The sequence below is a fragment of the Cydia fagiglandana genome, chromosome 18 (genome assembly GCF_963556715.1).
Source record: "Cydia fagiglandana chromosome 18, ilCydFagi1.1, whole genome shotgun sequence".
In the NCBI taxonomy this organism is placed as follows: Eukaryota; Metazoa; Arthropoda; class Insecta; order Lepidoptera; family Tortricidae; genus Cydia; species Cydia fagiglandana.
In genome coordinates, this window is record NC_085949.1 from 11,100,102 (window position 1) to 11,161,049 (window position 60,948).

At 39.2% G+C, this 60,948-nt stretch overlaps 2 protein-coding genes across 2 annotated transcripts; both read left to right on the top strand.

The window, feature by feature from the left end:
- Window positions 1–34,065: 34,065 nt before the first annotated feature.
- Window positions 34,066–35,030, top strand: LOC134673676 (uncharacterized). The gene has a single exon (XM_063531689.1). The coding sequence runs from the start codon at window positions 34,117–34,119 to the stop codon at window positions 34,852–34,854; it is 738 nt and encodes a 245-aa protein (XP_063387759.1). The 5' UTR covers window positions 34,066–34,116; the 3' UTR covers window positions 34,855–35,030.
- Window positions 35,031–49,180: 14,150 nt separating this feature from the next.
- On the top strand, window positions 49,181–54,169 carry LOC134673616 (uncharacterized). The gene has a single exon (XM_063531615.1). The coding sequence runs from the start codon at window positions 49,181–49,183 to the stop codon at window positions 54,167–54,169; it is 4,989 nt and encodes a 1,662-aa protein (XP_063387685.1).
- The last annotated feature ends 6,779 nt before the right edge of the window (window positions 54,170–60,948 follow it).

The following is a 60,948-nucleotide window of genomic DNA, read 5'->3' on the forward strand; positions in this document are numbered from 1 at the left end:
TGAATTCTATAGTAATTTAAATTGTATTAATTACTCGTAATGCATGTTAATTATAAGATGTAATAATGTTTTGAAAAGATGTGTCCCGCCGAGTTTGTTGCCGGTCCCATATTGGGATACCCTCCTCCAATTGAGGGGGGATTTAAATCTTCTCGGGGCAGAGGTGTACGGTTGGAGCCGGTAAAGGTTTATTTGACGTTCATAAGCGCATTGTAATATGCCTACTTGAATAAACTATTTTTTATCTTTTATCTTTTTATCTTTTTATGTACCATTAGGGACTTATTTATATTGTTATAAAAATAAACGTGGCTAGATAAAAACAGATGAGCAGCCGTTCCAATTATTGACGTGGGCATGATGAGGGGCTCGAGTTACGCGCGCACCGAGATACGCCGTGTGGCAACCAGGTAGCAAGTTGGTTTGGTTACTTTGCTTGTGTCGTGGCAAATAAATACAGTATTTTGTAGCTATAGACCATTAGGAACTTATTTATATTGTTGTAAAAATAAACGTGACTAGAAAAAAACATGTGAACCACCGTTCCAATTATTGACGTGGGCATGTTGAGGGCCTCGAGTTACGCGCACACAGTCGCGCGTCGCTATGGTATGTGTCAATTACCAGTGCCCTGTTTATTAAAAGTTTGTAACTTGTAATACAAGTAGAAGGCCCTTTTTGACAGCTTTTGTTAGAAAGGGACTTCCTGTACTACAAGTTACAAGCGTTTGATAAACAGGCCACAGGTAGCGACAATATTTACCAGTGGCCACATGCAGTAACAATTACAAACGTCCTTCGGGCAAACGTATAATAAGTACCTGTATTTCATGAATAACGTCGCCTGATGGACTTGTATTTAACACTAATTGCCTACATAAAGTCGTAAGCATATCGTATTGCAGCGATTTCAAATAATCGCGTGTACCATTATGCTTGCAAAGCAATATAAAATCCAAAGCACTTCTATTGCCAATACCTATTTCGTGCGCTTTACACAGAAGTCTTAGCGTGCACAGGTGAAATCGAAGAAATGTTCAATACAGAAATGGCATTATGTGCTTGTTTCTTTCAATTTCAAATAAATAGTTTAAAATTGTCAAGTATCTATGCCTTTTCCGTAACATTAATCTACGAACAACTTACTTAAATGTTTTGGTTTTTTTGTAACACGTTTATGGGTGAGACAATCGTAATTATTATGTAACCATATATTATGCTTTTTTTAATTTGACTTTCTAACTTAAATAACCAGTACTATTCCAGTAGGTATTGGATATTTTAGCCATAAGGAAAATACGTATACCGTAATTCTAAAGCTCACTCATTCAACGACTAGCCAGGTTCCCAAGTAGTGATGAGTATTCTTTGCAAGACGTGAGCTTTTGTTAGCCGCTAATGGATTTGACAAATTGTTCCACTCGACTAAGTGCTAATGGTGCGTACCTATACCTGAGAGCATTGTGCTTTTATCGGCCTTACAGTAAATACATAAATATGAATTAATTTCATGTTTATTTAGACGTAAAATCGCCATGACATAGGGCCCGATTCGAATTATGAAATAGACATATATTAGATATCTTTTAGACATCACCAAGATACGATAACGATATGTTTAACCTGTCAAATTTGACATTTGCGCGATTCTGGAGATACTCTTGAACGATTTCCACAGGATATGACTTAGAGATCTAATTGATATCTAATAGATATCTTACTCTATCTAAAGTAAAGTGACATTGGTTGCCCGAATTGCGCTGCAAAAGAGAACTAGTTGATATCTAAACTATAACGTATCTAGAATGGATCTAGTACGTGTCGTGTCTCTTGTCTCATCTTGAAGTTCGAATACGGCAAATTGTCTCATGTTATTGCCGTCGCTGGAGGACGTACCTACCGTACCTACCGATCAAAAATGAATTATGTAAATTAAATTATTATAGAAGGTTTCTATGCGTAATAAAAAGCCACCAAACCCTTCAGAATCAATTCAATATCATTTGTTCCATAGTTAAATTATAAATGGGGTCTGATTAATAGCATAAGTGTTGCTACCATGCTTAAAAAAGGCACATTTTAATATAGCAATTTTATACTTTGTCAAATACTAGTGAATGATATAGAAGCTACCATTTTCAGTACCATACGTCTAGAGGCTGGCACGTAGAGAAATTATATAAAATGTAACATCATAATATAAGGGGGAGGATAGTGGGGGTGGCGGTGTGACTTCCGCCGGATATACGAACGCGTTGGATCATTCTTCTACTGTTTTACCACGATCGTGTCCTGTCACATTCACTTTATCTACGTATTGTACATATATGCCTCCAAAAACTTCAGAAAAGTTCATATCGGGAAACCGTACAGAATTCCAAACATGTCAAGAATTTTAATTAAAGCGTGCCAAAAAGCCAGTTTCAATATTGAAAGGATACTGGAATTTTTCATTGTTTGAAATTTGTATTGTTGTTTTGTTCACGTTTGAAAGCTTGAATCCTTTGCGATGGCCAAGTTACTAATTGAAAGCGAGGGTAAAACAACCTGAAAAGCCGTAGTTGCAGTTATATTAGTGCTCGAAGGACTAGCCGATGAAAATTAGACCTAGCTACGTGACGTGAAAAGTGGTCTACTGATTTAGTTATGTTAATTATTTGATTAGCCAGTTGGGTGATAGTATTATCATGTATTCTACCGTAGTGAGTAAAATACTGAACCGATTGTGGTAACTATACTGTGTCCATCGATTCGTTTTTGACGACGCAGGTGACTTATCTACATTTTATACTTAATCGGATACAATTTTTCAAAAGTTTTCTTCGTTTTAATTCCACTGATGATACGAAGCCAAGAAACGTAAATATTAAATCAAGAAAACCTGCAGAAGAACTGAATTTACCGTCTAGCACGTTTGATTTGGAAACACACAGCACGTGCGCCTAGAATATTGCCCAGTTTGCCTATACAACGAAACCCTCTCGGTTTATTGCAATTCCTTTCAGCCAATTTAAATCTATAAAACAATCAGATATCTTCGCGGAAAAACTTTAATTTTAACACCAATAATCTGAGATTGGGAGCGTTATATTTCATTTTGGGCAGTGCCGTGAGTTTAACGAGTCGCTAGCATATATACATCATCATCAATATCATCATCTCGATTTGCGCTATGGTTGGCTGGCAATGCATGTTATTTAACATTAAGTTTATTTAGTGTTTAGTTTTAAGTTTAATTAAATATTGTAAGGTATTTGTAATATGGGCCTTGTTGTCTGAATTAAATTTCTAAATAAATACAAGTAAATAAATAATAAATAAATAAGTACCGTCATTTGTACATTATAACTAGTATTTTGTGGAAAAACATTTAAAAAGATAAATAAAAACAATTCAACACCTACTGTGCTTGTTATTGAAGCTGTAGCTATTTGTTTCAACAAAGTAGATACTGAGAAATAATAATGTACCTATAAACATGACTAATGGAAAATATGTGAATCTACTTGCGTACAAAGCCACATTAGAATATACAAAATGCGCAAAGACCGGGGAATAATAACATATTTAAAAGCAATAAAGTTGCAATAAGAGAAGAGCAGAGAAACAATTTCAATCGCCCGCGCATGGCGTCTTGACAAAAATACTTCTCCAAGCAAGCTATGAAAAGGAAATGCAATATTATTTCTGTCATGAAACGTTTAAGATCACTTTAAAGGACGGCTTTACTTTATATTTTATAAACCATAAAAATGACTTCGTGGAAGTTAAGTGTGATAAAAATAAAAACTTGCAGCGTAAATTCTATGAATATGCCTTCCCAGCGCTTATAAAATTCCTTCCAAGTGGGCTGTTTTACACAATTGAACGAGGTCAACATCCCACATGCTACCCAGACGAAACTTTTGCACAAAAATTCGGCGTCACAGATTTTCGCTGGCATCATGGCCTTCAAACCTTTCATATTTCCCAGGTACCATTACCCGAAATTTATTAAGGTGTGATATAAAATTAAGGAGGAAAAGTGCTTCCAAACCAAACAATAAGCCTGCTTTGGACACAAACACGCACATTGTATTCAATATCCTCAATTTGGACAACGGGATCGGCGGTGATGTGTTGCGAATGGCGCGGACTGATAAGGAAATAGCCAAGGGTGAGACGATCTTAGAGGATTAGGGAGTTATCGCAAATTTGTGTGGCTTGGTTCTACATGTAACTAAACTAGTGGATGCTTTAATTATGAACAAACATTTATATGTCCAGTCAACGGGTGGTTATGGCTGCGAAAGCTAAAGACGCGGGTTCAAATCCTACCTCAGCCTTTTTAATTTTGTTTTAGTTAACTGACATCTTTTTTTTCAGTGTATAATGAAAGTTATAATCCTGTTGTGACTGATAAGACAGACATAATAGAAAGATGAGATATAATCAAATACCCCTGCCGAAGTTTAAACTAAAATAAACGAAATTAGAGTTGATAGGAAGTTGTATTTATGTAACTGTCATTAGGAACATCAACGCAATGTATGTGCCGAGTACAGTCAATGCAAGTTGTATTCTTAAAGGCATATTGTAGCCCCATCTGTTGTTGGCTGTAGCGCAATACTGAAGTTGACAGTTGACACATATTCGTCAACATGAATAATCTCCTCAGATAATCCATTCCCAGCAGAAAGACGACTACAATGAGACGTATCTGCTGAAAGGATAAGAAGCCATCTTCAAGTTTTCCGCCACTTAGTTTCACCCCTTTTATTGCGGAACCTTAAAAATGGGTAAATAAGGAACGGCGAGAGCAGTCCCCGAAAGGTCGGAAGGGGGAAGAGGGGGGTGCGGGCCACTTCCGCCGGATATACAGCCGTCGTCCGCCGGCTAAGCCAGTATTTCATCGCCCCGGGCAACGTGTCCAAGCACTTTTATGAAACATTGAAATTTACCGGCACATAGTAATGTGCTATAACAAAGGAACTGTTCAGTTTACTAAGCGGACACTCTTACACCTCTTTTAATCGGCGAATTTAAAATCAATTGACGTACAGCTCATAACAATATAATTAACAATCCCTTATTTATCAATTGCTACATATTTGTTCCCATAATAGTCAAATATTTTTCCCGAAGGACCGAACAAATTTGGAACATAGCAAGTTAGTTCTGCAATAAGGATGCACAGGCTAGTATTCACTGCGAAAAATCGTAAATATGTACAAATTTTCCAAGTTAAACGTGAATAAAATAATTAAAACATTTGCAGAGCATCATATGCTTGAAGATTTTACAAAATCCCGGCACAGAAGCGGCCCGGCCAATCCAGAAACAAAAGTATTGTCATGCGGCTGTTAAAATCAATGAATTACTTATCGGTTCGCGAAATTCCTAAGACAGCAGGCGTTAGAGTAGGCACAGATTAAAATATAAGAAGTATGTACAATAAATGGACCCATAGAAAGAAAAAAATGGACATAAGAATTACAGAACAGCGAAAGCAATCGAAAAATAGAAGCGTCAAACTGTACTACATTTTACATTAAGATAAATTTCGTAGCATTTTAATGAACAACGGAAAATGCGTAAAATGTTGCTGTAGTACGTTACCAAAGGCCCTGATGCTACCATGCCGTTGTAGAAGATCATATATTCGACGAGGAGAGTAACATCAAAATTGACCAATTCATGAAGAAAGTCCTTGTCTGGCAGGCAATTGGTTCCTGTGGCCTTAAAAAGTTTGTTCTATTTTGCGACATGAACTTTGGTTACGACATTTACAGAAAATAATGCATCTAATAACGAGTACTTTCCGTCTATCAGACGCATAATATCACCTCTTCATTTCGGCCTGATTTGACAAGTGCCCACTATGCTGGTCAGAAAGTGAAGCTACTGAATTTGAAAAACATTGATTTCGTTCAAAAACAAGTCAACTCATCTAATTGCCCGGAGCTCCACTCCATCGAGTGGCACTAGACCAATGTGAAGATGCACTTAAAAAAGGGTAGATGAGAAGCTAAAATATTGAAAGAATTCAAACGAATGTTGTTTACAACTTGTCAAAAAGTGTCAAAAATTGATGTGCAGGCACTTGAACGGCGCAACCGTGTAAAAGTACGAAAATCTTACCGATGTTATTATATTATACTATATTTACATTAAAATGTTTTGCGTTGGTTTCCGTTTTTATTATATTTATCTAAATAAAGCGATTCCAGAATTAGAAAAATGTAATTTATACTTTTTTGTGTGTCCGCTTAATAAAATGAACAGTCCTTAACGCTGGAAGCAAATAGAGCACGACGACCAGTTAAACATTCCTTTGTTTCCTCGCGCGGTCACTAGCTACTGTCAGATATAAAGATTTCAAAACAACTATGATTTCCTGCCACAGTCAAAGGAGCTTACCGAGAAAGGGAAAAAAGCGTCTAGTGAAAGAAAGGAATAAAAAATGCAGAGAAACACGGAGGTCGGAGTTTTTCCTGTCACCGGGCACAAACAATGCATCCATTGTAGGGCTGCGCCCCGCGCTGCGGCTCACCCCCGGGAGCCCTGGCGCTCAGACGAGGAAACGAGCATCTTTTGTTGCCCCCGCCCCGCCCGCCAGGAAACGAGGGCTTGAGCCGCGGTCATCTGTTTACATCGTGCCGACTTAAAAATGCTCACACTATTTGTTTGATTCTGTTGAAATAGTATGAAATAGTGGCGCTAGCCAGCTGCTGCTGATGTGAAATGCGCAGATGATTTTTTTGGGAGTTTATTTTCTGCCCTAATGCAAGCAGTTTTTTTTTATATTTCACATTCCGCTTCGCGTACTGTATCACATAAGGTTTTCCTATTTTCGCTACCGTTTTACTTTACGTTTTGATCGACATGGATATATCCATATAAGATATACTGTATTGTATAGCGATATTTATTAAATATATCCAGTTACCTTGGAGAAGTTAATTGACTCCATCACTGTGCCAATTAAATGTTTTGGTTACTAAAACGCCACCGTCAGGATCGTGCTAGACCTAGGACATGTTGACACAGGCTGCCGGGCTAGCACATAATTGGTGCGACAGTATCTCGCCGCGAGATAGACTACCCGTCCCTCTTTAATGAATACAGTTAGAAAAAAAACGGGTAGTCTATCTCGCGGCGAGATACTATCGCGCCAATCATGTGCTTGGCCTACTGGATCAAGAATACGTCGACAAAATATATTTGAAAATATTTTTCTTATTTACGTCCTTGTTAAAATTATCAACAGTCTGTAATAAAACGAATACATTTTCGTCAAAGTATTTTTGGCTACCTATCTTGTATTGACTAGGTACCTATTATAAGCTATTTATTTGTCAAATATCTAGAATCACAAAAGTACTCCTCTCTAGTAATGTCAAGGTTACAAAACATTGAAGAGTACGTAAATGATATCTCATTGGAAAAGTTTACTTAACCGAATAACACGTCCTTCTAAGAAATTAAATTCGAATTCGGCACAGAGAATATATCCTAAAATACAACTAAGATATTTTCTAAAATAATGCAATAATGCGTTCTTATTACAAATAAACCTTTAACAAAGACCTTAAAATACGAATTTAATAAAAACAAAAAACTAAATGAAGGTACCATAACGCCTATAAAAGCACTCTCACAGCTTAAAGGCTTAAGCTCATACCAGGCGCACCTTAAATTACTTAACTAGTAAAAGTACGCTGCGTAAACTTAGCCGCGCTAATAAAAACTTACACACCCTGCGAGCCGAGCTGAATAGTTCTTTCACTGAAACTATTAAGAAGATCTTCAAAGTTGGTAATTGTTGAGTTTCAGATGGTCTATGGTCTAAGAATTTCGATTAGTTAGTTGGTGTAGAGAACTTACAAGGTTAATTTATTTTTATGATATGAAGCTGTACGTGTAACGAAAAGCATAAATCTGACGACCACCATCGTACAAAAAGTAAGTACGGGAAGAGTGACTGAATTAGATTTACAATACGAGTAAGAACGTTTCCGAGAAATTACGAAGAGAAAGGATCTTATTTTACAATATTTGACGAGTCTTAGTTGATTAATTTCAAACTTATTTTAATATCATGCCTAAGGAAGCTCATACGGAAAGTGGCACGTGTAAGAAGACTTTTGTATGAATGAATTTCATATCTAAATGCGGGACCAACTTACCTACGTCGATCTCCTCGGGGAAACATCGCGAAACAAGTTCATAAGAAAGCTTTCTGGGAAATAAAACGAGTTACTTTAATGTATATTTAGACCACGTGCTCTGAAATTTAAGGCGAAAACCGCAAATAATATACTTCTTTGCCTCGCCTTTGGAAAACACGTTTTCAGCGTATCCCTTAGAGGGTTTTACGCCAAAGCAAGCTAAATATAGATTTAATTTGGAATCACTACATTCATTTATGATTTCCTAAAACCAGCATAGGTATACCAATTCTACCCAAAGGTATAGGTAACATGTTCAAAGGCTTAAGTAACAAATTGTCTCAATATTATTAATTTTCCCTCTTGTTTGTAAACTTTTTAATATATTTAATTGTAGTGGCTAAAATTATACACGAAGAAGGTGGCACAGCAAAAGAGTCCTCCGATTATTTCATTTAACATAAATAAACCCTTAGACTCTTTGATGTTTCTGTAGGTATGTACACAATTTCATGTATTACCTATTATTTATATATGTAAATACACCACCCTTCATAAACAATGTGCTATACATATAAAATCCCTATAAAAAGGTATTATGTACGAAAAACAATTGCGTGTGAAAATAAATGCACACCGCTAAAGGCTTCTGAACTTTCCAGACCAACACTATGAAAAAATGAAACTCTCATTATGTAAATCGCTCGTCTGATACCGCGACTAAGCGACGTGTTGTTCTCGAGTAATTCCTCGGTGACTTTTTATTTATGGCACATTCAAAATGGAATTTATTTACGCAACATGTCGCATATTTTTTTAAAGGGCACGCCGTTATCGCTTTTACTTTAAGCAGACAACTGGAAGCTCATTTATTTATTCTGACATGGCGTAGGTGTTATTTAAAACAAGCATCCATATTTGCGCAGCCTTAGAATACAAGCTATTGTCTAGCAAGGTATCATTATTTTCATTATTTTCAAATAATGCAGCTATTTAAATGAATCGGTAGAGAGAAGTGGAAAATTCACGTAAACCCGATTTCAGAGCCATTCCCGTTTATTATAAATTAAAACCCTTTAGACAAAACAAAAAAAACCGTATTTATCAATAAGTACTATTATTTACTTAGTTCAAGAAATATGAATTAACATAGATTGCAGATCACCTTGCTTAGCACGAGATTGCGGCGTGACAGTACGTATCCCACGTGAGTGATAGAGTACCCATATTTTTCTAACTGAATTAATTATTATTAATAGTATATATCTCGCGTGCGAGTAACGGCCCAATTCCAACTTTAAGATACGTCAAAATTTGGTTTAGATACGATATAGATTAGATATGTCAGTGTAAAAAGTGACGTCACTTTGGACACTGACATGTCTAATCCATATCGTATCTAGACCAAATATTTGACGTATCTTAAAGTTCTAGATAATCGGGCTGACTGTCGCGAGGCCCTAGTGCTAACCCTACAGCTTTAGTTAAAGCACTAAGTATATATATACATATACCTACAGTTAAATACAAGACTTCACTTAATATAAAATCACATTTATGTGATTATTTCAACGAGACTAGGTTTGAATATTTGATTTAAAGTTGCCTGTAGCTTAAACCTCACCTAATAAACGCGAAGGTTAAACAGTTCGAGCTTTGTTTCCACACCGTTAACTTTGAATTGAACTGATATTATACCCAACATAATTAAAACGCTTACTTTAAATACATTACGTTGTTTAATTACTACTGGTGATGATGATATGAAATGAGAAACTTACAAGCTTTTATTTTTTACGTATGTTTTAGAAAATAAATCTAAGCAAAGTAATCAAGGGTGCAATTGAAATTAACGATAATGTGGAACATATACTATATTATAGATTTATTATTTACGCCTTCTTAAATGAAGTGTCTTTAGGATTCTGCTATTTTTCTCATTTCTACTCTATCGTTTTAAATACGACAACTGCGTACATTTTACAAGTTTTCATGTGTTATCCGGTATTCCACCGGGTGTGATCTGTAACACGAGCAAATAAGTAAAACATAGATTGTACTCCTCAAACGGTGACCAATATTAAACTTTTAAAAATTATGAAATTTTTGGACCTATTTTTCATACAAATACTTAAATATTATCTTCAATGTACGCCATTATCATTGTAATTGACGTTGCTTGTCACACCTTAAATAACCAATATTCGTAATACAATGCGTCTTAAAAAAAACTTTATAGTGTACTAAAAATAAAAAACCTAAGTTATTTTTAAAAGTCGCTAAACGAAAGTTGGTCAGTTTGAGGAGTACAGCCTACAGTTAATTTATTTGCTCTTGTAAGGGCAGGATTCCACCAGTGCACGGCACTGTGCAGCACAAGCATTTTTGTACTGAATATGCTTGTGCCGCACAGTGCCGCACCCTGGTGGAATCCCGCCATAACATAGAAGTTAGAGCTATAAAACGCCTCAGTTAATTAATTGCCTCGATGGTCGACTGCGCCGAATGTCTTACTTCATGAGCTGCAATTAAGACGACGATCAACGCATAAAAGAGGGCTGCAACATTGTGTATTGGCCTCTTATTTTTCAATTATGAACCTTGTGTTTAAGACACAAAGTACTTTATTGCCCGTACGTTTTCATTAGAATTAGGCTTGAAGGAATAAATACATCAAAGTTAATGAGGTGGCGCTCATTGGTGTAGTGTTTCAACTAAATTGAAGGTTTATTACGTGCACTTGATTTTTACGTTTACGCAGTTAATTTATAATGCGACTACAGTACGAGTACATTGCGGGTTTTGATCGGTCGGTTGAATAGGACGTAACCAACAGTCCGCAATGTAACTAAAGTCGCATGCGAGTTTGCGCGCCGTCTGAATCAGTACTTATACACGTACCTATTTGTTGTTATAGCGGCAACAGAAATACATCATTTGTGAAAATTTCAACTGTCTATCACGGTCCATGAGATACACAGCCTGGTGACAGACAGACAGATACAGACGGACAGTGGTGTCTTAGTAATAGGGTACCGTTATTACCCTTTGGGCACGGAACCCTAATATCTACCTCATCATCATCATCTCAGCCATAAGACGTCCACGGCTGAACATAGGCCTCCCCCTTGGACCTCCATTCGTACCGGTTGGAAGCGACCCGCATCCAGCGTCTTCCGGCGGCCTTAACAAGATCGTCCGTCCATCTTGTGGGTGGACGTCCTACGCTGCGCTTGCTAACTAGTCCGTGGTCTCCACTCGAGCACTTTTCGACCCCATCGGCCATCTTCCTACTTACTAATATCTACCTACTTACTGTATTTTCATTTTCGCTACTCTGTCAATATGTATCGCGCAAAACGTCCAAAACGTGCCGACAGCGAGTTAATAAAAGCGTATCAAATGAACCAAATGCCTACGTGTCGGCCAACTTGCATTTCTTTCCATTAACCAACTCCGGAGCCGCTATTTGTTACGGCACGAGCTACAAAGCGTTTGACGGGTTAATGCTGACAAAGTGTGAGCAATTTTGCGACTGAATGTTAATGAAATTGGGTCTATAATGAAAAAAACAAATACCGCGTTACGACTGGAGATTATTTTACATTACACTGGGCTTCCCGGGGTATGTTTGTATCACAGACAAAACATCCTCCAGACTGAGCATAGTCGCGCTACCCCCTCTGCCACGCATACGGTACTTTTATTCCATGTTCGAGTCGAAAGTGTCTTTGTGTGACGTCCGCGTCTTTGAACGGACCAATCACGGCACGGGACTTCGCTCACCTCGTCCCGCGCACCCCCACATTTTTGGCATCATCGGTTGCATGAAATAATTGCTCTAAACGCGGTCTAGAGGATTCCTAGCCTATGGTTTGTATTCAGTCACAAATCTAAAGGCGGGATTCCATCTGTGTGCGGCACTGTGCGGCACAAACATAGTACAAAAATGCTTAGTGCCGCACAGTGCTGCATACTGGTGGATTCCCGCCTTTAGATTTTATGTCATATATTACTATTTACGTTTACGTGAGTTCTCGTACCTACTAATAGTAGGGCATAAAAATACCTGACACAACCTTATTTTCTGAGGTATAACAACGCGGCATATCATAATACCTATGTATATTTTTGTTCGCTTCGTGCAAAATTGCAGGCGCATATTTCTTAAATAATCTGCATATACTTAGGTATATTCTTATTTAACATTATTCCAAATTAAATATGAGACTTACTCGGTAATAAAATATCCTGCACTCAGGTGTAATAAATATTTTTTACAGAAAAACAATTTTCGAGAATTTAAAATTCTCTTCAGTACAAATTATTCTGTGTTTTTCATTCCCATAGAAGCTAATTGCGCAATAAAAGTATTTTTGGATGCGAAAATTCGCGTTAAACACTCCGTATTTCTCGAGATGTTCCCCGCATTGCCGCCAATTAACGACCGGGGGAAAAAAACAGTTTATCGCTGATAGCATGTAGTAACGAACAAACATACGTGCCTCGAAACTCATTAGCTACTTCCCAACAGCTTGGAGAACACGAAACAAATGAACAAATAATGGCAAAACGCTTAGGCGGAAAAAGACGCGGGGATAGTGATGGGCCGAAAAACTTTTCACTTCTTGAAAATTCTTTCACGTAAGTAGGCATGTTCCCTTGTTCCTTCGAACGTATATTTATTGAGGCGAATGGCGTATTAACATTGCAGTCAATATAATTATGCTAATAGTGTAACTTATTATAATTCGAACGTTTAAATGGAGTATTTAATACGATACATTTCTTCTCATTATTTGTTTTGTGGCGGTTTCAATTGTGGCCTGCGTTTTTATTATACGTTACGTTTATAAAGGTATCTACTTATATGTTTACACCGACTTGTTAGTAACACTTTTGAAACAATAATACCTACATTTCATAGAATAAAAAAATATATTACACATTTATGTATCTAAATGCAAATACTTGAATCCCTTGAATATAAATTATTGTTTTTCTTACACCCAGTAATGGCCCATCACTAGGCATGCTCGAAACAATTTGTCATCGTACCTTAACGTTGCAAATAAATCATGCTCAGCGATTTAAGAAGGAAGAAATTCCACCTAACGTCACACTTGACCAACGAACGCAATGAATACGGATGTCGCATTATTCAAATGTGCTTTCCTATTCAAAACTATAAATCTCTAAATGTAGGTTACATTTAAGTGATTTATAGTTTAGTTGAAATAAATATTTATAATATGAATATAAACTATTAATTCTCAAATAAAACGGAAAAGCAGCATGGTTGCAAACATACTGTAAGTCCATTCCAATAGAACTTGCTAACTTTGTAAACAAAGGACGTAACTTGGTTTTGTCACTGTTTCTCCTTGAATTTTCACATCATCTCATCAAACACCATTGAAACACATAGACTATACACTATTAAAGCGGTCGTTACCGTAAAATACAACAATATATAACTGTATCTTGGATATTTCATTAAAAGTTTAAAATGGTTTCATAAGTTAGGTTATTAGGCCCTGATGTAATGACGTTTTTGTTTCTTTTACATTCTACAATTGTCTATGATGGGTAGTGTTGTGACTAAAGTTGGTGATATACTCGTAAAGCCGCTACACACTACGCGACTCACGGTCTGTACTGTACCTGCCAACGCGGGTATATACACTACGCGGTACCTAGTTTGACAATTTTTTTTCCTCTGATCGTGAAGAATCGTGATTAAACAAATTAAAAATAAGTATCTACTTGTTTTTTACTTTCGGTATTTAATTATTCGATATGGTTTGACATAAAAACCGGGCAAGTGCGACTCGGACTCGCGCACGAAGGGTTCCGCACCATAAAGTAAAAAAAAACGGAAAAAAATGCAAAAAGAAAACGGTCACCCATCCAAGTACTGACCACGCGCGACGTTGCTTAACTTTGGTCAAAAATCACGTTTGCTGAATGGGAGCCCCACTTAAATCTTTATTTTATTCTGTTTATAGTATTTGTTGTTATAGCGGCAACAGAAATACATCATCTGTGAAAATTTCAACTGTCTAGCTATCACGGTTCGTGAGATACAGCCTGGTGACAGACAGACGGACGGATGGACGGAAAGCGAAGTCTTAGTAATAGGGTCCCGTTTTACCCTTTGGGTACGGAACCCTAAAAATGGTAACACACTATCGCACCGCACCACGACCTTGGTGCGTCGCACCCATAAGTGATATATAGTTCGTTTTTTTAGCATTAAAAATAAGGTAAACAATCTTTATGTCTTTGTTTTTGATTGAAAAACACATTCAAAAAATAAGTTACGGCAAATATGTAACAATAATGAATCCAATACGATCATTTATATTCTTCTGCTTTCATAAGTAATAGTTACTGATTTTTAATAAGCGTTTTTCAATTAAAAGACATGTCAAGATCGCTTACCTTCTTTCAAGTTCTTTTTAATGCAAAAAAAAACGAACTATGGATGCGACGCACCAAGTTCGTGATGCAGTGCGATAGTGTGTTACGGCCTTAAGTAAAGGACTAAGTAAGACTCTTGCCCATCACTAGCAAATTCATCATTCAGAGACAATTTCAATATGGCGGTTTGTTTACATAGTTTGCAAGTTCTATTGAAATGGACTTTTAGACTCAGTGACTGTAATTGCGTCGTTACTCGAATATATGGCCCGAAAACTGTTTAATTTTGAAACAGTAAAATTAATTCCAAGCACTGTTAATGTCTTGGTCCCATCTAATATTTTTCAAATAGCATGGGTATGGTACAGATGTCCTCTCAGTACAATTTTGCATGAATTTGCGTTTTAAGGTAAATTGAGTTTGAGATCTAATATCACTGTACCTACCCATGATGTTTGAAAAATACATATACCTAATTCGTCAAAATTAGCTTCCGTGAAAAGTTTGTCAGTTCTTAATAAAATTACGACTGCCTAACAGTTAGTTAGTGCGAATGTGCGCGATGCAACTCGAATGCAGGATTCGAACCCGAGACCTCCTGCTTCGTACGCTAGAAGGTTAAAATGATACCTTACTCGACATAGTAAGTGGAATTTAATTTTTTGTTCAGTCTTCGTTGACGTGGGTTAATAATTATACATCCAGATATAAACTGAATGCAATATTTCAAAATTCCATTATTTAAATTTTAAGGAATCGAAGCTGCTTTGAGTAAAGAATGCTTATAGACCAGCGGTGGAACAAAAATGGGTTTTGATAACATTAAAGTTTTTTCTTTTTTGATATGTTATTGTAAGCATGTTAAATAACATTCATGTAAAAAGTTAGAAAATTTTAGGTGGAGCGTTCGGCCATATTTAAATTTTTAATTTTTGCTAAATAACTATGTAAATATAAAATTAAAGTTACAAAAAACTTTAACATATTCAATAACACTTTTGGGGTGAGTAGTACACTACCATTTGTGTGCCCGCAGTCATTGAAAAAGACCGCGAGAGACGACCGAGAAGCCGCATCCTCCTGCGTCATAATAATGCGTCCACCGATACCGCAATAAAGGCAAAAACATTTTTTAATTACGAAAACGTGGAAAATGTCTCTTATACGGATTATAATCCAGACATTGCACCCTGTGACTTCTATCTATTTCCCAAAATTAAGGATTTAATTTGGGGTTTGACATTTAAGACCCCGGATAAGGCAGTTACTACGTTTCATCACCACGTCGAAAACATGCAGTCAAGTGATTGGGCCTCATGCTTCCAAAAATGGTCTGAGCGAGTGAATATGTGCATAGAATGTAAAGGGAAACATTCTGAGAAGCAATAAATGTATTATTATGGTTATAAATGATTTTATTCAAAAGTTACGCAAAACTTTCAGTGCGGCCCTCGTATGCGTAAAACCTCTTCGTTAGTTTTCTTTTCTTTTACGATAGAATTGCGAAGAATAGATATTTTGCAACGAGTGACGAATTTTAAAACACGGTCAAAGGGAGTGTTTTAACGTGCTTATTATAGCACCGGTCGTAATGTAGCACCAGATGTACTGTAAAAATTATGTTAAAAGATAATACTTACTGTTACGAATAAATATTTTTACTGTAAAAAAATATCCCACCAAACACATTTTCATGTAAATTTTGTTGCTAAGACGAAACCATAAGACTCGCACTGTCAAAAAGTTGTCAGATCTCTTGTCGAGCCAAGCTTCAAACTCTACAAGCCCTAACTTCACTAACTCTACACCTTAGTCAAAATATGTGGCTTGGCTGTTTCGCTACCGCCACATGGGCATAAGGTGAAAAATTTATTAAATTCATTATTTTTAGGGTTCCGTACCTCAAAAGGAAAAATACTGAACCCTTATAGGATCACTCGTGTGTCTGGCTGTCCGTCTGTCACAGCCTATTTGCTCCGCAACTACTGCACCAATAAGTTGAAATTTGGTATACACATGTAAGTCTCTAGCCCAAGGACATACACGTAAAGTAAATAATAGAAATTCAAATAAAGGGGTCACTTTTGAGATGAATGATAAATAGAAGAAAAAAAAACTATATCTTGTTATAATTAATATAAGAGAATTTGTTTGAATAAGTTGCTTAGTTACCAATACCAATTACCAATCATTTATTTACATATTTGACATTATATATGTACATTCTATGATGAACTACTGTTACCTAGTTTGCGTTTGTAACAGCGCCATCTCTTAGGAAATTAGGACATCTAACTAAATCGGCTCGAACATACTCCCGCCTAAATGACAGAATGTCATTTCTTAATAAAACAAACATTACTAAAGTTACTAAAACAAAAAAAAAACTTCTCTTCGATAGCTCTTGTGTATGCTGTCTTCACTTCCACCTTCATAGCTCGTGTGTATACTGTCTTCACTTCCACCTTTCTTTTACTCGATTTAGAAATTCAGACTGCCAGGGCTTCCAGAGACAAATTCTCAAATTTGGAAGGAGGAGGCTATTAGAGGATTGTCTAACGGCCATGAGTCGGATGTTTGATGAACTTCGAATCTTCCTCTCTCTTTGTCTTACTCTCTGTTTTCTCTCACACATAACAACCTCAGTAGACCTCCAGCAGTTTGACACTATCTCTTCTTTTATGACTCCTTTCTCGTATAATTCTTCTCTTGTCTCTTCTGTTATATGGTTTTTTATCTCCTCTGTGAATTTTAACTTCTTTGACATGTGGTAAAACTCATCTCTTAAGTACATGCCAATGAAAGATCGATCTCTTTGCACGTCTTCGTTAATCTCTTCTATTATCTCTCGTTTATACTCTGGTTTGAAATCTCTTCTCATCTCTGTAGCTATTTTAGGTTTGTGCTTCGATTTTGATCTCGTTTCTATATCTTGCTTGAACGCTTGCTTGTTTTCTATCTCGTAGTTTATGGTTTCTGACTCTTTGGATTGGTAAGGTGTACTTTGGTATTCTCTCCGCAACAACGAATGACAGCTTTTGCTTCTTACTTCTTGAAACTCCTTTTTTAGGCTTAGTGAATGATTCTGCTCGCATAATTCTGGTTTATCTACTGGTATTGTGTGAAATGACTGTGACTTGACTGTGACTTGTGATTGCACATTGACTTCCTCTTTTGTGTACGTATTTGTAGGCTCGAATGATTGGGTTGCTTCTATCATGGGTGGTAAATTGAAAATACTTAAGGTCTTTGCTTCTTCTTCCCATCGCTCTAGGACATCTGTTATTTCAGCTATCAACCCAATATACACTTCCTCGCACTCGAAATAGATGTTATTCTTAAAATACTGTAAAGCGTCTTGTTCCGCCAGCTTCACTTGCTTCACTATTAATCTATGGTTTGCCGAGAATCTGCTCCAGTATTCTTGCAAAGATTCTAATCTAGTTTTCATATAACCGATCGTAAGTTTCTTGTTTGATAGATTTTTGAATTTTTCTCTAGCTTTTAATATTCTATCATACGTAAATTCTTGTTCCACGATTAAATCTTGCAATGCTTCCGACATCTTGATGTTTAGCTTTTAAAAACTAACTGAAATCTCAACTTGAAATAGATATCTGAAACTTGAACAAGAACATGGTAGCTACCTAACTCATTTGCGCTTCTAGGATTAATTCACAAACATTCTCTTGCTTGGCTAACAGACCCGGTAATTCTTGAGACATTTTGAGATAACTATTCTTTGAAAACATGAAAATTCACACCGAAATCATGATTGTTTTTTTTCTGACATGGATAAAATTTTTGACGTGTTCTATTGTTCTATTTCTGAAATCTTGTGTTTTCCAACTCAACAAATTCTTATCTTGTAAATAGCACTGGTTTAATTTAAAGCGGCGAATTTTCTGAGTTTACTCGTAGATCTTAACATATATTTTATTTATCTTATCTTCCCGAAATCTTTAATTATAATTTTGTAATTTTGATGACAATTTTGACTGACGGCTTCTTGAAATATTTCTAAAGGTTCTAACTCACTGACTCTTAAGTTCGATTTTAGATTCTATTGTCCTGTAATTAAAGATCACTTTTGAATGCACTGTCTATGTCACTTAAGTCACTTCACTTCACAACTCGAAGGACCACTTTGTTTGAATAAGTTGCTTAGTTACCAATACCAATTACCAATCATTTATTTACATATTTGACATTATATATGTACATTCTATGATGAACTACTGTTACCTAGTTTGCGTTTGTAACAGCGCCATCTCTTAGGAAATTAGGACATCTAACTAAATCGGCTCGAACAGAATTAGAATATGAATTAATATAAGAGAATTTTGTTAGAATTTTAATTAGTATAAGATAGATATGTATATTGTCATGTTATTTTCTCGAACTCCCCATCGGCATACAAACCTCCTCAAGGTTTTGCCCACGATGGGTCTTGTAATAATAATGTACTTTATTTAGCTTATTGTTCAATAAATTAAAAATATATATATATACTAGCTGTGCCCGCGGCTCCGCCCGCGTGGAATTCGGGTTGTGTCAGATAAGCTTTTAAATATATAAATAATAGTAAATTATATGACGCTGTATTTTTTTATTTAAAAAATTACAACATTTATAATTTCCTGTATGATAATTTCTGATAAGAATTCTATCTTATTGTTTCATACTTTTTAGAGCGCAATTTGTAGTAGTCCGACTACGCCCGACTCTTTTAGTATGCGTAGCTTTGAAATGCGTATAGCGCGCCACGTGCGTCGGGCTTAGCCCGACGCTTTGAGTATGAGGGTGCCTTTGGCGCCCAACTTTGGCTGTCACGTACGTCGGGTTGCGCCCGACGCTTTGAATATGAGGGCGCCGAAGGCGCCCGGCTTTAGAATGCGTACAGCGCGCCACGTACGTTGGTCTAAGCCCGACACTTTTAGTATGAGGGCGCCGAAGGCGCCCGGCTTTAGAATGCGTACAGCGCGCCACGTACGTGGGGCTACTCCCGACGCTTTGAGAATGAGAGAGAGTTGACAACTTTGGCAAGCGTACAGCGTGTCACGTACGTCGGGTTGCGCCTGACGCTTTGAGTATGAGGGCGCCGGAGGCGCCCGGCTTTGGTACGAGTACAGCGTGTTAAGTATTACGTCGGTCTACGCCCGACACTTTTAGTATGAGGGCGCCGAAGGCGCCCGCCTTTGAAACGCGTACAGCGCGTCACGTACGTCGGCCTACGCCCGACGGTTTGCGCATAAGGACGCCATCGGGCATTGTGTATGAGCTTTGAGTTTGAGAATGCCTTCGGCGCCCAACTTTGGCAAGCGTACAGCGTATCACGACTCTTAGTATGGAGCGCCGAAGACGCCTAGCTGTGGAACGCGTACAGCGTGTCACGTACGTCGGGCTACTCCCGACGCTTTGAGTATGAGGGCGCCGAAGGCGCCCGGCTTTGGAACGCGTACAGTGTGTCACGTACGTCGGTCTACGCCCGACTCTTTCAGTATGAGGGCGCCGAAGGCGCCCGGCTTTGGTAACCATACAGCGTGTCACGTACGTCTCTTTTAGTATGAGAAAGATGAAGTCGCCTGGCTTTGGACCAGGTGGAGAGCTCCACGTACGTCGGGCTACGCCAGATTCTTTTAGTATGAGGGCGCCGAAGACGTCCGGCTTTAACGCGTACAGCGCGCCACGTACGTCGGATTACGTCCGAAGGTTTGACTATGAGGGCGCCTACGCCCGACATTTTTGTATAAGAAAGTCGAAGTCGCCTGGCTTTGGACCGCGTGCAGCGCGCTACATATCTACGTTGGGCTACGCATGACTCTTTTAGTATGAGGCGAAGGCGAACGACTTTGGAACGCGTACAGTGAGCCACGTACGTCAGGGCTACGTCCGACTCTTTTAGTATGAGGGCGCCGCAGGCGCCCGGCTTCGGACCTGGTACAGCGCGCCACGTACGGAGGGTTACGCCCGACGCTTTGAGTATGAGGGCGCCGAAGGCGCCCGGCTTTGGAACGCGTACAGTGTGTCACGTACGTCGGTCTACGCTTGACTCTTAGTATGGAGCGCCGAAGGCGCCCAGCTTTGGAACGCGTACAGCGTGTCACGTACGTCGGTCTACGACCGACACTTAGCATGCGGGCGCCGAAGGTGCCCGGCTTTGGAACGCGTACAGTGCGCCACGTACGTCGGGCTACGCCCGATTCTTTCAGTATGAGGGCGCCGAAGGCGCCCGGCTTTTGTAACCATACAGCGTGTCACGTACGTCTATTTTAGTATGAGAAAGATGAAGTCGCCTGGCTTTGGACCGGGTGGAGCGCTCCACGTACGTCGGGCTACGCCAGATTCTTTTAGTATGAGGGCGCCGACGACGCCCGGCTTTAACGCGTACAGCGCGCCACGTACGTCGGATTACGTCCGAAGGTTTGACTATGAGGGCGCTTTCGGCGCCCGGCTTTGGCAAGCGTACGGCGTGTCACGTACGCCCGGCTTCGGACCTGGTACTGCGCGCCACGTACGGGTTACGCCCGACGCTTTGAGTATGAGGGCGCCGAAGGCGCCCGGCTTTGGAACGCGTACAATGTGTCACGTACGTCGGTCTACGCTTGGCCCTTAGTATGGAGCGCCGAAGGCGCCCAGCTTTGGAACGCGTACAGCGTGTCACGTACTTCGGTCTACGACCGACACTTTTAGCATGCGGGCGCCGAAGGCGCCCGGCTTTGGAACGCGTACAGTGCGCCACGTACGTCGGACTACGCCCGACATTTTTGTATGAGGGCTGCGACCGACACTTTTAGCATGCGGGCGCCGGAGGCGCCCGGCTTTGGAACGCGTACAGCACGCCACGTATGTCGGGCTACTCCCGACGCTTTGAGCATGCGAGATGCGATGAGGTTTGCACGATATTTTTTCTAAAGGTTGCGTAATATGGCGTATTAAGTCCGCCATATTGGTTTGGTAATGACGTCACATAGCCTCACCCGGGATGACGTAAGGATTCTAATGATGTATTTACGTCTAAATCGGTTAAGGCATTCAGAATTTAAGGAAGAATAAAGAAACTCACATAAATAAATATATACCTATACATACAAACACGAACGCTGAAAACACACAACACACTCTCTCTGTCTTTTTTTGGGCAGTCGTGAAAAAGATGGCACTGTGCAATGAAGGGCAATTAATTTACTGTCGTTTAATTTTGTTGTATTAATTAAATCAACATAATTATTCAATTAAATTTGTTGATATCCGTACCCCCTCATTAATTTGGCAAAATCCTTCCTCGGTGGCTTATTCATGTCACTACGTTTTAAATTCTGCGCCATCTGTTAGTTTACCAGGGTACTCAATAGTGGTAACACATATTTGAAAAAAGTTTGCCCCTCCTTCCTAAGTAGCGCCATAAGATTCAGGGGCAAACTTAAATCAAGCGAGTGTTGTGGCTACCCCCCCTTTTAGGGGTTAAATTTTTATAGCCTATAACCCGGCCGGAGATTTTCTCGACAGATTAGTAATGTTTCCATCAAAATCCGTTCAGCCGTTTTCACGTGATGCGCGTTCAAATAAACAGACAAACAGATAAACAGATAAACAGATAAACAGACAAAAATTCTAAAAATTGTTGGAACGTGTTCTGTTATCGATTTTAAGTATCCCAAGCCAACTTTTTTTCAAATATCTTCCATGTACAGACTGTCGACCCTCTACAGCTTTATTATATGTATAGATATATATATCAAACGAAGGGGCTCATTGTAAGAATCTCAGATATATTTTTTCATAATTTTAAAATAAATAGTTTAGAAGTTATTTAAGAAAATACGCAAAAAATGACCATTCCCTCCTCCCCCCTTATCTCCGAAACTACTGGGTCTAAAATTATGAAAAAAATACACATATTAGCTCTCTTCCTATAGATGACAGGAAAACCTATTAGAAATGTGCAGTCAAGCGTGAGTCGGACTTAAGTACCTAGTTTTCCGATACCTACGGGTTTTTTAAAGACTACTCACTTTTCTCTTAAAAAAATATATTGTTAAAAATTGTGTAATGTACAGAACCCTTGGAACGCGAGTGCGACTCGCACTTGGGCGGTTTTTGTATTATACTTACATACAATAGTTCTTGTAGAAACGAAACGGCCAAGCCACACACTTTTGGTGTAGAGCTAGTAAAATTAGAGGGCTTGTAGAGTTAGAAGCTTGGCAAGAGATCTGATAACTTTTTGACAGTGCGAGCCTTATGGTTTCGTTTGGGCAACATTGTACATCAAAATGTTTTTGATGGGATTTCACTTCTTTTTGTAAGTTGTTTATGACAATCTTCCATCCCCTAATTTAAAGGGTTGGGGGTGATTTACTATTAAAAATCCTGAAATAAGTATCTGGGGGCATCTGTTACACAATGTACTTCTTACTGATTCCCCATATAACCCTTCACCCCGTAAGGGTAAACTTTGGGGTTGAAATCTGCCTTCACCCCGTAAGGGTAAACTTTGAGGTTGAAATCTATTCTATATCCTTCCCCATGACAATACCTATCTACATACCAAATTTCAACTAAATCGGTTCAGCGATTATTGATTTCCCATACAAAATTAAACCCCATCTTCATCCCCTTACGGATAATTTTTTTTTGAATTTATTTGTTGTTTGTGTACTAAAACTATCTTACATACCAAATTTCAGCTTCTTAGAGGACTTCAGGAAGTACCCGGTATTGATGATCATCAAGTGAGTGAGTCAGTGACGAAATCGAAGTTTTTAGATATGAATAAAATCTAAAGTATAAGAGCTATGCAATTGATATGCTTAATAAGTCCGAGAACTTTGTTTATCTGGTATAATCCAACCCCAAGTTATGAGGGTTCCAAAAAACGACGAAGCGCTTCGAGAAAAGGTAGATAGTGCCCTTGCGCTTTTCTCGTCTTGGCGGGGGCACTGCCATGCCCCCAGATGTTAAAAGATGAGACTACTGTAACTAATAAAGATTTATGTTTAGTTACCTACTATTTTCGCGTAAACTAGACAATTTTTATATCTTTAGTTATTAAGACCCAAAATAATTATTTTCACTTATTATAAATAAATCCTCCTGTTATGAAGTATCAAATATTGTTATTTGTATATGTATAAGTCTTAAGTTAAAAACAATAAAATCTGTTATTACCTACTGTCAAAATGATTATTTATTGCGGGATTAAGTAATACACTGGTAGTGTTCAATAAGGCCCATAATAGGACTTTTATAAAAGGTATATTTTCCAAGAGTATCGTAATATTTTTATAACTATTTTGGTATAATGAAGAAACTTAAATAAATGAGAAACCTATTTGAGTGAGTTTTTCATACTTCATATCCTGTTTATTAAAAAAAACCATTTTAATTTAAGGTGGGCTGTATATAGGCATATACGGCCCACACGGAATATACAATAAGGTAAGTGAGGCCACTTACCTTATTGTATATTCAGGATGTATACCGTGTAATATTGATCAGTTGGTTTATAATATACATATTATGATATTGACGTTGAATAGGACAGGACATGACAATAGGAACCAGAAATAGGTATAGTTGGTCAAACCAATTTGTCAGTAAATAAAAACAAAAAACTATATTCATCCTTTTCTTTTGGGTGCTAGTACTAGTGTAAGTCAAAGATAGTATGATGATTCTCCCTGTCTATGTTTGAAATGAGACAGTCCTTTGACAAACTATGTATAGTAAAAATAGTTGTGAATATCTTGTACATTTTTATTACAATATTAGTCAAGATAATGAAATATCTTGTCACTAAAAAAAGGCGCGAAATTCAAATTTTCTATGGAACGATATCCCTTCGCACCTACATTTTTCAAATTTGCCGCCTCTTTCTACTGACAAGATCTGATTGACCAGCTGTAGGTATTTTTACTTAATAAGATATTTTAATTTCACGTAATGTCCGCATCTAATTTATATATGTGCACGGTAAACAAACAAATGAATGATAAGAAAAGACAGACAGTGTTACTGAGCGGGAGGTGGGGCGAGGGGCGAGGTATAGGTAGGCTATGATAGGCTCTCGAGCGCCGCGCCGGCGACTGACGGACCAGGGCGGCGTATGTATGAATTTCGCGCCTTTTTAACTAGATTTTACTATTACAATGCAAGCTACACACAGAAATTTCTTACTTTCCATAATATGGCTGCGTATATTATTTTATAGTAATAGACTTATTTTTACAGACTCTAATTCAATATTAGATCTTATAGGACAAAAAACGTATATTAATTCTAAAGCATATATCTTATTCTTCTAGCTTTTTAGCTTGCCTATTAACTTATAAATTTAGATATGTTGTTGTGGATTTATTAAACTTTAATTCAATATCGACAAAATAATAAGCTAATTGTAGTTTGACAAAGAAGCACGTTAAAAAAATTTCTAATAATTTTACATTATAAAGCGTCATACATATTATAAACAATGGAACTTAAACATTGCACTTTAATTCAATATTAAAAAATCATTACTAAAAATATATAAATACCTAATTTATATCTAACGCTCGTTCTAACTTTTCATCATATATAGCATATATGCTTAAAAATATGTCCTATATCAGATAAGTATCACTTTTTCAACTTTAGAATTATCAAAACTTTTAGTGCAAAAATCCGGTCCCACTATTGAGCTATTAGGCATTATTAGATAAGTTACTCTGAATGCAGGAATGTACGAGTTCGCGGCTTATGTCTGTCGGAGAATCGTTTACGACAATAAATTCGATTTGGAAATGGAAAGACGTTCACCGACATTCGAAGAAATCTTGGCGATTTTGTAGCCTTCGTTTAATATCCTCTTTAAGAAGTTCTTATTTACATTTGAAGAGTTAGTACCTTCACCTATTTAAGAAACATTTTTTTTGAAGTGAAAACTTCTTTAGCGGCGTTGAGCACGTTTTGAGGTGGGGAAAAAATGATAAACTCGATTCAGCGTAACGCGTAACGTAACGCTGACGTCATGTGTCACGGACAATGTTATTCACCAAAGAACTTTAGTCATAACGTTTCGTAATCAGGTCAATTATTTAAAACTGGACTTTTATATTAAGCAATAAAGCTCAATGTTCTAATCTTGTACGGGCTGAAATACGAGGATCTCACAGTTACATTCTTTATATCACTCAAATATAATTCAATAAAGCTACATCTTGATAAAATCGCAAATAAAAGTGAACTCTAGTACTGGTGAATAAAATTCAAAATAAGTATCATATATGACTAAATATATTTAGATGCGAGGTCTGCAAGGTAACTTTACCATTTCTATTCGAATTTTAAACAATTAACGCTTCAAATTTAAGCTCACTGGCCAGCAATTTCGGAACTAAAGTTTTTCAATAGAAAGAAGGATGGGTCAATTAGGATTGTTCATTTTTTTTCATATGTTCTATTTCGAAAACCATTTCGAGATATAAGGTTTTTAAACAGTTTCCGACATTTGCTGCGATATAATAATTGAGGATTGAAGATATTTCAACAAATATCCTTATGACCTTAGTTTGACCTTCTCCTGGGCTGAATGTAAAGTCATTGCATAATAAAAGTTATCGAACCATAGTAAATAAATCCGTCACTTACGTATTGTCAAAGTTATCATTGTCATCGATTGTCATAACAAAAATTTTCAGTTAAACCGCTGCGCTTGTTTGTTACAATTTGATTTATAATTAATACCTAAACAGTAGATTTCATTGCTTAATAATATATCAAAAACCTTGTTCCTATGTGTGGGAATGATTCACTAAAATAATAGTTCGAATCCACGAAGACCTACGACGTGAAAGATGGTGCCGTGAATTAAACTTGAAATACCTACCTACTTCACGTGTTACACACAGTATTGCTGTGAGAATCACGTCGATGTAAGTATAAAATTAATATTAATTTACTACAATTAAGTATTTACAAAACACTTTATTGGTAGGGTCGTGTCGTGGTATCTATTTATTCTGTGGTAATGTAGCCAGAGTATCTAAAGGCAAACCGTTAAACAGAGATGGTGCCTACTAGAAAGAAGGAATATACAAGAATACATAGCCATACTCAAACTTCAGCCTGAAACTGCTTTAAACAGATATAATTTCTAATTTCCAGGTAAATGTTGCAGTTCAAGCTGCTGATATCATGGTGGACAAGACTTAATAAAGAGTTGTGAATAATAAAACATGTTTTTGTTTACCTACTTTTTTATTAATTTGGGGAATATGTTATATATGTTTCCAAAAAAAATAGTAACTACATTAAATGTATGTTAATCAATTTAATCATGTTCTGCACGAGCATCTGACAATGAGGGCTTCTTATTGACCATCCAGAAGAGAAGTGTATGGTTTGTTATTTACTCTGTTCCCAGGCATTATTTACGGTCGTAAAGTATTACGACGATTAATAATTAATATGACGGTTTCAATACAAAATGCTCAACTTTGTTCTGGGCCCAAGTGCAGTTACATATCTCACAGCTGTATCTAAATAGGAATCACGATGACCTGAAATAATAGGATATAATTAGCAAAATTGGCATGTTCCTAATATAGTAGTATAAGTATGTAGTACAATATCCAAACAATGGTGACAAGCCGGTAGAAAGCACCCACTGGGTGCTAAGCTACCTTTAGCAATGGACGTTTGTAACGATTTTATGAATCCAATCTTCTTACAAATCGAATCAGTTAAAATATATATGATGTAGGTAACTTACATTTGTATTTTTGCTCCCTTGATTTCAGTCAAGTTATGGTTGGAGTTGGATGCTATATGGATACATACTCCAATAAAACTAAGTTATATTATATAACATAGGCAGATTTCTGGAATCAGCTTTCTCAAATTTATAGTTAGCGTAGGTATTTTGAAATTAATGATTCAAAATAAACGAGTTTTCCATTCCAGACGATTGTTATTTATAGAAACACGTGACACTGACATTGTCGACAGGTGACATTACAATCAATTGAAAATGACAACTATTTTTTTAATGCTTGTTGTTGCTTGTGCATTATCCTAATCAGCCGACGACATGTAATTTACGAGAAGTCGTATCTCATATTTTCAATAAATTATAAATATTCAACCGAGCCACGAATTACTAAATCATTCAAATTGGTATCTTAAATTAACCTATATTTTCAGAAAATAAAATAAAAAGGGGGGTCTAAAAAAAGTGAACAATCCTAATTATACATATGTTGCAGACATTTTGGACTAGTCATTGAGTTTTTACTTCTGTCGGCACTCTCGGAGTGCAACCCGTTGTTTTTTTTTTAAGCTAATATTATATGATTATATTATGTCTCTCGTAAAGAATGAACAATATTTTAAGCAAAATGTTTTTATGACACTTCCTCATAAAGCTTGGTATTTCGCGATGGATTAGCGGAAGTTATGATCCTTTGTTTTTCCTTGGGTCTTATGAAAAAGAGGATAGTAAAATAATTATTTAAAGCAAGCTAGGTAACAATTTTGTACAAACCTTCCTTATAGCACAATGTAGTTATTAATACTATTAAACCATCTTCTGTTGCAACGCCAGTACAGTTTTATTTTATTTTATTTTATTTATTAGGCAACAAAACAGATAACATTTATTACATGGAATAATTCTTTTCAGGGCAGGTTTTTGGTTGGGAATGCCATCCAAAGCATGTGTGCACATCATGAGACAAATATTAGAGCAAAAACTACAAGTATACTAAGACTAAGTACTATACAAACTACTACTATTAATTACACAATAATACAATTTTAGGCACAAAACTATCAATGCAACTATCTCTACAGCTTTCTGTACAATTACCGTACCAGTGCCGAATAACAAGGCCAAAATGATAGAACGCTAACACAATTCGAAACTTCTACATGATAAATACAAAAGTTCTTTGTCCCGGTTCTAATCTGATTGCCACGTTCGTATGTCAAAAAGCACGATTGGAACAAAAATAGTTTCTGCCTGAGGCTGAACTTAACCCCCGCGATAGTAGGGTTACCAATCCACCCTTTGGAATTATCTTCCTCGAGTAGTCCCGTCTTTTTGCTATGGCTCATCAATGGAGGCTTGAGTCCGCTTGGCACCTAATAATAATAATGATGTTTTTGTTTGAAGAAACGTCATATCTAATCTAATCACTGACATATCTAATATCTAATCCATATCGTTTCTAGATCTATCTGACGTATCTTAAAGTTCAAATCGGGCGCGATGCCACACCGCTGTATCTTAAACGTGCGACACAAGTAATTCGTTAAACTAACTGCAGTCCCTGATGTCGGCGATGTGTCGATTCAATTGGTACCTAGAAGTGTCATCCAAACTAGTACAACTGATGTGAAAACAGCTCGATTAGTATATTTTAGTTACTTCCATAGCATTATGGCATATGGTATTTTACTGTGGGGCGGTGCTTCAGAGATAAATACCATTTTTGTTCTGCAGAAGAGGGCTATTCGAGCAATATACAAAATGAACCATAGAGACTCACTTAGAGATAAATTTAAGGAAATTGACATAATGACAGTGCACTGTCAATACATTTAATGAGAATATTCTGTATGTACATAAAAATATTGTAAATTTTAGGAAAAATTGTGAAATCCATAATATTAATACTAGAAATAAACATAAGTTCGCAGTGCCCTTCACTCGGCTCCATAAAATTAAAAAATCATTCATGGGTAATTGTGTAAGATTTTATAATAAACTTCCAAACCATATTACTGAATTATCTATTAATAAATTTAAGAATTATGTAAAGCGTAAACTTATTTCCAAAGCTTATTATACCACACAGGACTACATGAATGATAATACAACGTGGGATTAATTGTTATTCGAAATGATTATTTATTTATTAGGTATATTTGATTATTGATGAGGAAATGGATATTCCGATGTAATACTATCTACTTGTTTGTTACTTATGCTTTTTTGACATTTAGATTTTATTCTAGAAATTCTAGACTAGTAGTTTTTTTATACAATTTTTTTTTTAATGTTTGACGATCCTTTTGTGAAATTCTTAGTGTTAAATTTGACATGTATAATAATCCAATTTTATTATGGAATAATATTAACATCAATAAATTGCTCTGATAATTAGATTAAGATTAATTACGATTCATAAGAGCTTGTTGCTAGGCCTACATGAATAAAGTATATTTTGATTTTGATTGATTGATTTGATTACAAAACCAAACAAGTCATACAACTGTCTTACGGATTTAGTAAGTAGTAACTAGTAGACAGGATAAGTACTTTTCTCTTTCTTATCAAGATATTTACTTCGAATTTTGCTGAATGTCCCTTTAGGCAGGTGACTGCCTCTTACCGTCTCTTACACTGCGTAGGATGCTTGACAGAGGAATTATCTTTTTTGACCACATATGAGTATACGCTAACCTTAAATGCCAAATTTGCGGAAGGCAAAAGTAGAAGCGGAGTGAGATAGTTGAGAATTGGACGCTTCCGTGGAAAAAAAGACTTCTTCTCTTGCTAGGCTGAAGAGCTGCCGGTTTCACTGTATATATTTTTTTTTCTTAAGACAGTCACTTCCAATGTTTCATAATTCTGCAACTATGCCATACAATTAGCGGCTCATAAGGGGTCATCCATTAATTACGTCACACGTTTAGGGGGCAGGAGGGGGTCAAGAAAATGTGACAGGTTGCGACATGGGGGAGAGGGGAGTCACAAACATTGTGACGTCATTTTAACTTCATCACTATTCATCAGTAACCGAAAATTAATTTATATTTTTTTATTCGCTGTACATTTAAATAATGAGGTTTTGTAAGTAGGTAATTTTCGTTCCTAATTGGTTTTGTGTTATAAAATTACTAATATTTCTTTTACCAAAAATATTTTTTTATTAAAAAAATAATTGATATTGATATTTATTGAAATCAAATTTTACAGCATTACAGCTAACACCAATGCACTGTAAAATCAAGTAGTAAAATTAAGTACCTAAGTAATAATAAAGCGATTAATAAGCTACCTATTACATGTTTGATTCGCAAAAACGTAAAAAATCTTTAAAAAGTTTATGACTTTCGTCGGCAAACAAGACGGAGTTAGGTGCAAAGATAAGAAATTATTAAGGAGTGTCCGGGAACGGACAATTGGAGAGTACTGGTGTGCAGTCGTGTGAATGGTTCCATTATCTAGGAGGCGATGGCTACGACAACGTAGGTAGTTGTCGGGAACAAAAAAGGTAGTAACAAATAATGCCGAGTTAGTATTGCCGATTTCGTTAAAAACAAAATTGTCTAAAATGTGACATCACACCATGTGGGGAGGGCTTTGCAAAATGTGACCAAGTGTGACAAGGCCCTCCTTGTCACACTTGGTCCCCTGGTAGGGGTCAAAAAACCTAGAAATTCGGGTGACGTAATTAATGGATGATCCCTAAGGTAAGCTTAACATTGCCTCACACATATAAAGTTTCTTACCGATTTATCAAGGTTTTACCATTCCTCTATTGGCTAATAGCAGTCATATCCAGCATTTTAGAGTTCCAGCGTCCATGACAAACAATTAGCCGCTCGGAAGCAAGGTGACTCGATCAACATCGCCCCCGGCACACCAAGGATAATACCCGTTCCTTTCATACCTTTTTTATCAAAGATCTCGCCCGTCAAGGTAAAATTCTATCTACTTTTGAGGATTCTTTAATATCCAGTTGAGCTTCAATGAAAGGCACTTTTTTCTGCTAATATTGCTAAGATACCGACTTAATGGTGTATCGTTTATTAATGGTGGGTCGAGTAGACCCCTGTTGGATTATTTATAAATGTAATATACCTATGTTTTACGAGGGTATGTGTGTATTTAGTTCTTTGGCTGTTTTTCTAAAGAGTTTGACTCATTGAATGGCTGGATTGTGTTTTATTGTCACACATAACATTATTTTATAAAAACGAGGCATTTTAAATAACGATTAGATAAAGCGTATAGGTACATATATTTGTTTGTCCTGTTTTGAAAATTCCGTAACGTTGTATTAGATTTTAGATTATTTAGTCATAGAAAAACCAGCGGAACTTAAGAATAAATAAAATTACCTACCGATTTTTGTAAAACACTTTTACATTATTAAATAAAATATATGTAAGTATGTTACGACTTTAACCTGCAACCCAATTAAAATAATTTTAATAACCATACCATTAAATTTTCATACAGCTATTCTATAGTCCTAGTCATAAACATCTACACAGTTTAACCTAAATTATATGAAATAACGTAAGCATACGTATACATGTTTATGACCATGGCAATACAGAATGATGAAAATTATTCCTTATAGGGTCATTCATCCGGATCATTTTAGGCAAACGACCGCGATTATATAACTCCTCCCAGGCATCCTGCCGTTGAGAACTACATAAAGCGTAAAATTCTAATTCAATTAAAATAATTAATTGTGTCCCCACTATTCCACTTCTCGCCCGTAAAGTCAAATATCTGGTAGTTTGGCTTCTAATATTTATATTCATGAATCTCATCATCATCATATCATCCGAAAGACTTCCACTTAAGACCCCAGCAGCTAAGGTTGCCTTCTACAAGGTTGATGGATGGTCTGGACTGGTGGATCGTTGTGGTGACTGGCGACCATTGAGAAAGGCTTTCGGCTTGCTAAAGCAGTTTATGCAGATATGATGATGATGATGTGACGACTGATCTGTATAATAGGTATATCAATCAATCAATCGTTTATTTCAGACATAAGCCCATATTATTTACCTACCTATTTATTTTTATTATTTTATATCCTACCTAATTCCTTCCCAGAGAAAGTATAATAAGTCTTAAGTAAACCAATACTATGGAAATTTCGTACAATTCGTTTTAATGACGTAATTAGTAAGAGTTATTATCTAATAAGAAAGTAAATCGGGAGAAAAAAGGCAGCTTAAAGAAGATTCTATTTCGTACAGCCATTAAGGTCTTTGCGAAACAAGGAAAACACTTCAAATTATTTTGAAGGGTATTATGGAGCCGTGGCGGGGATATCATTTTCAAAATATGATTACACAAATAGGATCGTTTTAATGTTAAGTATATATTGAAACAGTCATTAATTTAGTTAAGAGTCTGACAGTTTTGTATTTATTTGTGTATTGGCTGCTTATTTCGATAAGTATCGAAATAATTTGTTCGGTCATTAGTTCAATCTCCCTGGCGTTTAATAGTCGTCATGATATTTGGGCATACTGAAGTGCTGTCAGAAAGTTAATTTCCACATTGAAAAATTTCGGAATCTTCTCGTATTTTTGTATGGGGATCGAAATTTTCCGCTCCAAAATGAGTTTCTTTAACTTCCTTTGAAATTTCCGAGTACTTTTCCAAATTTTCTGAAACTTTCGGCAACTTGCACATCTGTATTTGGGTAGGAAAAAACGGGAAAACTTTAAGTACCGAGAAGAACAACAAAGATTTATCCAGTATTTACATTGTCCAATTAAGGATATGGAAATTCAATAAAAACCGCTTTGTATTATATCCCAAATAATAGGGTTATTGGAGAGGCTGCGAAAAAGATCGTGAGCTAGTCAGGTAGTTACAAAAATTTACTTCTGGGTAATTGAGCTAGAGTCCCCACCCTAATTGGATTGGAGAGGTCATACACCTGTCAATTTCTTCGTATACATACATTATGTATACCCGTCTTCTCACGATATTTTTCTTTTACCGATTATTATTAAAGTTTGAAAAGTTAGTCCGCGTTCCTAATAACTAAAATCACTTGAATGAACTCCCAAATCACAATATCAACAAACAATCCGCTTGCATACCTTATTGAATATCAGTCTGACCGTCCCAAATTCGACAAATAGCTAAACAGAACGTCGACATAGCTTTAAGATGTCTGTAGAGCCCCACTTAGCGAGCTGGGACAAATGCTGAAGCTATTCGCTATTGAAGTACGCCGGGGTTCACTTACCGAGGGTCCTGGCAATGTTTTTCAATTTGTGCCTTAGTCATTGCTATCTACCAGATGATCTGATGCACACAGTTGTTGTACCTATTCTAAAAAATAGGACCGGAGATGCCTCTGACGTGTCCAACTACAGGCCTATTTCACTGGCAAACGTCATAGCTAAGATATTGGACAGGCTGCTTGACAGACATTTGGATAGGCACATACATTTACATGATGCTCAATTCGGGTTCCGACCTGGCCTATCCACTGAAAGTGCCATCCTGAGTCTCAAGCAGACTGTTCAATATTACACAGCTAGAAAGACACCTGTATTTGCCTGTTATCTGGACTTATCAAAGGCTTTTGACCTGGTATCGTACGATAGGCTGTGGCTGAAGATGAAGGAAGAGACTAACATATCTGGTGAAGTAATTTCCATTATGAGGTACTGGTACAGCAGGCAGAAAAACAATGTTAAATGGGCGGGTGCGCACTCGGAAGTGTATGGGTTGGAGTGCGGGGTGCGGCAGGGGGGGTTAAGCTCGCCTCGGCTCTTCAGCCTGTACATGAACCGGCTCATCGAGGAGCTCAGCAACACCAGCGTAGGATGCTCAGTAGACGGAGTTTGCATAAACAACATCAGTTATGCGGATGATATGGTGTTGCTCAGCCCCTCGATTAGTGCGTTACAGAAAATGTTACACATCTGTGAGTCATACGCCGAGGTCCATGGACTTAAATATAACGCAGACAAGAGCGAGTTCATGGTTTTCAAGGCTGGCACTAAAACATATCTCGATGTACCACCTGTCAGGTTATATGGGGCGCCGTTAAAACAAGTACAACAATTTAAATATTTAGGCCACTGGGTCACCGATGACTTAAGCGACAATCTTGATATAGAGAGGGAACGTAGGGCGCTGGCTGTGCGTTGTAATATGCTGGCCCGGCGGTTTGCACGTTGTACTGATAAAGTCAAAGTAACCCTTTTTAGGGCGTACTGCCAATCTTTTTACACGTGCAGCCTTTGGGTCAGACATACGCAGCGTGCATACGGCGCCCTGCGTGTCCAGTATAATGATGCGTGTAGGGTGCTGTTCGGGCTGCCACGACACTGCAGCGCCTCCACGATGTTTGCGGAGCGGCAAATTGATGGCTTTCACGCCGTAATCAGGAAACGGGCCGCCTCGATGATGAGGCGTGTGCGTGGCTCCACGAACACCATCCTGCAAACACTGGCTGAGAGGTGGGACTCCCCGATACTGCGGCGATGGATTCAGCTCCATACCGCAGTGGGGAAATAAATTTAAATAAGTGTAGGTACCTTTACTAACATAGTTTTAAGAATTACCTAATGTTACTAACATATTTAATTATACTTTACTTAATTTTAATTTTATTGTAATTATCTTATTGTAAATGGAATGTACATATATGGAATTTTATTCTGAAATAAATTATTTGAATTTGAATTTGAATTTGAATATTCAAACATTTCAAACTCGATGCAACAGAATTTCGACATTATATATACTATGTTTTTTAAATATTTATGATACTTATGATCAATTGGTGATTCCATTAATAATGCCATGCTTATTGCTGCGAGGATTCTGTCGTATAAAAAGAATAAACGAATAATCTAAACACATACATACTTTTTATGGTTATAAATACACTGCTTGATAATAAAGTTTGAAGTTTGAATACGACTGGCGATAATATAGTATATATAAATAAAATAAATATACATAATATAGGTAAGTACCTAACTAGTAAATATTCACGATAAAAATACTTACCAAAAACCGCTACTAAAAGAAAGGGCGACATTGTTGACCTGGAAAAGAAAAAAAAGTGATATGTTAATTATTCTACATATATATATATATATAGTCCTCCTCATCGTTTTCGATGACGGCGACCCTAAACAAATATCATGGACGTTGTCTGGCGTGAGCTCTTATGTGGCTGGCCAGGCCGAACTTGGTCTTAAAAATTCTATTGCACGTGTGACAATAAAGTTGGCCAGCTTCGTTGAGCGTGTACACGTAGGGCTTAGGTCTCTCTTTTCGTAATTGGCGTTTTGTGTCTAAGCTTGTGAGGCGGTTATCCTCGAACATTTTGACACCGTTATGGATGGCAGAACGCCAAGATGACCTTCTTCCAGCAAGCTCCTCCCAATGCTCAGTGTCGATGGCGCAAGCGTTCAGATGCCGTTTGAGCACGTCCTTGTAGCGCAGGTGCTGACCACCGTGCTTCCGCTCTACATATAAAAGGCTAACGTCAGATTAAGTAATACTATTATCATACTATGGTTGTAAGTTGGAGCTTGTAACTTGGCACTAAGTCACATAATTTGAATTTAAAAAAACGTTTTGATATTTTAACTCGGCTAAGTAAAAATGCAGGAACAATTCTTGAACCTAACTTTTACCTAATCACTGGATGCAATCCCTAAATCTAGGTGGACAAAGACGCTAGGAAAATCTAATAAATAATAAAATAACACATACGGAGGATATAACGTGGAGTGAAATGCCCAAAACGATCTCATTTACTCATCAACCATAGTTTTTCAATTTGCAGGTATATATACTACAAAAAAGAAAACATTAAAAGTCTATATACAGTTAATACCGAACTTTAGCCCCAAGAGGAACGAGAACTTAAGATAATGTCTTTCAAGTTACGTATTAGTTGTCAACTAGTGCCGAAAGCAATATATTACTAGTATATAAGTACCTATCCTTCGACTGATGATGGATCCCTTAATTCCCTTGAGATATTGCGGCTTAGGGATCGTTATTTGCCATCTCTTCGATATTATATTTAAGGGCTCGGTCACTGTGGCACGTATGTGATATCAGCTAATATTATGTTCCAAAAGGAAAATAAAGCATTGCCTACTACCAAAAAGAATAGATAGTACAGAGGGGTCCTGTCATTGTCAATTTTGTAGTCACGGTACATTTACTGCCATCTATCGACACACGATTAAAACTTAAAAGAAAATTGAAAATGTATAAATTAATCAAAATATGTTTACGGATAAATTATTTTTATTTTTTATTGTTCCATACTGACCCATGTTCTTTAACTGATATGTGTTAAAATTGTTGAATATCAAACGGTGTCGTCAACGCCATCTAGCCGACAATAGGCCAAAGGTATAAATTATAATGGCGCCATCTATTCGAGAATGACTTTTTCTCCACATCCGAGGCACGTTTTTTTCTTAGACTTTATTTATCTTATACGAAGTTATATATATCTCTGCTACTACTAAATAAGTAGGTAGAACAATTTAACATATGGAGCTCTCTAAATATTATACAGCGTTTTATTTAGTTGTATTATTTATTTTCGATTAAATTTTGTCTGTCTAAGGCCTTAGGTTGGAAATGCCACGACTCCATTCAGAACAACCTATAGTCTACACCAAATCTCATGACTATGTAGGTTGCTGACTAAATTGTACTCACACGTATGATATAAAAGTAGGTAAACACAAAAGTTACAAAATCAGGTATAAAATAAACACATAATTAAAACAAAAACAGTCCGGGCGGAAAATTACAAACTGTAAAACTTAATTATTGGGCACCGGCGATAAAGTGAGTATTTATTATCAGTATGCAAACACACACATGCTTTAAAAACCCCTATAACGTTGCAATAAGGTACACAAATGGTCGTTTAACCGTGGGGGTTGCTTAATTGGATACTGAAAAATATTGGATTATTCGAATTATTGCGGGCAAAGCTCTGCATACGGTTATAATTAAACGTAAACAGATTCCGAAATTGATTGGAGACTCGCGTATGGCAATGTTATTGACCCAACGTTTCGATGACAATAATCTATCAAAACCCAAAAATATTCTAAACATACAAATGGAAACGGATGCTCCTCACGTGTCGGAAGCCGGTGTTGCTCGAAGTCCTCACGATCCGTATTCAAAACGCCTCTATATTGATTTTGACCTTCATGTTTAATTTTCTTTCACATTCTCAAAATTATATTTACAGAAGGTTATGTTTAAAGTGGGAAAGTACCCGAATTGTACGTAATTTGCTTGCCGAGTCGAGGGCACTAGCGTATCAGTATGAGCACAGAATAAATTCTTACATCTTAGCTTATAGGAACTAGGAACACTGGAATCCAAGCAATGAGGATTCCAAGTGGAAAGGATTCCAGCAATCTAAAGCCTTAATGTATTTTAATAAGGTTCTCTGTAAACCATAATATAAAGTGGAGTTCTACACATACAATTAGAGCAACAGGCATTGTACTGCTATTGAATTTACACACTTAAATAGTTATTTAAGTAGTCGTAGAACAAAACACTGCTTATACAATTCCAGAGGACCAAGAAATAATTTATTTTAAAACTGCTAAAGAGGTTCAAAACGGTTTTGAACTTCAAAACCGTTAAAAGATTTTCTTTATTACAGCTTCCGTGCGGCATTAACTTTTCTTATGGCATTCATTAGAATCATTCCCCGCGGATTTGAAATTCCAATATTGAATATTTCACTGTTGGTAATATCAGCCATTAAATTGTACATTAAACTGAATCGCCAGGGAGGCCGCTGAAATTATTACAAAATTGTGATTTTAATGTTACTATGAAAATATTTTATTGAAATATGGGTAATGAAAATAAAGGTGAATTAACCACAGTTTTTGTTTCACTAAGGTATTGATTTTACTCGAATTGAACGAAACACAATAAAACCGTTTTTGTTAAAGAAAAGACAAAACAATAACAGTTAAAAGAAGAGAACAAAAGTAAAGTGTTCAATAAAACTCTTTTTGCTAAATCCTTTGGAAAGGTTTTATAAAATAACAAAGAAAGCACTTTTACTTTGACAAGACGAAGGCACTGAAGGTAGCTAGGCTTGATAAACATGACTTTTTGATCATGTATCCAGCAGTGGTGTTAGAATAGAATAGGTAAGTAGTCTCTGCCAAATAACCAAATATTGTAAACCAAATATTGTATTGTAAATAAGTAATTCCAATATAGGTACTCGTAATTTATTTAAAAAAAATTGAATATTACTATGACTACAAAATTTACTTTAACAATACGCCTCAGTTCTAAATTCTCTTTGCTATCAACTCTATGTTAAGGTGACATTTGGATTGCGACCACAACAGCTTTGATGCGGGTAATTTCACAGTCAATTTACTTGGGAAATTGCGATGATATCGTTGCCGCATTGCTATCGCGATTATTATATACAGACCTACCTAAGTGTAATCCGCTACTCGTACTAATTTAATCAAGGAGATAGTGATAGTGAGATCGCCCGCGATAACGCTGCAGCAGTAAGTACCGCTGCTACGCACAGAGGGGCTACCGCGAAAACCGAAAATCGCAAATTGTGGGGATCTTTCTCTTTTACTCCAATGAAGGCGTAATTAGACTGACAAAGAAAAATGCCCGCAATTTGCGAACTTCGATTTTCGCGGTTATAACCCAGACCTCAACTATTAGACGGAGCACATAGACAACCGAGCACGACCGCTTATTTCAGTTGTGTCCACAAATTACGACAAGTACTCGTGTAAATTAAAAATATTTACCAAAATTAAGCTTTAGAGGTGTCCCTGAGTTATAATATAAAACGGTGTAGAGTACAACTCAGTTATGCTGCTCAAATCGGAGCATTTTACAAGTAAATTGTGCCTATGTGTGGTGACCTTTGTAAACACTTCATAATGCGGTGCCTGTGTAGCACTGTGTAGTCTGCGCTGCTACAGCAACTTTGTCCAAGTACTATTTCAGACATATATGTTACATATTTAATTAACATGATACTGTCATTTATTTTATAATATAACAAATCAGTATCCTAATTAAAAAGGCGCATTATATTTACACATTCAAAGTGGTTTGTCATAATACCTAGCCGATGGACGTCCAACATTCCATTACGCGAGCGTTGAATTGGCTGGCCCATTGGAGGGCTAGCACAGTTTCATTTATTCGCGGGTTCGGGCTAATTTAAATGCCTGATAAAATTCCAATTTGTCGTGGTTTTATACCGGCAGGCTATTGAAAATATGTACTTTTTATTGATTATTATTTCCTTATACTCTTAACTGTGGTTCTATTCAGTGGACCAGATACCTTCAATAACAATATGGCTTAATGAACAAATCATAATTATGGAAATGAAATCCAAAATCTGATACGAATATAAAAATCCATTTCCGTTTCTAAGTGTGAGCGTTCGCTCTTAAGCTCTTAAAGCGACGCACTCGTTTCGTCGTATTTACGAACGTGTAATGAAATAGCCGCCTATTGCGGGACGAGGGAGTTTCATTTATTTGCGGTCTCGGACTAATTTAACTGTCAGACGAAATTTGCGAGGGGAACAAATTGTAGCGATGTGTTGTGGCGAAGGAAATAATAACAGCCGGTTAAGGACAGGTTCTTTTACGTGGACATTTAAGAGATAGATATTAAAGAGCTAGGTTTTGCGAGAGAAATTCTAGACCCGTTGTGATTTAAAACATTTACTAGTTAGAAATTATGAGACTACCTATAACTTTAACTGTTTTTATAAACTTTGCAAACATGTCACATTATATTTTACGTGAACAAAAGACGGATATACTTTAGTTAAGCACTCACAAAGTCCAATGGAAGCATTCATTTATTACTGAAGTTAACTACAGATTTATATCATCAAATACTTAGAAAATAAATGATAGTTTATGGACTACAGAAACATATAGAATCTTTCTTTTTTGGATAACCTGGCCTGTCAGGCGTATTTCGCTCAACAAATTGAGCCAATATGTTGCGGCGTGTACCTAATACCTATGGTGGAAATAATAACAACTGATTAATTGTTCTGAACAGACGGACGCCTTACGGCTGAGGCGAGACGGCTGATTTATTTCGGTAGCTCGGTCGATACCAGTATTGCCTATTTTTGCCGACTAGTCTGTATGCGCTGGTTAACCCCAATTTACTAAGCTGATAGGATAATCCAGAAGAAAAAAATAAATAAATCATTTATTCAGGTGAAATAAACTCTATTTGACAGATTTTTTTTCTTCTGCCAAACTGCAGGTAAAGGGTATTCAGCAGACAGTATAAGTTTGGTTTTGATTATCTTGCGTACGATTTTTGGACGATCGACTGCATTCATTCAATGTATTTATTTGAATCCGCCGTTTACAAACGGCGTCGTCTATTTACAAACGGCTTTACGTTTGTAAATTGCCGAAGGCAAATTGTTAGTAGGTACGCTGAATAGTGTCAACGTAAACGTGATATATTATGTAGTTGTCTGAGGGTGACCATGGTTTGCTGTTTTCTTCTTCCTCGCGTTATCCCGGCATTTTGCTACGGCTCACATAGGAGCCCGGGGTCCGCTTGACCACTAATCCCGTGATTTGACGTAGGCACTAGTTTTTACGAAAGCGACTGCCATCTGACCTTTCAACCCAGCGGGGAAACTAGGCCTTATTGGGATTAGTCCGGTTTCCTCACGGTGTTTTCCTTCACCGATAAGCGACTAGTAAATATCAAATGATATTTCGTACATAAGTTCCGAAAAACTCATTGGTACGAGCCGGGGTTTGAACCCGCGACCTCCGGATTACAAATCGCACGCTCTTACCGCTAGGCCACTAGCGCTTCATGGTTTGCTGTTTTATGAAATATTAACTTTTATGCCACACCACCATCCTACTTTCCGCACATGTATCGTAAATAACGAATATCTGTATAAAAGTAACCAGAGACAAAGATTTATTACGTCAATTTATGTAGTAACAATGAATTATGCGTCAAGTAAATTAATTGATTAAATACCTAGCGTATACATAGTTAGTATAGTCTATACAACAATCGCCAGTTTGAAATAATTCTGGCTAACAATTTTAATCCGAATATTATACATGACAAAAAAAAACTACATACTTACTTAAATTAAACTTCTCACAGGCCATTTCGAACGTAGGTACACTGACATCAGAATTTAGTTATCGTCCGTCACGCCCTCGTCAATATATTAACGGATAAGTAAGAGCGAAATGCATGATAACTGAATGATGTTTAGTTAGATGTAGGTATTTCTGATATCAGTGTACGTTCGAATTGGACTGCCATACTGCTAATGTATACAGTTTTAGTTTATTGGTTATTTTTAACTAAATACCTAGATATAAAAATAAATACGATTGTAATTAAGAATTATTTTGTCCGTGATAAAGAAGTTCATAAATGTTCCGGGAATTGTTTGATAAAACAAAGAAGTACCTAATTTAGAACATTTACAAAAACCTAATGAATTACTTTGAATTCATTCATGGCTCCATTTCACATTGTCGTAGCTAAAAAGTTTTGTAAGAAAGTTTATTCTTGGTTTTAGAAGATTAATTAACGCATCGCTAAAATAATAGGTACCTATATCATGATCACGAATTAATTTTATCAGAAGAATTCAGAATCGCATACTCTGGGTAAAAACAAATATAAACGTCCAAATTCTAATAAAAGTTTGACAGAATAAAACGTAATTCCATTGTCAAGAAAACACATCATTTAACAGATAAATTATTATCTGCTCGAAACTTTTCCAAAGTTGGAAGAGGCCCGCGTCACAGTTTGGACGCAAAATCATTGTTTTTACTCTCAAACTTCGGTAAACACTTACCTGTCGAGTTTTAGAAACTTCCACACAAATGTCAATTTTAAGTTTTTATCTTTAATATTTACACAGAATCACTTAACTAAGTCATTGTAAAGTTTTAGTGTCAAAGTTTGTTAGTGAACTATGAAACACGCGGTGGGCCGGCCGCGTTCCGGCCGGAGGCTGTATGGAGCGCGCGCTTGCAAGGCCCGAGAGCGACTGCCGTGCGAGCAACCGGCAGCGCGCTTTCCACCTACATTATATATAAACGGCTTTATATACCGATTTTTATATTTACCCGCACTCATACATATTTAACTTTTTTCCCATTTCACGTCGTTTATTCCACGTATGTGGCGCGGTGTGCGCCGCGCGCGTGTGTGCCGCCATTGGAACCGAACGGAACGCTCCGTTCTTCTATTTACGTGTTTTTAGAAAGGGTGAAGCTTTTATACCTTTCCTTTCTACTATTCGCTCAGTAGTTCTGCGCTCTCTGAATACCAGCGAAATATTTCGCTTCGATTTATGAGGTTTATTTTTGCTAGTAATATTTTGTTGGTTGGAATGTTTTATCAATTCAAACCCGGTCATGCTGGCATGCGAATGGGGACTGAAAACCACTTAGATTTTTACGCGTAGTAATATCATGAAATGCTTGTAAAATGAATGCTTACCGGAACGTTAAAAAAATATGCAAAAACGTAGGTATCTGTATTTTTGTTTGCAACAGCAAGTTTAATTGGATCCTATTAAAAACTATCATTTTATTGCAATTGACTGGTTTTTTTCTGCCACATGTACAAGTATATTTATCTACATATATCATTTTAGTTTCGTTATTTGTCCTCGTAATAAGTTGTAAGTCTTGAGGAGTCGGTGTAAGAGTATTAATGTTGATACACCTATAAGAAGACGAGAGAGTTTAAAAAATGCGCCTGCTTGGTCATTATTGATTAAAGGATGACTCCCGCTAGACCGGGCCGAGCCCGGGCCACGAAGCGCCGGCAGCTCCGGCCCGGACTAGCGTGAGTCATCCTTTAACAGACAGAATGATAAAAAAAATCAAACAATATTTCGCATGGAGCTACAAAAAATACTCTGCCTCAAAGTGCAGCCTGCACAGTTGCAAATAGCCCCACACGTCAATCCCTTGTGGCGGCTACTAACAGAACAAACTCGAACTGCTTTCGCATTACAAATTACTACAGATGTAGTGCATAATTATTTTCCTTCGTATTGTCACGGAAACGTACGGAACGCGTCTTGCTATTTCAGTCAGTCACGGTACAGAAAGTACTGAGGTTGACTGAAGAAGCATGAGAAAAACGAACGTTGCCGAGCAAATACGATGGTATTTACTAAAACGATTACCTTAGTTTCAATCAATCAAAATATACTTTATTCATGTAGGCCTAGCAACAAGCTCTTATGAATCGTAATTAATCTTAATATGTTAATTAATCTTAATTAATCTTAATATTAATCTTTGACGACCGGTCTGGCCTAGTGGGTAGTGACCCTGCCTGCGAAGCCGATGGTCCTGGGTTCGAATCCCAGTAAGGGCATTTATTTGTATGATGATACAGATATTTGTTCCTGAGTCATGGGTGTTTTCTATGTATTTAAGTATGTATTTGTATATTATATATATCGTTGTCTGAGTACCCACAACACAAGCCTTCTTGAGCTTACTGTGGGACTTAGTCAATCTGTGTAAGAATGTCCTAAAATATTTATTTTTTATTTTTTTTTATTTTTTATATGTTATACCTACTAGGGGTCCATTAATTACGTCACACGTTTAGATGGAGGTGGGTCAACAGAATGTGACATATGACAAAGGGAGGGAGTAATAAAGTTTGTGACGTCACTTTAACTTCATGTGTAAACGAAAAACGTTTTGGATTTGTTTATTCACCCCCAATCTAATAGCTCCCAACTATAATTCAAAATTTACTCAAATAGGTACCTACATTCTTTCAGATGTGACTCTTATCTGAACGTCGTAGTTTTAAGGCTAAATATGTTTATTAATGGAAGAAAAAACATTTTGTCCTAGCGCGCTGAAATTTTGGTCACGGAATCTCGGGGTCCCCTAGATACGTATGAAAAAATTTTTTTTGGAAAAATGCTACAATTGCGGGAAAACTGGCCACTTTTATTTTGTATGGCAACTTTTAAACGGTGCGTGATAGGTGGAGGGTGCTCGACCAAATGTCATAGAGGGCCCCGAGACAAAATAAACTGCATTAAAAAAAATCAAAATGGCCGATTTTTTTTTTAATTTTTTCAAGTTGGTCCGAGCGCGCTGAGATTTGGCATGGCGGGAGACAGAGGCCTCTAGATTCTAATGAAACAAAAAAAAAAATTTGGAAAAAATTGTCGAATGTCGAAATGTTCTCTGAAATACAGTGATAGTCGGTGTTCTAAGGTCCACCACCTTGCATTTTGGAGACAAAGCAAACCGCTTGAAACAGGTGTTCCTGGGGGTGATCTGAGCCGATTAAGCCCGGTTGCCAAGAGGTTCCCCCCAGCAGGTGGGCAGGGGAGGGGGGGAAAATTGCCTCCGGCGCGCCTCACTCTAAGCTTTATATCTGCATACATCTCGCAACTATATCAAGTTTGGTGTCTTTTTCGTGTAATACGGGGATGAAGAATTCATTTCTGTGCCTAAATTTTTACTCACCCATACAAAAAAATCGAGAAATTAAAAAACCAAAAAAAATCTTCTCACTTTTTTTTTCGAAAATCCTCTACAAAATTAAAACTATAAAGATTATCTCTAGAAAAAAAATACCTGCGAATAGCCCAGTTATCATACTATATAGAATAGTAAACATGTTAAACATTTTTCTTTTATAAATCTGTAAAAAAAAATGTTTTTTGTCGCGCGGCGTACCTGCATTGTAAGAGCGGTATGCAGCTTTTAGGATTTTTAAGTATGTTTAGATGATTTCTGATAAGTTGTTATTCTTCTGATTGTAGATTACATTAACAAATTACTTCTGGAAGTGATATATATTATATACAAATATAAATTAAATATATAAATAAAGATGTTGGGCTTCGGGTGACCCCTCGTGTTCTGCTGAGGCTGTTGCGGATGTGATTCGGCAGGGAATGGAATATTTCATTCCGTTCTCCGACCTATCGCTCGATCACAAGACCCGAGCATGGTACAATTCGGACTATGCTCGAGCCGAGGCCCTTAAGCAGTCTGCATACCAGGCTTGGGTACTAGCCCGCGATACCAAAGCTGGAGCACAGAGGGTTCGCGCGAGGAAAAAAGCCTTTAACTCAGCTGCCAAGTCCTGCAAACGGGTGCTTCGAAAGGCTCGATTCGACCACGTCAGTCGAATAGGGGCCAAACTCGCCTCCTACCCTCCTGGTAGCAAGCGGTTCTGGTCCCTGTCGAAAGCGGTCGAATCCAACTTCTGCCGACCCACATTGCCACCTCTGCAGAAACCTGATGGGACACTGGCCCACTCCGCGACAGAGAAAGCTAACTTGTTTGCTTCTCTGTTTGCGAGCAATTCACGTCTAGATGCAGGCTCAAAACTTCCACCTACGCTACCTCAATGCAGTTCCTCTATGCAGAGAATTGCTATACATCAAAAAGAGGTACGCCGAGCTCTGCTGAATCTTGACGTGAATAAGGCCAATGGACCAGACGGTATACCTGCACGTGTACTAAAGCAGTGTGCGCCTGAGTTGTCTCCTGTACTGACACGCCTGTACCGCCTCTCTCTCCAAAAAAGAACGGTGCCGAAATCCTGGAAGCTTGCAAACGTGCAGCCAGTACCCAAGAAGGGTAGTCGTGCTGATCCCTGCAATTACCGACCAATCGCCATTACCTCCATGCTCTGTAAAGTCATGGAAAGGGTACTTAACGGCAAGCTGCTGGCATACCTCGAAGCAAATGATCTGCTCAGTGACCGTCAATATGGCTTTCGCCGAGGTCGGTCTACTGGGGATCTTTTAGCGTATGTCACGCATTGCTGCGGCGAGGCCATCGAGAGGAACGGTGAAGCGCTTGCTGTTTCACTGGACATCTCGAAGGCCTTTGACAGGGTTTGGCACGCAAGTCTCCTTAGCAAGCTTCCTGCTTACGGCATCCCTGCTGATTTCTGTAGCTGGCTATCTGATTTCTTGAGAGAACGGTCGATCAGAGTAGTTATTGATGGCTGCTCTTCGGACCTCATGGCCATTGACGCCGGTGTTCCTCAGGGGTCTGTTTTCTCCGCAACCCTTTTCCTGCTCCACATTAACGACATGCTGCAACCCAGCATTGTAGGTTATGCAGATGACAGTACGGTTGTTGAGAGATATTTGGCTAGTGCAAGGGACAGCAGGGAGGATATACGTTCACAGAGAGAGGCCATGGTTGAGCGAATGAGCTTGACCCTTAGTCTCGTTTCCCAGTGGGGTGATGACAATCTGGTCACGTTCAATGCCTCCAAAACGCAGGCGTGTCTATTTTCCGCAAAACGGAGTCCATTCGACCCGACTCCTTCTTTCCGGGGTGCATCTGTACCTATTACCGACAGCCTGGAACTCCTCGGCATGGAGCTGAGTTCAGTCCTCAGCTTCGGCAGTTTCATTGAGTCTAAAGCACAAACTGCGGCCAGAAAGCTGGGCGTCCTAAATAAGGTGAAGCGATACTTCACACCTGGACAGCTTCTAACACTTTACAAAGCTCAAGTCCGGTCGTGTATGGAGTATTGCAGCCACCTGTGGGATGGCTCAGCTAAATACCAACTCGCCGCTTTGGACTCAGTGGAGCGCAGAGCCAGGAGGATGATTGGCGACAAGAAGCTAACGGCTAAGCTTCAGTCTTTGGTCCATCGGCGGAAAGTCGCCAGCCTGTCGGTATTCTACAGGTTGCACTTCGGGGAGTGTGCCCAAGAGCTACACGAGCTCATTCCACCGTCCCCATTCTACCATCGGACTTTTAGACGCACGGCCGGTTTCCATCCTTACATGGTAGATATTCCACCAATTCGCACGAAGCGCTTTGCTTCTACTTTCCTTATGCGCACTGCCAAGGAATGGAATTCCCTGCCGGCGTCTATATTTCCGTGTTCTTATAACCCGGCAACCTTCAAATCAAGAGTGAACAGGCACCTTCTGGGCGAGCTCGCTCCATCGTAGGCCACGTCTACGCCTCGGCTAGTCTGTGACCATGAGTAATATGAGCGGCTTGTTGCCGGGTTTCTTCAGCCCGGTTCTCTTGCGACAGAAACATTTCTGTTATTCACAAACAAACAGTACAATTTCACTCAGCACAGCACAATCAACTATACTAATAAGATACACGAAGGGCATGATACATGATTATGATAGTTGTGAAATTGCCAGGTCATGAAATTGAAAAAATAGGAGCACTGCTTTGAAACCGCGAGTTGATCGAGCATAATCCCCAAATATCTATTTAATAATCCCGCAGCAGTCCTCAAAAACTGAGGACATTCAAAATAATTGCAAAGTACTGGGCGGATTCACTGCCACAAAAACGGGATAAAAAGCTGAAAGGTGAGTTATCTGGCAGCACTGTGATAAACGAAATAACAACGTTAGCTCTTGAGGTAACGTGTGTTTTGACAGTTCTTTACGAATTTCGTGCTGTCAAAAACTCCGAAAATTCCGTTTCGCGGTAGGTCTATGGAACGATATTCGATCCATAATCGTCTTTCGAACGGGCCGCTCGATGACGGCTGTCTTCGCGGTAAGAAAACGTGTTATAGCCGTCATTTTTGCCCGCAATTGACGATTTTTGGTATTGGCGGTAGCCCCCCTATATAGTAGGTAGACAACTCATTCTGCATAGGATAATCCAATATTCAGATATATCGTATTTTAATCCCCTTTTTTTTAAATATTTACTTTCTGTACCTACTTGCGTATGTAGAATAAAGTTTTAAAGCGAACGCGTGCCTAAACTAAATGCGAGTAGGTACCTACTTCAGCACGGTACGCCGCGCGACACAAAACATTTTTTTTTACAGATATATAAACGAAAAATGTTTGACATGTTTACTATTCTATATAGTATGATAACTGGGCTATTCACAGGTTTTTTTTTTCTAGAGATAATCCTCATATATTTAATTTTGTAGAGGATTTTCGAAAAAAAAAGTGAGAAGATTTTTTTAGATTTTTGAATTTCTCGATTTTTTTGTATGGGTGAGTAAAAATTTAGGCACAGAAATGAATTCTTCATCCTCGTATTACACGAAAAAGACACCAAACTTGATATAGTTGCGAGATGTATGCAGATATAAAGCTTAGAGTGAGGCGCGCCGGAGGCAATTTCCCCCCCTCCCCTGCCCACCTGCTGGGGGGAACCTCTTGGCAACCGGGCTTAATCGGCTCAGATCACCCCCAGGAACATCTGTTCCAAGCGGTTTGCTTTGTCTCCAAAGTGCAAGGTCCCCTTAGAAAACGGGACCTTAGAACTTCAGCTATGAGAATTTAAGCAACTTATTGGTAAACTTATCACATCAACAAAATAGCTAACTGTAATAGACAATAATATATGCATAATAACTGTTAAGTAGCACGACTGTCCGAAATTTATTTTATTAAATAAGTAACAATAACTATGCTCCGCCAAGACGAGCCGAGGGAAGGGAGAGGCCCCCCGCACCTCAAGGTTGGCCGGCACCGACCGGCGCACGGGCGCGGCACGAGGCAGTCTTCGCGGCGCATAGCGAGAGATAATACGTACTTACATAAGTAATTTGCGCGCCAAAATCCCGTTGTAATTTGTTTCTTTCCGCTAGTTTTTGTGTTTTCTATGTGTTTCCCTTTTGTGACATTATACATAAAGTAGTTCTGGACAATAGCTTTTTAGTTTCTTTCAATCAACCCCGCCCTTCAGTTACAAATGGTCCTACGAGTTCGGATAAGTGAAATTATTTAGCTATGAGTGATGAGAATAAACGGAGAACACGTAGCAAATCTAGAGCGATGATAGAGAAGCCGCCAGATTCGGGATTGGGGACTCCGTCGGGTGCCGGCGTATCACAGCACGCGCCATCTTTGCTGCCAGAGCGTGCCCCCTCGGTGGGTGGCCAGAAAGGCCACGGAGATGAAATACCGCCGTCGGGGCTGAAGACGCCGGTAACAGAGGTCACTGTGCGGCCGAGGAGCGACGCCAGCGTGGCCAGCTACACGTCGAAACGCTCGAAACTAAGCCAGGCCTCCCTCAATGCACGGCGCTTACGCGCTGAGTACGAAGCAGAGCTTGAGGTGGCCAAAATAAAAGAAAATCTTATTAAAAAGAAGCTAGCCCTCGACATGGCTGACCTACAGGTACAGGACGAAGCAGCGCACAGTGTTGCGAGCGGAGAAGTAACGGCGCGCGTAACGCGCTGGCTCGACAACACCCCCGCCGCCGCGCCGACCCCCGCCGTACCGCGTACGCCATCGCCGCAACATGAAGCCGCCATCCCGTTCCGAGTGCCCGCACCGCCTTTGCCGCGCACGACGTCACCCCAGCTGCTGCCGCCGCTACCGAAGAGCCAGCCTCTATCTGATATTGATCGGTTAGCGGAGGCCATCAGCAAGCTGGGTCATAAGAGATACGTGCCACGGCAAGTGCACGACTTACCGGCGTACGACGGAAACGCGTCGGACTGGCTAGGGTTTGAAAAAGCCTATCGATGTACGAATGAAATTCATGCCTTTAAACCATTCGAAAATATGGCGCGCCTTCGTGTGGCGCTTGTCGGCGAAGCGAAGGCCTCCGTACAAGATTTACTGCGAACTGCCACGGATCCAGAAGAGGTAATAAAGGCACTAGAAGACCAGTTTGGACACCCGACTCGTCTTTTGGAGTGCGCGTTGAAGAAAGTACGTGAATTGCCTAAACTTAGTGAGGACGGACACGAAATTCGCAAATTTACAACGACAGTACGAAATTGCGTCTCGATTTTAAAAAGTATAAGGGCCGTGGGTTATTTAAATAACCCACAGATGGTTAACGACTTGCTTAATAAATTGACGCCTTATCAACGAGCCCAGTACGGTGAATTCGCAATGAAAAGGGACATCGAGAGCGACGTCGATTTACGAGTGAGCCCAAATCTGAGTATGTTTGTCGAATTCCTGAGTCAAATTACTCGCGCGTCATCGTATTTCGCTCCTATAAGTATAAACATCGCGCCCGCCAGCCGGACCGTCGCGGGCGCAGAGCGCGCAGGATCTCACGCCGGTCGGCGCGATAAGGCTGCGGTCCCAGTGCGCGCGGGCGGAGCGGTTCATCGACTACATGCTCAAGTGGAAACAACCGCGACAGTGTCTAAGACTAAACACAATGACAATAAAATCGTGTGTGTTAAGTGTAAAGCGGACCATAAGTTAACTGAGTGTACCGATTTTAAAAACTTGCCTATTGATGAACGTTGGGACCTTGTCAAACTAAATAGACTATGTTTCAAGTGCATTTTGAAAACACACTCGAGTAGATATTGTCGTGCAAAACGGTGTAATAAGTGCAGTTACTCTCACCACGAGTTATTACATAAAGACGTAGAAAAGGCTACGCCGCCCGCGGAGGCGCCACAGCCTAGCCTTCCGCCATCGGCGCCCGCGTCTCAAGTATCGGCTTCGGATACATTTGAAACGTTAACGAATGTTAGTGAAATGAGTGCGAGTACTTTATTAAAAGTGGTATCCGTGACTGTTACAAGTGCAGGAGTCGAACATTGCATTTACGCGCTATTGGACGATGGCGCAACATGCTCGGTTTTGGACGATCGATTCGCGAGTGGTGCAGACGGACCTATAGTACCGCTGAATTTACGGATGGCGCGTGACTATTTTGCTAAAGACGATAACTCTCGCAAGATCAAAGTGATAGTGCGCGGCTCGAATGGTGTCAATCATGACATTTTCGTGCGTACGATGCGGGACCTTAGCTTGCCGACACAAACTGTACCGGCGCGCATTTTTCGAGAAAACGCACACCTGCGGGACCTGGATTGCGAAGAGATGAGGGAGGCGAAACCCATGCTGGTGTTGGGGCAGGACAATTGGCGTCTCATCGTCGGCAGGGAGCTCCGCGAAGGTAAATCCGGTCGCCCGGTCGCTTCACTTACCTACTTAGGCTGGGCAGTTCATGGCCCGTTAGGTGGGGGGGTTGGTGATAGCGAGGTTGAATCCGTCAACTGCATGACCGCGTTTGATGATAATAATGACTTGCATGACTTAGTGAAGGCCCAATTCGAATTGGAAGCTATAGGTATTTGTAATATGTTACGTACCAACTCGGACTCTGAACGCGCTTTAGAAATATTAAACCAAACATGTCGTCGCGTGTCAGATAGTGCCCAGCAGTGGGAAGTAGGTTTGTTGTGGGCTCGCGACCATGTAGAAATGCCCGATAACTATAACTACGCGTTAAGACGACTTGCTGGGATTGAGCGAAGAATGGATCGTGACCCCAAATTTGCTTCCGAATACGCTAAGCAAATAAACAGATTATTAGATGCCGGTTACGCGCGAAAAGTTGACAGTATTAAGGCGAGTCCCGTTTGGTATTTGCCACACTTTGGAGTCACGAACCCGAATAAACCTGGCAAGTTTCGTCTCGTATTTGATTGTGCCGCCACTTATGAGGGCGTGTCCTTGAATAATAACCTACTAAGTGGACCTGATTTGATGAATTCTTTATTAGGAGTTTTGATTAAATTCACATCGGGTGAAATAGCTTTCACCGCCGACATTGCTGACATGTTTATGCGTGTAAAAATTCGTGAGGCCGATCAGGGAGCGCAGCTGTTTTTATGGCGCGGCCAAGACCGATCTAGTGAACCTGGAATTTATGTGATGAACTCTATGATCTTCGGCGCGACCTGCAGTCCTACGTCGGCGATCTACGTGTTGAATAAAAACGCCGAGGAGTTCGCACGTACGCATACTGCGGCGGTGGAAGCTATTAAAAATAAACACTATGTTGACGATTACTTAGATAGTGTTGACTCGATAGACACGGCACAACAGCTGATCGCTGACGTCACCCACATTCACCGAGCTGGTGGATTTGATATTAGGGGGTGGGTGACAAATTCACCTGAATTGAGTGAAAAGCTGCCAGTTGTGGTGCCGGGTCGTGTTAAACTCGACAAGTCTGAAAACGAACGCACGTTAGGTATGATCTGGTGTCCGGCAAGCGACTGTATGAAATTTGATCTGTCGTTTAAACGTTTGCCGGCGGAATTGGTTGAAGGTCAGATCAAACCTACCAAGCGTCAATTTCTCAAATTTATTATGAGCATTTTTGACCCACTCGGACTGGTCTACCCTTGCGTGATACAATCACGAGTTCTGATGCAGCGCGTCTGGCAGTCAGGCGTTTTGTGGGACGAATGCATCAAGGACACGGAGGCCGCTATCTGGTTCGAATGGCTTAGTAAGTTGAAAGCGCTATCTGCCGTTGCCGTGCCGCGATGGTACGGTTTGCAACGGACAGCGGCGGTAGACCTTCATGTCTTCGGTGATGCAAGCGAAAAAGCGTACGCCGCTGTGGGATTCTTGGTTGGTACCGACAATGGCGGCAATAGGGTATGTACTATGGTGGGGGGAAAAGCACGCGTGACCCCCGTGAAGGTAGTATCCATTCCTCGTTTGGAATTACAGGCCGCTGTGTTAGCGTGTAGACTAGCAGTGACAATAAAATCTGAAGTAAATTTTGCTATCACCAACCTGTACCTCTGGACTGACTCAAAAACAGTTCTTATGTGGATTAATTCCGACGCACGCGACTATCAAAGATACGTTTCGCATAGGTTAGCAGAGATTGACAATTTAAGTAAGCGAAGCGACTGGCACTGGGTTCCTTCAGAGTCCAATCCTGCTGATGAGGCAACCAGGATGGACTGGCCTAACAACAAGGGCATGTGGCTTTCGGGTCCCCCCTTTCTCTGTAATCCACAGGTACCATGGCCCAGCTGGAGCCGTGACGAGACCCCCGCTGATCCTGAGCGTTTGGAGAGGGCACACGTGGCAGCTGAGACCAGCCTACATCAGCTCATCGATGTGGCACGCTACTCCACATGGACGCGAGCTGTGCGCGTCACTGCACGCGTGCTTGCATTTATACGCGCGTGTCGAGGTAAGCAGAGAACAGCGGACGAACTAACTATGGACATCCTGCAAGAGGCCGAGCGGGTTCTATTGAAACAAGCGCAGGCTCGCTCCTTCCCTGATGAGCTGCGCGCGCTGCAGGCGGGACGCTCGCTTCCTAGGTCCAGCCGCCTGCTAAAGCTGGATCCTGTAATCGGCGAGGATGAGCTTCTTCGCGTCAGGGGCCGCCTTGGGGCGTCAACTGAGTTGTCGTTCGACGAGAGACACCCGATTATCCTCGAAGGTAGCTGTCGTAGCGCGCGGCTCCTGGTACATCACTATCACTGTCGTGCGCTACACGCGAACCACGAAACCGTCGTCAACAACTTAAGAGAGAGGTTCTGGGTGACTTGTCTTCGCCCGACTGTAAAGGCAGTCGTTGCGCGCTGTCAATATTGCCGCGTACAGCGCGCGCGGCCTAAACCACAGAAGATGGGAGACTTACCGCCCGTAAGACTTACCACAACACGACGAGCATTCGTCAACTGCGGGATCGATTATTTCGGTCCTATGGAGATCACAATTGGACGGCGCCGGGAGAAACGGTGGGGCGTGTTGTTTACCTGCTTGACTACACGCGCCATTCACCTGGAGTTGGCTGCGTCGCTGAGTAGTGATTCTGCCATACTTGCCTTGCGCCGCTTGATAGCGCGCCGCGGGCAACCAGCGATGATTTTGAGTGACTGCGGCACAAACTTCGTAGGAGCGAACAGGGAACTGCGCACCGCTCTACGAAGCCTGAACGCCGAGCGACTTCAAGGTGAGGCCTTGTCTAAGGGCATTGAATGGCGGTTCAACCCTCCAGCAGCTCCGCACATGGGCGGTACGTAGGAACGCCTCATTCGCTCCGTGAAGAATGCTCTTCATGCTATACTGAAGGAACGCGCACCATCTGAAGAAGTTCTTCACACCGCCATGCTGGAAGCGGAACTGGTCGTGAACAGCCGACCGCTTGCGTATGTAGCAACTGATCACGATGAACCGGTCGTACTCACGCCAAACCATCTCCTGCTTGGGACAGCGACGGGCGAGACCCGCATGACGACCTTTGAGCCCTCTGACCTCAATGCTCGCCGCCAATGGAAGAAGGCGAATGCGCTGGCCGAGATGTTCTGGCGGCGGTGGATCAGAGAATATCTGCCCACACTTCAGAGACGACAGAAGTGGACAACGGCAACGGACTCCGTCAAAGTGGGCGATGTAGTGGTGTTGTGTGACGGCAAACAGCCGCGTAATATGTGGCCCCGTGGCATAATAACCAAAGTATTTCCGGGAAGTGATGGTCATGTGCGTGTAGTAGATATAAGAACGGCCTCTGGGACGCTGCGTCGTCCTGTTGTTCGAATAGCCGTGCTACCTACAGACGGTACATTTGTCGATTGAAGTCTCCAACTGGGGGGTGGTAATGTTAAGTAGCACGACTGTCCGAAATTTATTTTATTAAATAAGTAACAATAACTATGCTCCGCCAAGACGAGCCGAGGGAAGGGAGAGGCCCCCCGCACCTCAAGGTTGGCCGGCACCGACCGGCGCACGGGCGCGGCACGAGGCAGTCTTCGCGGCGCATAGCGAGAGATAATACGTACTTACATAAGTAATTTGCGCGCCAAAATCCCGTTGTAATTTGTTTCTTTCCGCTAGTTTTTGTGTTTTCTATGTGTTTCCCTTTTGTGACATTATAAATAAAGTAGTTCTGGACAATAGCTTTTTAGTTTCTTTCAATCAACCCCGCCCTTCAGTTACAATAACATTTAGTTTTAAGTTATGCCTATTTAAACTTTATTTCAAGTATATTCTCTTGTTTACACAATAATTTCCATGTTGCAGGAATGTTCTGAGAACATTCTCGAGAACGTTTCCGCTTTTTGGGAATGTTCTGCAATTTGTACATTGCTAGCTGTGGCTATTTCTCCTATTTCCTCTCAAAAACTGAATTTCCAAAAAAGTAAAACCTGATTTCTAAGACAACATTTTCTGTATGTTAAATAATCATAAAATATTTTAAATAAAAATTTAATTAGTATGTATTATCGCAAATCTTAAAGGGGCCCACTGAGTAAAAGTCCGTCGGACGATATCAATATATCAGTAATAGAACAAAATTTTGAGAGTTCCGAACAACTGACAGGCCGATATCGTCCGGCGGACTGTTAATCAGGGGGCCCCTGTATAGGTACGTGTAGTGTTTTCCGATTTCGAGTTCACATTACATTGGCGCCCTTGTGAACTTGACTCGTGATCGTGTAACCAATAAGAACACGCCTTACCTTTTTACCTTCTTTTGTTTCGATTAACTCGGCTGAGGAAGCAGATGGTCGTTTGGCGGATTTTAGGGTTGCGCATGGATGATGTTTGACAGTTGTTATTAGGTTAATAGTGGAGAAATCTTTGTGGAAGTACGGCTTTTGGATGTAATAATGTAAATTCAAGAAGGTTCACGCCATACACATTCACGGCGCGATTCGGGAAATGAATTAGAGATTCACTAGATATGAAATAGTAAAACTATGTGACGTTCTACGACAAAAGGTACCTTATGGAGGTTGGCGCTTACGCTATTATTAACGCCGCTCCAATATTATTGCGGCCGCCATAAGGTACCTTTTGCTATGGAACGTCACATATCTTTACTATTTCATATCTAATAGTGAATCTCTAACTCATTTCCCGAATCGCGTCGTCAGTCCCGGGAGAATTCCCCAGTTATTATTGTAGCACGCTTTCAAAAACTAAGTTCAGAGCTCAATATCGAGCTTTAGAAAAAAAATCTAGTGCTCAGTAAAGTAATCTCATATATGGGTCAAAAGAGAATTTATGTTACACACAGCACTGCCCGCGTCGCAGTCATTTCAAATTTACGATGCTGCCGCCCAGTCACAGACTATATACTATACCAGATTCGGCACTAGTAAACTAAATAAAAATACCAGTTTTGAATGATACACGATTAGTTTCACCAGACTTATATCGACCGGGATATGAACCGTGATTACCTTTTGTTACGAGTGTTAACGCGACCAGGCCCCAATTTCACCACGAATACAATTGTCAGTGACATATGTCGAGCGACAATTGTCAAGCGACAGGTGACATATTACAATTTTATAAAATATTTTCTATAGAAATACTTACAAACATGACAGGCATTTTGCTACAATTGTATGTATTACAATTATGTTGTGAAACAAGAATATTTTTTTCTAGTCGACATATTTGTAGAATTGTCGGTGAATCTTGACAGGAAATGAGTTATATGTCGGAATTTCGTGACAATTGTAGTGTTTCTTGTGACAATTGTCATAAATTTAGCAAAATAAATATCTGTTTTTTCCGATATAATAAAGTTTTTTTAAATAATACAATGATGGTGGTGAACTGGAATACGGCCCGCCCGATGGTAAGCGGTAACCGTAGCCCATGGATGACACCGTGGTGAAATTGGGGCCGACCAACGAGTGTAAACGCTTTCGGTGGAAACGTTGAAAGCGAACGCAGCCGACGCGCACAAATGAGGGTAGACCAAGCGCGGTCTATACAACTTTGACACCCACCCGCCCGGATAGAACCGGAGCCAATATAATAATAATTTGTTAAATCTAATTACATGTCGCCAATAGCGACTAAAAATTCAAGTCAGTGAAACCGTTGTCGTATAAACAATTTGTTAAATCATGAGCTATTCCAGTTTTTGCATAGAAGTGGCATATATATTAATTCTCGTTTTAAGTAATCTGGGATATCGTGACGCTGCCTAGAATAGACAGCATCCATATTTATGGCGGTTGCGAATATTTCAAATATAGCCACACGCTCCTAAGGCTATTGGAAATATTTTGCGATTTTGACAGCGCGAATGTTATTGACATAACATTAATGTTCAAAGAACCGAGATGTCACGTTCATTGCGACGCTGTGATGGTGATGTGACTTGGATATTGCAGGAAAGTTCTGAGAAAGCCATTTCTAATGGGATGGGAAAGTAATTTCTACGTTGATGGCAAAAAAGCAGTAAATCTGCAATGGCGATCGAAAAACTTAGCCACTTCAAACGAATAGGGCGTTTTTTTACTTAAATTGCTTTTATTTAATGGCTCCTCCACACGATGGGCCAACGCCGGTCACTCCAACGGACGCAGCCACTTGCTCTCTCTAACGCATAAATGCGTCCCTTGGAGTGGCCGGCGATGGCCCATCGTGTAGACGAGCCATTACAATAAAAGCAAGGGTCAAGAAGTTGAAGGAGAAGTTCTGATGGGGGGGGGGTGTCACAAACTTAATGACGTCACTTTTTATTTAAATTCTTTAATTCGTTGTACAATGAAATAAGAATAAGATAAGATAAGTAAAATTTAAATAAGAGAAACGAGTACAAACAAAAACGTGCATAATTTCATCAAGAGATCGTTCTTTATCATGTTGTAGATAAGCATTTTTTTTGCTCCCGAACTCGAAATCATCATCATCATTATCTCAGCCATAAGACGTCCACTGCTGAACATAGGCCTCCCCCTTGGACCTCCTGCATGATGGAGGGTGAATGCCATAATCGCCACGCTTGGCAGGCGGGTTGGCGATCGCAGTCGAGTACACCGAATTTGAGGGACGCTGCTGCCCGTCCACCGGTGGTCTTGGACGTAGTTTTTTAAGGACATACTCCCGTGAACCGGGTATGTCCGGGTGAACTCGAAATGTAAACAAGAAATAATACTTATACCCATAAAGATTTTTCTATAGGTAACAAAGTAAATGAGTGATCAGTATCTTTGTAGCGGCATGTGAGAACAGCATCGATCACTTTATTACACCAGTATACGGAGCCGCAACATGCCATCGCAGGATTAATGTGGACTCTATCTTAGCTAGATTATACCAATGTGGCGTATGAGGGCCCGATTCGGATTTTGAAATAGACATCTAATAGATATCTTTTAGACATCACCAATATACGATAACGATATATTATGTTTAAGATCTAACCTGTCAAATTTGACATTTGCGCGATTCTGGAGATACTCCTGAACGATTTCCACAGGATATGACTTAGAGATCCAATTCACATCTAATAGATATCTTACTCTATCTAACTTAAAAGTGACATTGGTTGCCCGAATTGCACTGCAAAAGAGAACTAGTTGATATCTAAACTATAACGTATCTAGAATGAATCTAGTACGTGTCGTCTCTTGTGAATATCTTGAAGTTCGAATACGGCAGTAAGGCGGTCTGTACTCGTAAACATCAGTAAATAAAAATGGTTGATTTAAACCCTCCGGCCGTTTTGGCAACCAAGTTTCGTAACCAGTTGTCAAAAAAGAATATATCATCGTGTTAGGCAACTAGTTGCCTAAAAAGAAATTCTATTCCTGTTTGACATCCAGTTGCCAACGAAGAATAGAGCTCAGACACTTAGAGAAAATGTGGCTAGTTTCCAAGGCTTCAAAAACAAATGTACATATAAAAGTACTTACATACAGTGTTGGGCATTCAAGAATAAAATCATTATTTGAATAAGAATTTGCAAGAATAAAATCACGGTGATTTTATTCTGGAATAATTCGTCCGGAATAATTTTGTCTGGAATAATTCGTAGATGAGAAAATTTAATGGGAATAAGTTATTCTTAGTCAAATAAAAATAATCATGATTTTTTAGCTAATTTAGCTAAAAATAGCTATTTTTAGCTAAATTAGCTAAAAAATCATGATTTTAATAATTAAAGCCAGATAAATAAGCTATAAAGCTTACCTAGGGGCTATTCATAAATTACTTCATTTCAAATTAGGGCGGTAGGGTCTGTACATCGGATGATGGTAGCATGACGTAGGAGGAAACGGGGCCATTCGAAGCATGATTTTAGGGGGGGGGGGAGGGCTCAAAAATCGTCAAAAATCGATGACGTAATTTATGGACAGCCCCCTAGTTGAGTGGTAGTACAAATACCATGGCTGCGATTTACTAAATTTCACAAAAAATACAAAATAACGCGTACAGGTTAATATTTTATAAAAAAATATTTTAGTCCACAACATTGCTTAACATATTTGACACCACGGAATTCACCATCTCTAACGAGAACCTAAGCCCTCCGGCCGTTTTGGCAACCAAGTTTCGCAACCAGTTGTTGAAAAATAAGAAATAATCTTGTTACGCAACTAGTTGCCCAAAAAGAAATTCTATTCCTGATCCACAACTACCGTAGATGACAGTGGAGTTTCGCAACCAGTTGTCGGAAAGGAATTAAATGTCTTTGTTTACAACTGGTTACCAAATAAGACTTTCATATCTCATTTCACAGCTAGTCATTACGTGACATCTAGAATATCCTAAAATCACCTGGAACGAGCGTTTGCAGTCAACATTGCGGAGTAGGGGAAAATGGGTGGACACAAGTATTTATATGCCCCAACAACCGCACCGATTTCGACGCCCGCCACGCACAGGATATTGCTGATCTGCTTAGGTTCTCGTTAGAGATGGTGAATTCCGTGGTGTCAAATATGTTAAGCAATGTCGTGGACTAAAATATTTTTTTATAAAATATTAACCTGTACGCATTATTTTGTATTTTTTGTGAAATTTAGTAAATCGCAGCCATGGTATTTGTACTACCACTCAACTAGGGGGCTGTCCATAAATTACGTCATCGATTTTTGACGATTTTTGAGCCCCCCCCCCCTAAAATCATCCAAAAATCATGCTTCGAATGGCCCCGTTTCCTCCTAAGTCATGCTACCATCATCCGATGTCCAGACCCCACCGCCCTAATTTGAAATGACGTAATTTATGAATAGCCCCTAGGTAAGCTTTATAGCTTATTTATCTGGCTTTAATTATTAAAGTCAGATATATAGCTATTTTTAGCTAAATTAGCTAAAAAATCATGATTATTTTTATTTGACTAAGAATAACTTATTCCCATTAAATTTTCTCATCTACGAATTATTCCAGACAAAATTATTCCGGACGAATTATTCCAGAATAAAATCACCGTGATTTTATTCTTGCAAATTCTTATTCAAATAATGATTTTATTCTTGAATGCCCAACACTGTATGTAAGTACTTTTATATGTAAGTACATTTGTTTTTGAAGCCTTGGAAACTAGACACATTTTCTCTAAGTGTCTGAGCTCTATTCTTCGTTGGCAACTGGATGTCAAACAGGAATAGAATTTCTTTTTAGGCAACTAGTTGCCTAACACGATGATATATTCTTTTTTGACAACTGGTTACGAAACTTGGTTGCCAAAACAGCCGGAGGGAACCTAAGCAGATCAGCAATATCCTGTGCGTGGCGGGCGTCGAAATCGGTGCGGTTGTTGGGGCATATAAATACTTGTGTCCACCCATTTTCCCCTACTCCGCAATGTTGACTGCAAACGCTCGTTCCAGGTGATTTTAGGATATTCTAGATGTCACGTAATGTCTAGCTGTGAAATGAGATATGAAAGTCTTATTTGGTAACCAGTTGTAAACAAAGACATTTAATTCCTTTCCGACAACTGGTTGCGAAACTCCACTGTCATCTACGGTAGTTGTGGATCAGGAATAGAATTTCTTTTTGGGCAACTAGTTGCGTAACAAGATTATTTCTTATTTTTCAACAACTGG

Coding starts and splice junctions, on each gene's coding strand:
- LOC134673676 (XM_063531689.1), top strand. CDS start 34,117: ATGAACCGGCTCATCGAGGAGCTCAGCAACACCAGCGTAGGATGCTCA.
- LOC134673616 (XM_063531615.1), top strand. CDS start 49,181: ATGATAGAGAAGCCGCCAGATTCGGGATTGGGGACTCCGTCGGGTGCC.